Genomic DNA, 72,089 nt, shown 5'->3' on the forward strand with positions numbered 1-72,089 from the left:
TGGTGGCGAGAAGGAACCAGACAAACAATATAGGTTTACATTTTAAATGATTGATTTCTTAATCGTTTATTTAAATAAAAAAACTTAATGAAAGCAAAAGCAAAGTAAAGTGATCAAAGTTCGTAAGGATGTAAGAAGATTTTTGGCGTAAAGTTAATGTTTGTAACTTCTTATGAGAGAAAAGTCGGGTGCTTTGTGGCCATGATTTTTTTTTGGGGGGGGGGGCTTCCTTTCTACTCTCGGAAAATCCTTTAAAATTACCTGTTTACATTTGGTGGGAGGCGATGGAGGGGCGGAGTGTGTGTTGGCGGCCGCGACCGAAACCCCCTTCGCCCCTCCACCGCCTCCCACCAAATGTAAACAGCATTTTTGTAAAATATTAAACAGTTCTTCTGCTCGGTCAATGTCGGCACGTTAATTATGTTAAAACGGTTAATTAAACTGCATAAGCACTTGTTAAAAAACTATACAAGTTCTATAATTGAACGAAAAACAAACTGGCAGTTAGCCCCCCCCCCTCACCTCTCCAAAAAAAAAATCATAAAGTGAATGCATTTCTTCATATCTTGGAAACTACTTGTTTCGTGGAATTTTAAACGTTAGTGGTAATTTTAAAGGATTTTCCGAGGGTGGAAAGAAAGCCCCCCCCCCCAAAATCGTGGCCACAAAGTGGGTGATCATTTTACGTTAAATTATTATAGAAAAGTGATCCTTCCTCCACTTTTTAAAACTAACATTTCTTCATATCTTGGAGACTACTCGTTTGCCGTAATTTTAAACGTTATTTTCATTTTCAGCGACCCCGAAAACCTTTAAGAGTGGTAATTTTAAAGGAATTTTCGAGGGTGGAGTAATTCTTCATATTTACCTTAAATTAATCACGTTGTTTAACAAATAAAAAAAGAAAGAATTTTATTAGTTCTTTTTTTGTTTATTTGTTAATCAACGTATTATTTGTATTGTTCAATATTTTAAAGTTTAAATTATGAAATAAAAATTTTAAATTATAAAATAAAACACATTTAATCATTTTAAAACTTAATCTTTCATTATTATTTTTTTTTAGTTGTTAAAGAACGTGGTTCCTGGTTCATATTAATCGCTATATACCGGTGTCGACCCAACGTGTCCCTTTTTGTGATGATAGGCTTCGAGGTTTTTTTGCACAACAAATGGCAAATCTGCCAAAAAATTTTACAAAAGAAATCGCAACAAGCTTTAAACATTGACAAATATAATTTTAACTTGATAGGAAAACAATTCTGCCTGCACATTTAACTAATGGCCGGACATTTTTACACGAGGAACAAAATAATGATTACACCGACTTATGATGACCTGACTTCATTGTTCTTTAACAGTTGATTTTCTCTTTAAATAATTTCACGTTTAAATCGTGTTTTTCATCTTTTAATTTTGATTCTTTTATATTTTTATATATTTTATTTATTAATGAATTGGACACACAAAACAAAAGTTGTATCAATTTACATAAGAAAGCTTAACAAACAAAACAAATTTTCTGTTTTAAACATAAAATTAAAAAAAAAAAAAAAGAATTCATCTAAGTTTTTTTTTTCGTTTTGAATTCCTAGAATGAAAGGTAAGTTGTTTTTTTCTTTTTTTTTTTCTTTACACTTCCAAAAAATCCACGTAGTAACTTTAAAAATAATCTTGGGTTTGTACACATAGATTCGAAAAAGTTGTCAAAAAATAAATATATAACAAATAAATGTTATCAAAGGCAAGATAAGTTACTTTTCTACCTAACTGGATATTTTTTTCGTGTTTTTATTCACTGTAATATGTTTATTCAGCTCGAAAACCATACAGTGTTTATCGATGTATTGGAAAAGTCAAGATGTCGCCTGACTCTCTCTTTAACACGGTAAGTTGTGGAAAAGGTGTTATAAATAAAAAACTAGACAAAATATTATTAAAACTCCGCCGAATATATGTCAACCTATGTCACGGTAGCATATATTGAGCGAGTTTTTAACAGTATTTTGTCTAGTTTTTTTTATTTATTACACTTTTTCCACAACTTACCGTGTTAAAGAGAGAGTCAGACGCCATCTTGAATTTTCCAATATATCGGTAAACACTTTATGGTTTTCGAGCTGAATAAACATGTTACATTGAATAAAAATACGAAAAATATATCCAGTTAGGTAGAAAAGTAACTTATCTTGCCTTTGATAACATTTATTTGTTATATATTTATTTTTTGACAACTTTTTAGAATCTGTGTACAGTAATACAAACCCATAATATTAAGATAAGTAAATTTTTATTGCAATAACAAATATTAATTCTGTCGTGCTTTATAACAAATGAGAATAAAAAAAAGCATGAACTTCCAATTAAAAAAAAAATTCTTGCAATATATTATTCGATACAAGTGCAGAGAGTGACCCGGACGTAAATAATAACGTTATTATTAAAAAAAAAAAAAAAGCCACTCCTAACATGGAGGGGGGGTGTTTTGTACCTATTCTATACTCCAACCTTACAATTGAATAAAAAAAAACATATCATAAAACGGTAATCTCCAAAAATACCGTTAGGGCTTACAACATGGCCGCCAGAAGAGTCACGTGATCCGGTTGATCCAAAACATGAATCGTGCAAATGGAAAACACAGCCTTGAAGGCAAACTTTGACAAACAATCACAATTTGTTTGTATTTAATTTTTTGTTGATATAATGTTGTTATAAAAATAGGCAAACTTTGAGAAACAATCTTAGGTTGTTTTTAGTTAAAACAGTGTTTATAAAAAGTATTTTATTCAGAACAAACAAGTGGTCGACTAGGTGTATCAGAATTTTAGGCGGAATTTTTGACACCCCCAACAAAAAATTGCGAATAAAATATATAAAACTCGTAATTTCTGTTTTTAAAGTGGGTTGTCAATTTTCTTTATGAAATATACTTCCAAAATAAACTATTACAGTCGTTTAAAACATAATAGAAGTATTATTTTTTATTTTTTTAAAACAATGTTTACAAAATGTCTACGCACGTTCGTTTAAATATAAACTGTTTTTTTTTACATCATATTTTTATAACATTACATCTTAAAAAAATGAACACCTTGTTTTAAATACCATTTTTATGAAAAACTCTGAATAAAATATTTTTTATAAACACTCTTTTAAAAAACAAACAAACTGTGATTGTTTCTCAACAAAAAATTAAATGACCGTTCTAAATAAATTATTTATTATTATGATATTGAAAAACTGTTTTTGTACTTAATTATTATGCTTGTTTGTCAAAGTTTGCTTTAAATTTGCGTTTTCCGGTTTCGTAATATGCCAATTCATGTTTTGGATCAACCGGATCACGTGACTCTTCTGGCGGCCATGTTGTAAGCCCTAACGGTATTTTTGGAGATTACCCATAAAACTTTAATTAAACTTGGAAACACAATTTAAAAAATAGCGCGGATCACATTCTGCACTAGCACCTATTATTCAATCTGACATTTAGATTTTTGTAAAACGTGTGTTTTATTAAATAAAATTCATGTGATTTCTGATGAAATAATAATATTGACCATAAACAAAATAATTTAATTCGAAGTTGATCGAATTATTAGACAATTAATTACAAAAAAGAAAAAAAAAAACCCTACTTTTTCAATATTTTATTGTTTTGGCACTTTTTAATAATATTTTCTGCCTACATATACCTATTATGTCGTTTGAGAATTTCGTTTGAGTTTTTAATGTTTTATCACAAAATAATAAATATTTACTAACTTCGAGTTGGGTATCCTTTTACTATATAAATTTAACGTAAAATAAGCAGCCACTTCATGGCCAGTAAGCAATCAACAAGATCTCGTGTAGGTGGCCCATTATTAGTGCATGGCTTCTAGAATCAAAACCGAAATTGTTCTTAATTAGGCACGTGCAAAACGGAAGGAGAGAGTAAGTATTTTTTGACGGAGTCTTTCTTTAAAAATCTACCAAAAATCAAGTAATTATCCAATCAATACGTAATTTTCACCAAGTATTAAGAGAAGAATGATCTTTATAATGGGGTATGTTTTTTTCATAATCTCTCTCTCTCTCTCTCTATCTATCTATCTATCTATATATATATATATATATATATAGCCATCTCACTAAAAATAAGCCTAAAGAAGCAACTCGTTTAACAGGTTCTAGGAGATATTGTATTTATGACAATTTTGCGGATATAATGGACTGTTCATGTGCTTTGTCTTTACTTAAGCTTAGAAATATAATTAGGAAAGCTCTTAAATGTACTGGATGTCATAAACGAGTTGTTTAACAAAGCGGTGAATCTTGTTTCACATAATCAGCAGAGAAAATGTGTTTGTTTAAAATAACTGCTTTATTTTCATTGTTACAATCACATTTTCAGACGGTATACCTTTTGCAGGTTTCCTCTCTCAAATTCAGTCAGTTAATTATCAAATCCAATCAAAGAATTTTTAAAATAAAAAAATATCATAATGTTGAGTTTTCTCGCTTATCTACAGGTCTACTGTAGCAAAAGAGAGATAGAAAGTTTGCAAGTGTAATGATATCAACTTAAGAGAGTAAGTTTCTGCGCTGTTCACTGCTGTCAGCAACATTCGATTATGTCCTTATTGTCAATTTTTGAAAGAATGTTTTCTTCAACGGATATTTACATGAAAGTTTCTAGATATTCTTGCATCATTGTGCCTCGTAAGTGGCTTTTGATTCTTTTTAAAGCAGAGAAAGAACGTGTAAGAATTGAAATTGATTTGACTTACCGGGGGTGGGTCGGAGGGAAGAAAAGACACTGAACTGCTATTTTGCCATTACGGAGAAACTGGGTATTTATTTCCTACTAAGTTAAATAGACGTTCTAATCTCGTTCGAATTCTCGCCACTGAGAGTTAGTATGTTTAAAAGTAGTTGTCTCACTACGGGTTAGTGATTAGTTAAGAAGCTAGTTACCTAGCTTGCTAGTCAGTTGGCGTCTCTTAGACTGATTACCATGTTACTGTTATTCAGCAAACGTTACCAGTTAAATGTTACCTTTACAAGGAAAGAAAAGACTGCTTGTAAGCAACGTCACCATTTCGTTGCAAGCCCTTACTCCTTTTCTTATCCCTCCCTCTTCTTGTTGGTGAAATAATCCCGACAAACGTTCACATGCTACTTGGGACACGGGCAAAGTTAGAAGAAACGTGTATGCAAGCCCAATGCTTCTGTAGGCATCAGTGAAAATATTCAACTTGAGGAGGACCTTGTAGCAGCAAAGAGGACATGCTTTACATAAATTATCATAATTGTCATCCTCTACCGGATAAACATCCACCATCGATTGCTTCAGTGTTGGATACTGTTCCACAAAGTTTCGAAATTTTGTGTGTAGTTCTTCTGCCATTGCATCCTCATTAAATTTTTGCAAATGTTTCTGAAACTCTTCCATGGATGATGCCAGTGTGACTTCTCCAAAGTTTCATGAATGAAGGAGTGACAAATCAGTGTACAATTTTGAACTTGATTTATCAAACTGTTGTTCAATGCTGCTCATTATAGTGTCCACTATCCGGTTGTAAACTTCAATCCAATACTTATTTTAGTGGCTGATGTAACCTCATCAAGAGATATTTCTGAAGCCATGCATTTGCGCTGCCTCTTTCATTTTAAGTTGTACAGATTGCAGATACATTGAAAGTAGTGTAAGAGAACATCCGCAGATATACTTCAGCAGTGACAACTGTTTCGGACTTCATGAGACTCTCAATGTATTCGTGTGCACACATCTCTGGTCCCCCTTCACCAATCCTTCACGAAAAACACCCGTCTAGCCGAATCCACTGTGAAAAATTTCCCCCACTCTTTATCTGTGCCTAAATCAAGACGTAGATTCCATGAACAAAGCTTCTTTCTTAGAACTGCACGCCTGTGGAACTCTGTTCCATCTGCCTGCTTCCCACCTGACTACAACTTGGATGTGTTCAAGTCCAATGTTAACAAATTCCTAATGAACCGCCCCCTTAAGTAAACACTTCATCAAATCTCCACACTAATGTAATGTACTTGCAATAACCCTTATCCCTAAGTGGCTTCCGGGCCTTGATAAGTGGTGACCACTGTGTAAAAAAAAAATGTGCACACATCTCATCTCTGTTTTTAATGCCAATAAGAGTTACGATTATTTCTTTGAAAAGTGGTCCAGTTGGATTATTAAATGAACCAAAAATCTTTTTCAAAGCAGCATCCTTTGACCACCATTAGGTATCTCCAATCATTCTGATTCGTTTTACAGTAGAAGAGTGCTGAATCCACATGTTCATTCGCTGATGCGATTCTCATTAAGTAGTGAGAACAATGATGAAGCAGTCACCGCAACACTTGTAGCTTCAGTCACAACCATATTTAGCACATGCGCGATGCACCAAACATGATTTGAAACCTCTTTTCATAAGACTATTGAAGCCTTTGTAACGACCTTGCATGTTTGCTGCACTGTCTGTCGAATTACCGATGCAGTTATGTAGATCAAGCTAAAGTGTTGACAATACTTCAGAAACAAGTTGCACAAAAAGTTTGCTGGAAGATTCACCACATTTTACTATGCTTACCAACCTTTCTTGGATATCACCAGAGCTATCAACATACCATACAACAACAGAGCACTGGTCTTGTGTTGAAATGTCTTGAGTGGTGCCAATTTCAACAGAAAATGTCTATCATTTCTTCAGAAATCCACTGAAGTATCTTATTCCGGATAACCACGATTACAGAGTTCACTGTAGCTTTTGATAGTAAAGTTATCAAAGCGCCTCGACCTCAGCAACCTTTTGCTTTTTTATGTGACGTTTTACTTCTAACAATTTCAGAGAGATGATTAGCTGTACAAGAATCGTTATTCCCAAGTAGTTTTATTACTTCCAGAAATGTTCTATGATCGATAGCATCATTGTCAAGCGTGTATGTTGCTTCCTCTATAACTGAGTCCTCTCTTGCCAATGAGTTTAACAACATCCACAACTATTTCCATCACTTGTCGACTTTTTCTAATTTCATCATGATAGCTGTCTGCAAGCAAATGAGAAATGCTCGACTTCTTTTGCTCAACCAATGTAGAAAATTTCAAATGACAGGAAGAGCGCTCATGTTCTTCCACCCGATGGCGCCAGTCAGTTAATCCTTTGATAAACGCAGACTTTCCTGAGGTACTCAAAAACGTTATGCATACTGAGCAGTGAAGCGAATGATTTTCCTTGTTTGAGCCATCTTTTAAAAAAAAAGAACTTTTGACAACTTGGTTGTCAGTTTTCTTATTTTGATGGTAATTCCAAAACAATAAATTTTCTTCACTAGTGCACGGTTTCTTGAAGTAGACAACTAGGGTTCTATCTTTAATTTTAGATGCAATATTTTTTACAGCTGAATACACCCTTTCTTCCTCAACCTTTTGCACTACTTCAGATTCTTTTTCGCCACATGGTCATCTGCTTACTTAGCTGCGAATGAATCGATTGTCATTAAATTAACTCCACAAGGTCCACTTTTGGAATGCATGTCTTTATCGTCACTAATGTCTGCAGTTACAATCAATCATCTTCTTGGCCTTCGGGACAAGATCAAAGTGTAGTATCTGTTCCGGAAGATGCTGCAAGCTATGACTAGCAAAGACCAGATGTGGGGGTAACCCCGCATGCCTGACCATTAACCAGCTCCCATTTCCCACCTCTCGGGAGCGGGTCCCCTTTTTCCCTTCCCCCTCCCTTCACTCCTCACATTAAAAATCGGCCTTGTGCCTTATTTGCTCGGTGGGGGAGCAAATAAATACCATCTGTTCTTCAGATGCTGCACTTCTATTTCTTGTTCTCTTTCGTTGGAGGAGAAATCCTTCACGACTGAGACAATTTTAATTTTTGTACCTTTTCTCCACGTTAAAAAACGACCTTGGTGTCTAACTCTGTCCCATGGGGAAGCATAGTAAATAGGTACAATATTGGTTTTTTACATAAATTCGAACATGCACTCTCTTCCAACTTTCGCCTCTTGTAATTTCGCTCTTTTTCAGCACCTTCTTTTGGTTTCTTTTGACTTCTTTTCTCCATAATCTGTTACAGATGGGGACTCTGAAAAAAAAAATGTTAATTCAAAAAACCAAAATATTTTTTGAAAATAGCTTAAGCATACACATATGATATATTTCTACGTGTATCATTAAAACATGGCAGTGTTTGAATGATATCGTTAAGTCTGACTTTAGTCATGTGAAACTACTTTGAGCTTCACCATTCACTTATTTTGCAACTAAATTTTAAATCTTTATAGTTCATAGGTCACTTTCGCAGCTATATTTTGAAATAAGAATTTTAATTTTCGTTCATTAAAACAAAAATTATAAAATTAGTTATGTCCATTAGCTTTTTTTTATTTAAGAGGAGTAAATTTGTACTAAAATTTGTGGAGGATAGTTTTATCACGTTATTAATTTTTCTATAAATTTCTTAAAAATTCTTTCTTTAAAAAATATTTGAAATGCGGCACAATGAATTTTTGTATTCGAAGTTTTGACAATGAAATGGGGGAAACGTTTTTTTCTTTATCAGTTAATTCTAGGCTGGGTCGACACATGGACACCTTATACTCGGTATATTGTCTCTCAAATAAAATTGTTCTCATTCAATTTGAATAAGACACGAAATAAATTTTCTTAACGAGAGGTACCAAAAAAGATAGGAAAATTTTAACAAACCTTTGTTGAGAATTTCGTCCGGTAAAATTCAGATATCTCTTGTTAATTTTTTTTTTCTTTTCTTTTGTTCATTAATTTTTTAATAATAAATTATAAAATTACTGAATTCTTTTACATTGGAATTTTTCACCAACGGTGTTGTACATATACTTTTTCTATTCCTCGAATTCTGGGGGCTGGCTTCTTACCTATTTGAGGAGTCAATTTCAGGACGTCGACTCTGTACTGAGAAAAAATGCGTCACTGACTTTTTCAATTCTAAAAATTCCTCATGTGGTTTGATATTGGTGCTGACCAACGACTCTCTTTGATTCAGTCAATCAGGTTGTTCATTCTCTGATTTTTAAGAACAGACCAGTCCATGGCTTCAAGTTCCAAGCCCCCGTTTTAAGTGAACTGAAAATTTTTGAACTCTATTTATTCATTTTTCTACACTCGCCTGCTTTTCTCTATAGATAGTAGTAATTTCATAAGCAAGTGCTGCACCTGCCCTGTCAATGGTACCCAGGTTAAAAGACAAGTCCCTTTCTCCTCTTTTACTAAGACTGCTGACCAGCTCTTCTTCTGGTCCTATCTCTCTTCGCTGTGCATTCGGTCATTCCTTCAACAACATTTTTGGGATTTTCTGCCGAACCTTTTTTCGTCTTTTCTATTTCTACCTGTAGGCATGGGTTTTGCCATTCTTCGGCCCACCAATTTCCATACAAAACTGTTATCATTTTTACATCTTTTATCATTAATTTAAATCTGATGAATCTTCATTCAGACAATTGGCTCTTGAAAAGAAGGAAACATGATAAAAGTCTGGGGATGCGTACGACCCTCTCTATTCACCAAACGTCCCACAATCATATTAGTGGCGAGCTTCTCGTCATTTAAAACTGGAATTACATTGTTACATTTAGAAATTTGAACAGAACCTTCAGCGAGCATGAGCCAAAATATATTTCCTTATAACAAACTAGGATGCTCTTAATGGATAAATTGCAAAGAAATAAAAATGATTTATGGAAATTACGTGTTTCTATGAACAACATTAAATTTTATTTTACTACACATAAAAGTGAAAAAACATGATTGAAATAGCAAATCGCAGGGGGTTTACAGTAGTAAAAGAGATGCAACAGAAACGAAGGTTTCACAGCAAGTTCCCGAAGAAAGGCGAGAGAGAATTTCAAACTAAGGCAGATGGTTTAGATCAGAGAGGGCGTGCAGCATCGAAGATGATTTGATGACCTATATTCATTAATTGAATAATCACTCGCTTCGAGAAGATGCATGGGATGAACTAGATGACGTAAGACCAGATTAGCCCGCTTCTCTCTCTTCAGTATTGCTTTCGTGGGTGCTGAATATGAAACTAAGAGAAATCTCACAAGATGGTTATGCACGTGGGTGAGATGGCCGACTGGCCATTCTTCTCCCCCACCTGTGGCGATCCGCCTGTTGGCTCAGGCAACTGATTCACATCTCCCATCATGCATCTCCTTAATCTCTTCGGTCCGGGATGACTCCAGCCCCGGAGTTAGTGCATCTTCCTTCTGTCTCTTTTCTTCCTTGATTTGCCTTTAAACCTTGACTTTTGATTTCTTTTATCCACTGGCGCCACCAGCTTACTGGTCCTACCAAGCCACTGGCCCACCGGGCATTGCCAAATTGCGAAATGTCCTAGTGGCCAGTCCGCCACTGTATATATATATATATATATATATATATATATATATATATATTAAGTAATGTGATTGATAATTAGCTCTAGGATATTTACCTATCGAGCTTATTATATATCTAAATTACAACTTTCTCTGTCCTGTATTTTAATTGAACTAGTAATTTCACTGTTACATTGAAATACACTCAGCTCTTTAGACTATTGTTCTAATCTCCTTTATATATATATATATATATATATATATATATATATATATATATATATTTGCATACAACCGACTTAGGACTTCTTTGTTTATGGGTACAAATATGCTTAAAATAATCAGCCTAATCTGAGCAGAATATACTGTATTGTGGGAGATTGAGGATTCTAAATAAAACAAGCCAAAAAAATGTATCAAATTTGAAGGTTGAATGTGTTTAATTTTTCATATTTTATGTTTTGAAATGTGAAATTCGTTGAATATGTTAATAATAATTATTATCTTTCAGATTAGCAAAAAAAAAATATATTCTTTATTTTTATCAAAAACACTACTTTTAAGTCTTTGAAAATTAAATCAATAATTTTCTTTTAGTGAACCCAAATTGCTAATATAATCTTAAATAAGAAATGCTTTGAAGAATCAATACCAAAAAAGGAGAAATCGATAAATAAGTGTGCAATTTGCTAAAAATACAATAATTTCTTTCAGCAATTGCTTGTTACTTGATATCAATTCATCTATGGTCGCCTTTACTCGATAAAATAGTTGTTGTTTATTTACAAAAAGTTTTTACCTCCCCTTTTCCAAAATTACAAATTATGTCTTGTAAAGCCTTCCATAATTCATTACAAAAAGGACGTTGAATTTAGGATTTTTGATGTCAACATGGGATGTCTACATATTGAGATAAAAGATGAAATTTGAAATTCAAGTAATTATGTTATAATATTTAATTAAAATATTTAATTGTTTTGTCTCTCGATAAAAAAAACATTGTGGTAAGTTGTGTTTTTTTATTGTTTTTTTTTTAAATTTAAAATTCTATTAAAATCGTAGAAAATGTTTTATATTATTTTGCTTTTCATATGATAAAATTCATGCTTTTATCTTTCTGGAAAAAAAGTTGCTCAAGAATAATAAATTTTAACAGGATTTTAATTCGTTTTAAAGAACAACAAATGTTACACGAATGACCCGGTCTAAGGCAGGTTGACATGCTAGTATATATACATATGTATAGGTGTATATACATAAATGTATGTTCATGAATTAAAATGTGGCACGCGTCTGCGGATGAAATGTCAGAAATTGACAAGCTAAACGGGAATTGTTTCAATATTTCTCACAAATATAAACAGACCTTATTAGTGTTATGAAAAATGTAACAGAAAGGAATCTGGTTACGTGGATGTTTTGAAAAGATTGACAGGAAAAAGAGACAGAAGGAAAAAGATTGCAGTTGGAGATTTGATTGTCAACCAAGTAAATGCCACGATAATTCTCTCTGTCGCTCTCCCACTCTCTCTCTCTATCTACCATAAGCAAGCACAACAGGAGAAAGAAAAAACGGACTGTTGCTTACACCAATGGTTGTTGTGTTTTGAATTCTTAGAAAAAGGATTTATAATATAACACAAATACTTGGTTTCTGTTTCACATTTTGGCCGTGCCTATTCTTTATACTTCTGTAAATAAACAGTATAATGAAGTTCATGTTTAAGCATGGTTGCAGTCCACTCTTGGCTGATTATTAATGGCTTCTAGGATCAAAGCCTCGAAAATTTCTTGCTATTTTTTTCACTTGCATAATGTTTCTTTGTCACTTACTGTATTTTGTTCTAATATTTATTTAAAAATAATTTCAGTGTATTTTTTTATTCCATGTTTTTTTGTTCCATGTTTAAATATTTTACTCATGTGTTGATTTTTTATTAGTCATCATTCCCGTGTAATTGTGACTTAATATCGAAGTAAAGAAAAATAATATAAAATCCTTTTTAAATCTTGTCTTGTTCCTTTGGCTCTACGAACATGCAGAAATTTAAATGTGAAGTAAAACAAAATATCGTTTCGTAACTTACTTACGATGGCCCTGTTTATATTGTCCCCTCACACATATTATCCACTTACATCTGTACGTTCTTATTTGGAGGGAATGTAATTTGTTTATGAAGTAAAAAAGAATAATCATACAAAATAACCATACACACATTTTATTGAATAAAAATTCACCATAGGAATCCAGAAAATGTTTAACTCATAAAAAACATAGTTGAAGATTTCTCTAACAAATAATCAAAGAAAAGAAGTTGTACAAAGTTTCGGCCGTTTTTGTGACTGAAACTGAATTTATGAATTTACTGGTGATATTCAGGATTTAATACATAAGTATTGAATGATGTGGGTATCAATTTATTAAAAGTACATTAATCATAATTACCTTATGTTACATTAAGGTTTATATTTTTATCTCAGAAGAAATATACTTGACAAAATGTAAAAGCATGAGGATTGCGTTACATTTGACAAAAATCCATTTTAATTGTTCTAATGATTTTTAGATTGCAATTACTTTATCACATAACCTATCTCTTACAATGTCCATAGTTATATTTTAATCTAAAATATATATCTAATAAAATATAACAGTTTACTTTCTATAGATATTATGAAAGACTTACACACCTTCCCTTTTTCAGCACAAAGCATACAAGGTAATTTTTATGGTCAACTAAGAAATGCAGCAGTAATCTAACATTTGAATTTATGAAAAGTTGCTCAAAATATTTTTGGGAAAAAATATATAATTGAAAAATTTTGATGATTCAGAGTATTGTTTAATAGATTAGGAAAAACATGTTCGTATTGTTTGGACTATTCTCATCTGGGGTGGTATTGGCATACTATTGTTGTTCAAACCTCTGACTTTCGTTCGATGAAAGCTCCATGCTTTTTTTTTAATGAAGGAAAAGGGGTTAGCTCTGTATAGTAGGAAATAGGTTTCAACAACCGAAACGTTGTGACAATAAAACACAAGATGAAAATAATTGTCTGGACAAAAAAAAAAAAACAATACAAATATTCATATATCATCTCCAAAATTCAGAATTCCTTTAGGAAGAACATGTTTGCAAGTTTTCAAAAAATGTTTAAACTTTATACACGTTTTTAATTTGGAGTTAACAGATCAATGGTTAAGTGATATTACACAATAAAAAAAATGGTAAACAGGAGTATTACCAAATTTACACTACTAACGATTACTGTATTATACCATTAGCTACTGTACATTCTTTAACCCTTATCCTCGAGCGACCTCTGGGCCTTGATAAGTGATGACTCCTTTGTAAAAACACAGAAAAAATTAATTAAAGATAAAACATTAAAATTCTAATAAGATAAACGACTGCAGTTACAAATAATTTTGTGTTAAGCTAAATTATATGTATATATCGAAACAATATCCAATGCATATTGTTATGTGAGCTTTATAGACGTCTTGGATACTCTCAGTGTAAAGTAATTTTCTAGCAGTGTTGAGAAACCCCACCTTTTTAGAAGTCTTTGTAATGTTTTCAAATCATTTGCTTATGCAGTTAATAATTTGTATACAAAACAAATTCCTGCAAATATTAAAATACAAGGTAAGCATAGACAAACTGATTTCCAAATTAAAAGAATGGATAAAAACACAAAAATGAAGTATGTGACAACTTCCCCCACAAGATATTTCGGCAGAAGGTATAGGAAGAGAAGAAACTGTTCTCTGGATATTTTTGTTGCCCATCACTGGACTCAACCCCCCTCCTGTCTAAAAATATAAATAAATAAAAACAATTTTTCTTTCAATGAAAATAGTAGCGAGTGCCCATGCAGCTGCAAAAAAATGAGCCAGGGTGTACAGGCTCGAACATGAAATGCGAAATAAGTTAAAAACTTATGGTAAAACGCTTTAGCCTTCAGGAGTGCATATAACATCATAAGGTTGAAAATAAGCTTTTAAAAGTTTTAAATTTACATTATTTATAAAAGCAACAACACAAAAAATAATCCCCCGTTTCAAATATAGTCCAGTTGACTGCAAGAGAATTAATCGTTTTTTTTTTTTTAGTTTTACATACATTACAGTTCGTACTCGAAGTAAGTAGTATTTTTAAAAAGAAATGTTTTTATGTTTTAAAAATGATTACTTATGACTTATAGTGTTATTAAAAAGAAAAAATTAAGTTTTAATATTAAAAAAATGTGATTTACGTAACTCTCAACATAAGAAATTTTTTTTGTTTTTATTTAATTAAACAAAGATAAAAATGGCAATAATAATAAAAAAGTACAAATAAAAAATATATTTAAAATCTTTACTCTGTTTGAATGCAAAAGAAAAAATGTTAAAAAATTTAAATGAAAGAAACTTTATTTGATTTTTGTGTTTTTCAATTAGAATATCGTAATTGGATTAAAATTTTTGTTTCTTTTAAATGAAAATGTAACCTTCAGTTGAGATAAACCTCTAATAAAAATATCGCAATAAGAAAATTTTTTATTTGTTATTTTTTACATGGAGGTCACTACTTATCAAGGCCCAGAAGCCACTCAGGGATAAGGGTTATTGCGTGTACAGTAATCAATGGGATAGTATTGTAGTAATAGTTAGTATTGGAGATTTGATAAAGTGTCTTACTGAAGGGGGCGATTCATCAGGAATTTGTTTATGTTGGACTTGAAGACCTCCAGAAACAGGCAAACAGAAGAGAATTCCACAGGTGCGCACTTCTAAGAAAGAAGTTTTGTTTGGAATCTACATTTTGATTTAGGCACAGATAAGGAGTGGGAGAAATTACTGACAGTTATTTCAGCTAGACGAGTGCTTTTCGTGAAAGATAGGCGAGGGGGGACCAGAGATTGGAGCTCAGACGAGCACCTGCAATGGAAATAACGATAAAACAAAGCAGGCTCACAACGTCTCTTCTGTGGGAGAGAGGTTGCAAGGAAGAGAAAAGGACATCCCCCACTAAGCCACAAAGTCTATTTTGTACTCTGTCAAGGCAGGATAGGCTGTTTTTTGCAGCCCCCTCCCAGATGTGGCAGCAGTACTCCATCTTTGGACGTACTTGGCTTTTATACAGATAGAGAATTGCATCAGTAGTGAGATATCTTCTGGAGCGGTAGAAGGATCTTACCATTTTCCTAGCGACCTGGGCAACAGACTTGATATACGTGTTTCATTTCAGATCAGGAGTAAAGATCAATTCCAGAAACTTGTCAAAAAATGGAGCCCCTACAAGACGAGAGCCATCCATTTCAATTGATGCCAGATGGGGACTAGAGCGTTGATGATGAAAAGATAGGAGCTTGGTTTTAGATGCATTACAGGTAACCAGCCACCCCTTCCCCCACTGTACCATGCACTCAAGATTGGGGGGGAGAGAATCAGAGAACTTTGTCATTTACGGCCTTTGATGTGTTGCCATAGATGGTCGTGTCATCAGCATAGATGTCAACAAATGATTTAAGTATGTGTTTTGGGAGATCATTGATGTAGATCAGGAGTTAGGCCCAGAATGGACCCCCTGAGGGACTCCAGCATTAATACTGTGGACCTCTGATTTCTGCCCATCAACCACTACTCTTATGAACCTATCAGAGAGAAATGATTTAATGATTGAGAAAACATTTCCAGTTATACCATAGCTGGAAATCTTTTGAAGTAGGCCTTTATGCCATACTTTATCGAAGGCATTTGATATGTCAAGAGCAATTGCCCTAGTAAGGAAGACTTTGTCGAGAGATTCATTCATCCTATGAGATATAATAGCACATCTGCTGTAGATCTAGCAGAATGGAAACCATATTGCATGTCACTAAGAAGGTTATTTCTACTGAGGTGGTTGACTACTTCTTTATTTAATATGGATTCCAGCAACTTACTCATGACACACAGGAGACTTATTCATCTGTACTGAGAGGGAGATGACCTGTCACCTGAATTCTTAAATACAGAGCATACTGATGAGATTTTCCAGGGTGTTGGGAAGCAATTCTCCTTAAGACAACCTTAAGCAGTTTTGTAAGTATAGGGGCAAGTTATGGAATTAAGTTCTGAAAAAAAAAAATTCACTTAATTTTGTTGTCTTTTTTGTTCAGAAGAAAAACAAATTTGAATGAGATCGATTGCATCCTGCTATCTTGTTTATTTCGCAGATGAGGAGGGGGTGCCTATTTGACAGTCTAAATGTCTCATAACTAATCTCAGGTAAATCATTACTTCATCTTTAAATTATTCTTACCCCAGCTTCTATTTGTTACAAAATCAGAACGGCATCGGTACTGCCGGTTCCTATTTCTCTAAGGATCGGTAGACTTCTCTCAATCCCTATTTGGTTTCTCTGTTCACAAGCATTCTTCAGGTTATCTCGGCATGAGCGTCTTTTTCTCTCTCTCTCGTGAAATTCCTTATTTATTTCTCTCTATCTCTTGACAGCCTATGCCGGTCTATAACAATATATTAAAATATACAAACAAAATCACACATTTCGTTTTTTTTTACCTTAAATCAATTCAATTTCAGAACCTACAAAAACGATCGCATTTTTTCTTCCAAAACTCTCAACTGTCACTCTCTTTCCCCGTATATTTTCTTTTCTTTCTCTATTTTCTTTTTCTTTTTAAACTGTCAACTGTCGTAGGCTTATTTCTTTTCTTCATTCATCTCTACTTCGTCTGTTCTTTTCTTTTTCCAAAGCTGTTCATATCTATCTATCTATCGCTCTCTTCATTCTGCTTATTTCTTTTCTTTATTCATTTCTCCTTCTCTTTTGTTTCCCTTCCAATCGCACGACCATTCATTTCTTTTAACGTTTAGCTGATTCACATATATAATGTGTAAGTCAACAATAGACATCAAAAAAATGTACGGAAAACAATTACTATCCTCCTTCCATTGATTTCTTTTTCCTTTACTTTTCCTCTAAAAACACTCTATTTTTCTTTTAAAAATTTCAAAGCGATGCTGACTATTACTATTCTTTGATAACCTTGCTACACGACTTTTCACTCGCACCTCTATCTGACCCATCAGATTGCTACCCGTGATAAGTTAGGGATATTATGCCTCCATGAATTCGCCTATACCTCTGCTGCGCCCATATCTCCCCCTGCTCCAAGCTGGTCTTGGGGCTTGCTGCTTTTCCATTTCCAATTTCTCTCTCTCTCTTTCTGAGTTTCTCACAACAGAGACAACATATGTGCGTATGTCCTTATACCATGACATATCAACCCGTTTAAACAAATACATATTTCATTTTCACTTTTTCCTTTTGGGGTGGGAGAAAAATCAACAATACTGTGCACGTTAAGATAAATACGGGAGACCTAATCAGGAAAACACACTGACAACTGTACCTAAAAAAAAAATTTGAGCGAAGCAATAGGAACCAATAAAAATCTGCCCTTACCTCTCTTCTCATCTGCTTCCTTTCTTTCCATTCTCTGTCTGTCATGGTCCTCCTTGCTCCTTGCTGCACATTTTTTTTCTGCATTCTGACGGCTGGCTATTATTTTTTTTAGCTATGACCTCAAAGTTCAATTGCAGTCTTTCTTTTCTTTTCGATAAGTTTTGTTTTCAATCATTCTTTTTCTCCCGATTTTTTAAAAACATTTTCTGTGCTATTTTCCATTTTCTTTATATTTTTTTTCAAGAAAGCTGAATTCAAGACGCTTCAAAAATGTGTTCGTGGTTACTCTATTTGTGTACATCTCAGAGATGTGATATCCTGGTCATGGCACTATAATATAACCTCTACCTCCTTTCGCCGGGGGACTGCATCCATCACTATCCTGGTCAATGGGAGCAAACTTGTGATGTACCTCTGGCTGTGTTCGTCGTTCCCAGTTCACAGGACCATAGATGCAACCTGGCAGGGCTACATTCTTAATTGTCTAGTGGTAGACCCCTCAAAATGCAACCAGGCGCTCTCTGGCCCCTAGAAAATAGCATTCTGATACTCAGAGAATACAATACACACAACTCGAAGACCGGGGGGGGGGGGGTACTGTTGGGTAGTCGTCCAATGTCAGCCTCTGTGGTTGAATTTCTCCTGCAAGTGTACTGGTGTCAGCAGTTGGGTGCTACCCACAGTTGCAGTTGGAATATCAGTGTTCAGGGCAGAGCGGAAAAATCAATTGGTCCTTCTCCACAAGCACATATATCAATAATGACAATGCTGGAGATGATTTTCAAAGTTAACTATTTGACAAAACAAAAAGAATTCAATACATATCTCATACAAATAGTCGAAAACCTACAAAAGTCATCATTTAAAAGAAAATTGTGGAGGTGGACCTAATCTAAAAATGTTCCTAGTAAATTGACAAATATAAGAAAATAGCATAAAATAAAAATGTACAGAATATCACTGTAGCTTTTTTAACTATATTAGTATCCTTTTGGGCAGTAAAAAACATTAAGAAAATGTTTACATGTTTTGAAAATTGTGTATCATGTATCAATTATATGTATGTGTTTAAAAAATGCAAAGAATAATGTACTTGAAGAAGGCAAAATTAACCCTGTGATAGACTAATAGGATTATTAAATTGACAAAGATGCATCCCTCTGCCTGTTCTACAAGTATTTTAATGGTGAATGCTCTGACGAACTGCAAGCACTTGTGCCCCCACGACGTAAATACCCTCGACAAACTCGACAAGCAGCTAAATCCTACCCCTACACAGTGGAGATTCCTAGATGTAGGAGAGATTTCTACTCCAGTAGTTTCTTCCCCCAGAACCGCTAGACTTTTGAATTCCATTCCAACTCACTGCTTCACCAACTGTATAGATGTTTCTCTTATCACTACAAGTTATAAAACCTGCTAGATTAAATTTCAACTTCACTACATCTTAAACAAAACCTCTACTGACAAACTGTAATGTCAAGTTAGAAAATATTTGGTTATGTTTAACATATCTTATATGACTTTTCAGATGAAATTAGTTGTAGATGCTGTGAATTTAATGCAATATTAATAATAAACAAACAGAATATGTGAATTCAAATACTAAAAATATTGAATTTCATTATTTTTCAGGTGTTCCTGATTGAGCTCTCTTATGGAATCCCAATGGAGATTTTCTTTAAATATTATACTATAAACAGCCATCACTTTATGTGGCAGACTACACTTACATTTGTGAGAACATTTCTTGTACTGGACAGAACACGTTAATGAATTTTGTGAAAAAGTGGTGAAAACTAAACCCATCTTAAAGGTAATAATAATTTTGTGAAATATATGTTAATGTTCAAAAAACGTAATAAGAGATTGAGTCACAAAAAAGTATGTGGCTTTTAAAACTACAATATGTTCTATAGTACCTGAAACTTTACTTATAGAAAAGTAAGACCTCAGCATTTAAAAAAGGTCTCTCGGTTGGAATATATGAGACCACAGCTAAATGTTTAGCATCTAGTAGTATGCTCCATTCTCAGTTTGAACAAACTTATGAAAAAATTGACATAAAAAGGTAAAAGCAATGTTCATCTTAAATCACAGTAAGGCATATGGGAACTCACCCTAGAAAATAATTGTATACATATAAATAGAAAATGTTTCAATATTTTTGATAATTTTCCTTATTACTACATCAATTATACATATGTGCTTAAACATTTATGCAATAAATCCTCTTTTGATAACTTATTGTACCTCCATTGTTATATTAAGATTATATATATAATATATATATATTATATATATATATATATATATATATAATATATATATATATATATTATATATATAAATTATATATATATATAATAAAATAGAAGAAAATTATAAATCTGAATTTGGGTTAAATATAACATTATGATAATATATTTCTAATAAAACTTAAAAATTAAATACCAAGACACACATATATATATATATATATACATATATATACAGATACATATACATACAAACACACACATATATATATAATTATTTACCTTTTAATTCTTCGCCTTTTGAAATATATATAATATATATATAATATATAATATATATATAATATATATATATATTATATATATAATAATGTACACATGTAAATAGGAATGTTTCTCTTCTCATTATTGTTACAAAATCTTTTCCTCAGAGTTGGAAGATTCTATTTATAAATGATGCTGCTAGGAAGTGACGAATCAAACTCACATTCTGCTATCAACCAATCAGAAACCAAAATTGGTCCATGAAAATTAAACCTATAGCAACCTTGCACATATTTTTTTTCATGTCAACACGAGAAGAATATGGCTTACAACTCAAAAAGTCATTAAAAGCACGCTATAATTTCATCAAAATGTAATGACTGACTGTAATGTAAAGTTAGAAAATATTTAGTTATTTTTATGTGACATTTTAGATAAAATAGATGTTGATTTTATGAGTTTAAACAGAATACAATATTATCTACAGTAACAAAAACTGTAGCACTAAAATTTACTCATAGAAAAGTAAGACCTCAGTATTTAAAAAAAAAGATCATTCGGTTGGAATATATGAGACCACAGCTAAATGTTTAGCATCTAGTAGTATGCTGCATTCTCAGTTTGAACAAGCTAAAAGAAAACTGAAATAGAAAAAAGAAAAAGTTTTGATATTCTTGATATGAAAAATCACTGTGGGGCGTATGAGAACTCACACTAGGGAAATGTTTGATTAAATATGTAAAATAAAAATACTACATACTTGCTTAAATTCACACTGGAGAAAAATCACATTCTTGTGTAGTGTTTGAATATACTTGTTCTAAAAAGTCGTATTTAGGGATACATATAAGAACACACTAGGAACTTGAATACCTACTAGACACTATCCTCGAGTGTCATAGGTCCATAGATCTCTCTGTACAGGGGTTTGTCAGAACAAGCTGGCATGAGGATATATTTCCCTAGAAGTACATCCTGACCAAATATTCAAAATCACATAGTACAAGCTGTCCGTATGAGATGTCTCTAAGGCTAAGCCACATTAGCTTTTACGAGGAATGGTGCACCTTCTTCAAGTGATGTTACCTCACGTAATAGAACAAAGCTGGATACTCCACCAGACTAGATAAATTCTTGTCCTGGAATCCAGTAATACTAAAAGAGCAAAACGAAAGATATACGAATGAAAATGTTTTTTTTTGTAGGATGAAATTTATTTTACTCAATTACTTTACTAAATCAGTGTTTGAGAGATAAAGAACTTTAACGGAACTTTCGACTATGTATGTATCTCATAGAGCTCAAGTTCAGTTAGTGAGCCCCTTTATTTCTGATAGCTTCAACTGAAGTAAAATAAAATAAACAAAGGAAAAATTGAATGCAAAATATCTTCAATTCAAATAAGATCTCCTTGGTATTTTTAACCGACAGAGGCTTATACAAGGAATGGTGCATCTTTTTTAAGTGATGTTTCCTATAGTAACATCAAATTAGATGCAGTCTTGTCCTGGAATCTAGTAAATCATAGTGAGCAAAAGAAAGATATACTATTACGTATTTAATTGGAGAGAGGAAAAGAGATTTGACAAATCATTCGAATATGTATTTTATATAAAGATCAAGTGTTAGCTCCAGAAACGTCCTCTTGATTGAAGTAAAATGAAAGTGAAAAGGGAAAAGCTACATTCTTGTGAAGTTTGTGGATATTCTTGTTCTAAAAAATCAGATTTAGGTAAACATATGAAAACTCACACTGGAGAAAAGCCACATTCTTGTGAAGTGTGTGGATATTCTTCTTCTAGAAAATATGATTTAGTGAGACATATGAGAACTCACACTGGAGAAAAGCCAAACACTTGTGAAGTATGTGGATATTCATGTTCTGAAAAATCCTATTTAGTGATACATATAAGAACTCACACTGGGGAAATAAAACAAAAAAGGGAAAAGCCACATTCTTGTGAAGTGTGTGGATATTCGTGTTCAAAAAAATCATGGTTAGTTACACATATGAGAACTCACACTGGGGAAAAGCCACATTCTTGTGAAGTGTGTGGATATTCGTGTTCTCAAAAATCAAGGTTAGTTACACATATGAGAACTCATACTGGAGAAAAGCCGCATTTTTGTGAAATGTGTGGATATTCGTGTTCTAAAAAATCATCATTAGTTACACATATGAGAACTCACACTGGGGAAAAGCCACATTCTTGTGAAGTGTGTGGATATTCCTGTTCTAAAAAATCATCATTAGTTACACATATGAGAACTCACACTGGGGAAAAGCCACATTGTTGTGAAATGTGTGGATATTCATGTTCTCTAAAATCATCATTAGTGACGCATATGAGAACTCACACTGGGGAAAAGCCACACTCTTGTGAAGTGTGTGGATATTCGTGTTCTCAAAAATCAAGGTTAGTTACACACATGAGAACTCACACTGGAGAAAAACCACATTCTTGCGAAGTGTGTGGATATTCTTCTTCTAGAAAATCATCTTTAGTTAGCCATATGAGAACTCACACTGGGGAAAAGCCACATTCTTGTGAAGTATGTGGATATTCGTGTTCTGAAAAATCCTATTTAGTGATACATATGAGAAAGCACACTGGGGAAAAGCCATATGCTTGCAGTGTGTGTAGATATTCTTGTTCTCGGAAATCAGACTTGCTGAAACATATTAAAACTCACACTGGTCAACATCCCCTAGAAGAAAAAGTTTAAGAAAAATGAAAAAAAAAAGAGTCAGATATGTCAATAGAAATAGTTAGGGATCACCATGAACACCTACTCCAAAAAACCTCAGTCACAAAGCTTGCTGAAAACTTTGGAGGTGCCATACTGGAAAATACTGCCGAGGTATATGATGAACCAGCAACACAGATTGCAAGAAAAAAGAGAAAGAAATACACCAAAATCGAAATAGACACAAAAAAACAAAGACAGAAACAACATAAAAGAGCAGGAAAGTTTCGGGAGCTTAAACAGGAATATATAGACAAAGATGCTTCACTCCAATGGCTCAAGAGTGGGAGACTTCCATTTGATGAGGAAAGACTCATTGTAGCCAGTCAAGATCAGGGCTTACTCACAAATGGATTAAAAAAATGGCGGGCCTACAAGCAAATGGCCAATGCTGGTTTTGCCACTCAGCAATTGAGAATCCAAGCCATCTAATGTCTGCATGCCCAATCTTATTGCCAGATGGCCTTTACACTGCCCATCACAACAAAGTATGTAAGTACCTCCATTTGAAGATCTGTAGAGAGATGCAACTTGACAGAGCAACAAACATCTGGGAACATGAACCACCACCACCGATAACATCAAATGAAAAAGTGAGCATGTTCTATGACAAAGACATACAGGCAGGCAGATACATAAAAGACAAAGCTATCAAACCAGATATTGTAATATGGAAGAAGCCCGAAAGAACTGCGCTCATTATCGATGTCACAGTCCCAAATGATTTTTGCCTTAATAGAGCTGAACGGGAAAAGATAACAAAATATCAGGACCTAAAAAATGATCTAAAAACCACATGGTCTCTGAAAGAAATAAACATTATACCGGTTGTGATAGGAGCAACTGGTTTAATAAAAAAGAACCTTCAGAAATACTTAGAAGCAATCCCTGGAGGACCAAGCTGTAACGAGATACAAATAGCAGCAATAAAGGGAACAGCATCTCTTCTTAAAAGAGCCCTTGGATATAAATTTGAATCATAACAGAATCAAGTGTTAGCTCCAGGAGGGAGCCCCTTGATATCTTAAAACTTACTGAAGTTAAATAAAAAAGTAAAAAAGAGTAAACAGCAAAATTAGTGCAAAGTATATAATTGTTTTCAAAAATCAGATTTATTGACATCTATGAGAACTCACACTGGTGAAATCAAGCCAGATATTGTAATATGGAACAAGCCTGATAAAACTGTGCTCATTTTTTATATTACAGACCCAAATGATTTTGGCCTTAACAGAGCTGAACAGGAAAAGATAAAATATCAGGATCTAAAAAATGATCTAAATACAACATGGTCCCTGAAAGAAATAAACATTATACCGGTTTTTATAGGAGCAACTGGCTTAATAAAAAAAAGAATCTTCAAGAATACTTATACGTAATCCTTGGAAGACTGAGCTGTAATGAAATACAAATAGCAACCATAAAGGGAATAGAATCTATTCTTAAAAGAATCCTCGGATATAAATTTAAGTCATAAGAGAATCAAGTGTTGGCTTCAGGTGGGAGTCCCTTGATCTTATAAAACTTACTGAAGTAAAATCAATAGTGAAAAGTCATACTCTTGCACAATGTTTGAATATTCTTGTTTTTTTATCAAGTTTCTTGATACCTATGCGAAAACACACAATAAGTAAATGCAAAATATATGTATAGTTATATTGTCAGAATTTACATTTATTCATGTGAGAACTTCAAGCTAGACATTATTACATAGAACACAATTGAAAGGACTCACGGTTGATGAGACTGCTAAATGAATATTGTTATAAGCGAGAGGGGAGAATATAATGCAATATGCAGAAATATAGAAGTTTTTACAAACGACATAAGCTTTAAAATTTAAAACATTTACTGATTGTTTTAAAAGAAAATGGACTAACAAAAATCTATAGAAATACTTGGACACATTCTCTGGAACAACAAACTTGCAAAAACCAGATAAATTTTCAAACACAACATTGTCTATACTTAAAAAAAAACACTAGTATATATTATTATTGTAATAAATTTAGATATTAGCTACAAGAAGGAACTACTTGGTTTCATGTAACTGATGCAAAAAAGGCGATAATTTATAATCCTGTCTACTATTAAGATGTTCTTGTTCCGGAAATAACTAACAATTGACAAAAGCTATATTCTTACAAGGCATTGTGTACCACAAAAAAGAAATCTGCCTGACTGAAATAAAACATGCATAGTGAACCACCATAGGGCAGAACATCAAAAGTTTAGCAATTATGATAATAGAAAATGGTGCGTGACCATCATGAACTTCTACCCTAACAAATCTCAATCACAAAGCTTGCTGAAAACACTGCAGAGGTATATACAATATTGCAAAAAGGAAAAGAACTAAATGCACAGAAATCCAAAGAAAACAACATAAAGAAATGTAATGTTCATGGAAAAGCTTAATCATGAGTATATAGACAGCAATGCTTCACTCTAAATGCTCAAAAGTAAGAGACTTTTATTTGCTGATTAAAGATCAGGGCTTACTTAAAAATGTATTAAAATATAGTTGGCTGCAGAGCCTAATCGTCACAGCTTCACAGATTGTTGAACACATGGGAACACGAAAAACCACCAATAACATCAAATGGCAAAGCAATAGTGTTCTATTACAAAGACATACAAGCAGGAAGATACATAAAAGACAAGGTGATTAAGCTAGATATTGTAATAGGCCTAAAACACACCTAAAATAACTCCGCTCATTATTAGTGTCACCATTCCAAATAATTATGACCTTAATAGAGCAGTACGGGAAAAAATAACAAAATATTAAGACTTAAATAATGATTTGCAAACAACATGGTCTCTGAAACAAATAAACATTACGATAAGCATTATCCCAGTTATGATAAATGCAACTGGCCTGATGAAAATCTTAAGAAATACTTAGAAACAATCTGTGGAAAACCAAGCTGTAAAGAAATACAGTTGACAACCGTAAAAGAAAACAGTGTTTATCCTTAAAAAAAGCCATTGGATATAAATGCAAATCATAATGAAGTCAAGTGTTAGTTACAGGAAGCAGATCTTTAAAACTTACTGAAGTAAATTCTTAAAAATGAATCAAAACCTATCTGGCAAATATATCTGCTGAACAAAATTTAAGATATATTCAAGCAATTGCGCTTAAAGAGACTGTTAGAATCTTTAAAATGTCTTGGTTGGAATATATGATAAGAGGGCAATGCTTGGCATCCACTAGGTTTCCCCATCACAGCTGTATTATGAGTAAATTAAAAAAAATCAACAACAGACCGAGTAAATATTGAATATATCTCAATATGCCATAAACAAATCTAAATGCTAGAGCCAGGAATAATGCCCGGTTTATTGATGATATCATTGGATTGTTTCACAGTGTGACAAAATCCCTGCATGGAATACCTACCAAATTTCTGGATAAAGAAGCTAGCATTCCTTCATAGCAACTATAGCGATTTTTTCCATGGATTTCCTTATTGGCAAGCAGTCTACACAAGCAATAATGGCTAATAAAAGGCGAAACAACCCTCATCCCCATAACAGTGAGAGACAACTCTTCTGTCTTACTACGATATTAAAGCTCTTCGCTCATCTGATTGCATACAACATATGTGAACTATTTTTGTATAAAGTGTCGCTTCAAAGAGAAAAAAAACAGGATGCAGGGTGAAAGGTTTTGTAGCAGAAACAAATGGAATTTTTTTCTTTCATGAATCAATGCCTTTCTCCCATGCTATTTGGCACCATATTGACCAATCAGGGGTACGGCGCATTGATCCTTCCTATTCCCTAAGGAAATCGGCCAGCATCTGGTTTGAAGAATAACAACCCGTCCTTACTGCGAGAGACACCAAACAGAACAGACCCTTTTTCTTTGCTCTCTCTCACTCTCTCCACCTCGGTATTATTTCTACCCATATTGACGATTCCACTGGGAATAACTTTTGACAAAGAACATATTACATTCTCATTAATAAACCTTTTCTATGTTACATTTTATAAAGTTGTTGCGTTCGTTATTTCAGAAGCTTGTTTTGAATTATTTATTTCCTTAGATTGTGCCCTAAAAGCCTTAAAACCCCAAAGTTTTGTAGCAACAACCTTGAATTGATTACCAATGCAAATTAACAGTAAGAAGAAATCATTTTTTTTCTAGATCTTGCATATAACTTTTAGTTATGAAAAGAAGTCCTAACTGCCAGAACAAAGAATAACATCTGGAATGTAAAGAGTTATCTATTTGCAAAATTCCTACCAATAAATGTTCTGGAAAATCTAAAGGTTATTTTACTCTAAAACGAAAGGATGCAGTACTGTTGCCACATCTGGACAGGAGCTGCTAAAAATACCTTATCCTGTCTTGACAGAGTTCAAAATAGATTGTAGCCTAGTGGGGTAATCTGTTTTCTTTTCCCTGTAACCTCTTTCTTACAGAAGAGACGTTGCGAGCCTGTCTCTATTTTATCGTTATTTTCATAGCAAAAGCTCGTCTGAGCTTCAATCTATGCCCCCCCTTGCCAAACTTTCACGAGAAACACTCGTCTAGCTGAAAACACTATCCATAATTTCACCCACTCTTTATCTTTGCCTAAACCTAATCGTAGATTCCATGAACAAAGTTTCTTTCTTAGAATTGCACACCTGTGGAACACTTTTCCTTTTGCCTGCTTTCCAACTGACTATAATATGGTTGTCTTCAAGTCCAATGTAAACAAGTTCTTGATGAGGTGTTCCCTGTAAGTAATTCAATTTACCAAATTTCCACTACTAACAATTATTAGGACATTACCCCATTAACTACTGTACGCTTATTAATCCTCATCCTGGAGTGGCCTCGGGGCCTCTATAAGTGGTGACATCTTTGTAAAAAAAAAACAATATAGCTAAATCTACTGTCTCACTACTTATCATTGTTGCAAAAGCTATGCAATATGAAATCTTTTGATAGAGAAGAATGTTGTAAAATAATATATAACAGTTGAAATTGAGTTTAGCAAAACAAAGAATGTTTAAATGCAAGTTAATCAAAATCAAATTGTTGCACATAGTTTTTAAAGAATAAAAATACACTTTAAAATAAGCAATATGATTACCTGATTGGTGATGTAAGAGAATGAACAAAGAAGCGAGTTATCATATAAGAGTTACTAAGAGAGTAAGTCAGAGTAGCCGAAGTCAGAGTCTGAGTTTGCAAGTGAATGTTGATAGAGATTTTGTTTGCAATCCATTAAAGCAAATTGACCGAATAGGAACAATGGAGTAAATGAAGAGAATTACAACTCAGAGGGAAATCACAGAGAATTGCAACTTAGAGGGAAATCACAAAGAATTGCAATTCAGAGGGAAATCACAAAGAATTGCAATTCAGAGAGAAATCACAGACATAAAATTAAGCTATATGACGGTACAAATTAGTGTTATAGTGCTTTGTTGTGAGGAATATATATTCCATGTAGTGTGACAATTACCAAAAGACAAGGGACAAAAAGATCAGGTATATTTCTTATTAGTGTCATGTATAAGATGTCTATTCGTCATGTTTAAAGAACAGTCTCGCGTACCTTATTTGTTGCGTTTGTGAACAGTGTTAATATAAGTATACACCCAACACTGAAGACAATAGACACATTATACTAACAAAACAAAAGAACATTATACATACATACATCAAAAGACATATTACATGAATATTGTTACAAAGACACTATACAATCTGAGAAATTCATTATAAATATATGTATACGCATCAGTATGCTACAGCACAACTTATTAAATTACTGACGTCAATATTAAAAACTGCCAACAGAACTAAAACAAAAGAGTCAGCCACTTGTTTCTATGTTTTACTATTTACTCTAATAGCAAAACATAGCCACTATTCATTTTCTAAATTTAATATTTTTAAGATAACATTTTCAAAAGAGATTAAAGCTAAACTTGCTCGTGTGCATTCAATTTGTTTTGAATAGAAGATCCAATAATGTAAATGAATTAGCTTCAAGTGTACTTTTTTCTAATTGCGAGTAACAATAATTTTGAACAAGGGTTTTTTGCAATTATGTTTGTTGTTCCTTTGTTATTTATTTTTTCTAAAATCAGATTGCTGCATCGGAAAGGCCAGTTAAAAATACATAATATACTTTGTTATTTTCTTTAATTTAATCCCTTTTTTAGAATTTATTAGACAAAATTTAACTTTTATTTTACCGTGCCAATAAATATGATCATCACTGTATATGTTTCTTTCAACAGTTATCTATATCAATTTTGCTGATGTATACAGATATGCATGTTTGTGTGTATATCGTTCATAGTGCATAATATATATACATACTTCATAATATATACTGCAGTATATATATACTGCATAATATATGTATACTTCATAATATATACTGCAGTATATATATACTGCAGTATATATATACTGCATAATATATATATATACTTCATAATATATATTGCAGTATATATATACTGCATAATATATATATACTTCATAATATATACTGCAGTATATATATATTGCATAATATATATACTGCATAATGTATATATATACTTCATAATATATACTGCAGTATATATATATATATATATATATATATATATATTGCATAATATACTGCATAATATATATATTGGATAATATATATAATCTGCAGTATATATATTACATAATATATATCTACTGCATTATTTATATATATATTGCATAATATATATATGTATATTGCATAATATATATAGTGCATAATATTTATATATATTGCGCAATATATATATTGCATAATATTTATATATATATATTGCGTAATATATATATTGCATAATATATATATTGAATAATATATAATATGTGTGTACATTGCATCATATATATATTGCATTATATATATATTGCATCATATATATATTGCATTATATATATATTGCATTATATATATAATGTTTTATATATATTGCATTATATATATAATGTTATATATATATTGCATTATACATATAATGTTATATATATATTGCATTATATATATATGTTATATATATAATGTTATATATATATTGCATTATATATAATGTTATATATATATTGCATTATATATATATATATGTTATATATATATATTGCATTATATATATTGCATAATATGTATATTATGCAGTATATATATATATATATACTGCATTCTATATATATATATACACTGTATGATATATATATACAATGCATATATATATATGTATATATACTGTATAATATATATATATGTATATATATATGTATATATACTGTATAATATATATATATATATATATACAATGTTCTACGAGCGAGATCGGAGGGGCGCCACTGTACAAATGCTCTCTAATGATTCAAGTTAAACAACTGAACCATTGCCAGCACCCTCAAAATATATCGCTATATTGCCACGAATAACAAGGTGATGAAAACAAACGGTTATGGTCTTTGGTGTGGTCTCAAGTGAGGGCCACATCATATCACCTCACATCTTCAAAGTCGGCTTAAAAGTAAACACCAAAGTGTACATTGATGTACTGAAGAGTGTGATCTCCTGGTGAAATTAAATGGCTGCTGACATCCTGATTACAGCAGTATGACTTGGTGCCATCCCACAAGTTAAAAGACCTAGCCTTGTATTCAGAAGCAGTACTACAACTTAGTTTGGTCATACATCGAGAACATCACCAACATTACCTCCCATAACACCAAAGTTATTCTGATCACCGCAATCTATATTGGCCAATGTCACCAATTCCAACAAGCAAGCCAGGTTTGGAAGAAGTAACGTCAGTGAATAATATGAAAAAAGATCACAAGATTGAAAAGATTCACCACAAGACAGTAAAAACTCCAACATTAGATCATCAGAAGTGATAATCGCTAAAGGTAGCCAGATAACATGAAAACCTGCCCAATTCGATCAACCTGTTCTTCGATTATAGCGATGAACTCACTTTGCATGATAGGCTAATACTGTGAGGATAGAAAATAGTCATATTGCTTGCTATAAGGACCATGATGCATTAAATGTCAGCCGCAGCCGGTTAGGATTAAATACGTCTATGAAGAGTGAATGAAATAAACTCATAATTGGGCTAAGAATGTATAAAGAAATGAGACAATATATTTAAGTTTGTAGCACCACGGCTACTGAGAGAGTAGGCGGGTGAATTTGACAGCGTGGTGTCATTACCAGAGCAATATGTGGTTAAAGGTGCCTAAAATTTCTGTTCAGCCATAAAAAAATATTTTTCGTTGCCTTAGATTTGACTGTGTTAATTTTATGAAGGTATTCCAAACGTCCATGTTTTTTTCTCTATTTGGATAATTATATAATTGCAATTTGGGATGATTTTAATCTAAGAAAATATAACAGTAAGTGGATTATTTTTTAATTTGTATATCTATCGAAGGAAGTCGAATATTTCATTTTATTTATTTTTTAAACTGCAAAACAAACAATTTTTATATGAGAATATTTTTCAGTCCGTTATTTTAATAATGAATAACACTTTTCAGTGAGTATTTCCAAGTATTTAGAAGCATTTCTCACAACATATTTTTTTTTTAATTAAACGATCAATGAATTCAATATTTTAGAGCTGGGCGTAATTTATTTCTTTGAAATATATTTAAAACTTAAAAGGTTTTGTTTGTTTGTTTTACAACATTTTTATGGGAAATGAAATAGGAAATTCTCTATTCTCTCTCAAGACATGTGAAAACTAATTCATCTTTAAAATTCATTAACTATTCAGTTTTAATTAAAGTTTTGATATGAACTAGAAATAGAGTACATTACATTTTAGTTAACATATTTTCTTGTGTTTATCTTATAAATAGATATTATTTGGTATTTGTGCAATGTACTTACTCGTCCTAGTTAAGATATATTAACGTCATTTAGAAAGCCATTCTTAATAGGGACTTTCTAACTATTCTGCACTTTCACGTAACAATAATGAAAAAAGATACCATAAAATTAAACTTGAAACCCCTATCTAAAATATAGCATGGTGCGTACACTGCACAACCACCATTATTATTGTTATTATTGTTATTATTATTATTATTATTATTAAAACAACAACAATAAAAAAGGTACTTAATGTCGGAATTTATCCTGCTTCCAGATAAATTCGACGCTAAAGTAACTAGGCTGAAAAAAAAAGCATGAAATAAAAGAGGGGGAGGGGATAAAGAATAAAATATAAAGGTATTGATTAGAAACGAAGAAGTAACTTTATTTACAATAAGTTGCAAATTTTTCCGTTTGCGGGCATTAAACTTAAACGCGAAGGTAACATGTGAAAAAAGTAACATGTAATGAAAAAATAACAACACTGCTGGTTCTTATAAAGAAGTTGTGTGTATCCATTAACGAATAAAACAAGAATATACAAAATAGTATTATCTCCTAATCACACTCGCATATGAAATTAATTTTAGGAGCGTACTCACAATTGAAAGCCAGTTAGGCACGTGCCTTTTTCTTTTTTTTGTTTAAAGTTCTTTTAGAATTTTCCTTCCCTCCATGTTGCATGAAAACCGTAGACACACATGTATTACAGGAGCAAAACCTCGTTGCTTGTCCGGATAGAAAATTCCATAATACCTTGTCACGTATAAGGTATTTTCTTTAAATTCCATTCCCCCTAAAATACGTGCAGAACCGTAGTCACGTAAATAGTTTCCAGAAGCCTGTCTCATCACAGTCGGGTATTAATTTCTTGCCGAGTTTACTTCTTTGAAGGAGGGCTCATCAAAATTCCATTTGCAGTGCCGGGCAATGAACAACACGTTCACTCTCCTCATCAGCAGAATTTCAAAAGAAGACGAAATACGCGCTGAGCTCGTGACGTCATTACAGAGCTAGCATTTCTCTTTTCTCCAAATAAAAGGGAGTTTTGTACAAACCGAAAATATACGAAACTAAAAATCATAATGGATACAAAATACAAAAAATCATATATGTATATATATACTAGATAAAAAAAATATGTATATATATACCAGATAAAAAATAATAAACGTAAACGGGGGGGGATGCACCATTATTGGTACAAAAAAAATTCCAACATTCTCCCCCAACAGGAAATGGCAGTAACCTACAGTTGGATGACACCTGTAAAATTTACAATACAAATTTTTTTTTTTTTTATATATACATATACTACACAATGCATGGTCAGGAGCTCTCCAGGAAACACATATTAGAACAAAAAAGCAGAAAAATTCAAATAGACTCATTCTATAAAATTTCACATGAAAACATTCATGTTTTAGGTTTGAACAGAGGAGTACATAAACAAATTCATAAATTTAAAACTAATGCTACGATGCTAGGTTGCAACAGAAGTTTGAACTGAGAATATTATGCCAGGTAATTAACTATTTGCATATGAGAGTATAAAGGCTTGAGAAGTTCACTTACCATCCAACCTCCTCATCCTTCTATTATCTCTGGCGAACACCAAAATATCTCAGCTCCCTCGTAACCACAAGAGCCCAGTGAGATCAACACCAGTGCTACAAGAGAGGCGAATCCAATCAACCCTATTCTCTGAAAAGTTCTTCAACTTGGTGGGATGAAGTAAAACTGAAACCCAAATTCTGCACAAATTATGCAAGGCAATTGCAGTTTTAAACGCCTGCATAGCTATATACATATAGCTAAACAAACAAAGTTTTGTATAGGTGTCAAAAACACCTAGGTAGCTGGAGATGTAATATTTATGGAAGACCCCTATCAAGGAGAGATCCAATCTTCTTGTGTTCAGCACTGAAACAAACATCTCAGCATTAGAAAAATCATTTCTAACTAAGTATAGGATGGTTCTGAGCGCCTTAGAAACACCCCTGGACAAAGCAAGCTTGATTTCGATAGCTCTTGCAATACTGCAGTAGGCTACGTCAAGGCAGATCTTCACAAAACATTCAAAAACAAAAACACCTGCATGTGACTCCCAAGCAGGAACCGTCCTACTTAAAGGGGCAACTTCACAGAATGAAGGTTCTGCAAGTGATTTCTGCACAACATATCCTACACTCTCGTAGGAACTCGGAGAAGCTGAACTACACGCCATGTAGTCAGCAAATTCAACAGGATCCCTCATGGGATTCTTTATCGAGTTACACTCAACCTGAATCTGGACGCCCCAGTCCAACGTGAGTTCACGTAACTCTTCAAAAACCATTCTCCTCTTGGTTTTTTCACGTTCACAAGTGGATATAGTGCTTTCTGCCCTATACCCTTGATGGAGAATTTCTCTCCCAATGCTAACATTAGCACTTAAAGTGCACAAAACTTGCACTTTCACACAGGATAGACTCCTGTCCTTTAACCACTGACCATTGTCAGAACCACATGACTGGAGTAATATCCCACCGTCATGATTAAGTTCCTCGGTGTTCTGACAAGGCTGTGGAAGATAACCACACATGCGAGTTTTCGAACTCACATAGTTAGAGGATAAAACAATTCCAACATCCCATGGAAATCCCCCCATAAATTTATAATATTCATGCCCACACTTACCAAGTCGTGGACACGAGTGGTATCATTCATGATACCTGGGAATCTCACTCCCAGTACCTTTTTCTTTAGAATACTACAGGCAAACTGCCTGCCAGAAAAATCAAACTTCAGCGCCTAACTATGCATATCCTCTGAAGTGGCACTTGCAACACTGCCTTCAGACTGTGATGCAACATCTTCCAAGCCTAACTTGCCAGCACTCAGCAAACAGTTTTCAGAGTCTGGACATTCGGGCTTAGTAGTTGGAAACTCGCCATGCATCTCCTTAGGGGTTTCAAATATCTCAGGGCTGCACAAGGAATCACACTCTACACCATCTGCCAACCCCGAAAGAATGAATCGAACCTGGGACGAGAACACTACAGCATTAACAGCATCCGCTTCTTCTAGCGAACAGTCCACATCCTCACATAAGGAACGATCACCCAACAACTCTGTAATATTATCTACCGATGACAACCATTCATCGACATCGGCCTTCATTGTTATAAAATAAGGCTGAGGTAATTCCTCCTGCAACCGCAACAAATCCAAGACGGCGATAATTTTCCCCAAATAAAACTTTTGTTTCCTTACAAGGAATCCGGAAGAACGAGTGACCAACATCATGCAGCGTTTTTTTTTTTCTTTCTCTCAAAAATATGGAATAAATCCAAACAAATACAAAAAATAGGCGTTCAAGAATTATACACAAAAAAATGCACACACAAAGGTTACAAGGGTATTTGCATAAAATTCATTCCTCATAGCACAAACAAAACAAGACCTATACAGTATATGAAGCTGTGAAAATATCAAGGGATACAATCCCCAGTTACAAATTAAAAGAGTCACTATGATTCAAAATTAAAATTAAGTGAATTTAAAATTCAAACTTCTATATGGAAGTTAATTGACTAGAAAATGAATAATAGCGTTAACACTCTCATAACAATATCCCCACTGAAATGTAACCTAGGAAAAAGTGGAAAGAGAGTTTAAATATACAACTACGTCAGGGGAGGGTACATACCACTATGTCACATGTGTATCTTCGAAAGAATCCAAATAACTAAATGCAAATACGGGCTAAGAAAGAAAAGGGGGGCTTGTCTTTTCACAAACTCTTAGAATAACACAGTCCGCAAAGCACATGGGTATAAATTCGCCATAGAAAATTATAATAAATATTTTCAACGTATAAAATAAAATTTCTAATAATGTTGTCCGGTTAATTCACAACCCGGAAACATTTAACACATGTGAGAGAATGCACGTGTTCATTAAATCAAATAGTGGGGTATATACTTATATCTTTTATTCTAATATATTGAGGAAAAATACCAACATATAACTAACACCGGTTTTGGACACAGCGTCTCTATTTACTAGGCTCCCCACGAGGGTATAATTAGATAAAAGTCGTTTCTTAAAGTGGGGAAAATCCAGCTTCCGAAAAATATCGAACACGCTGAATTAGGACGAAAAATAAAATTACCTCAGTCTAGTAGGATTTCTTATTAGCTGACTAGGGACAGAAAATTCTATAGTTTCTCCCAACGTAAATCGCAATACCCGTGGAAATTCAACTAAAGCAGGTAAAATATAAATTATATTTCGAAGGAGGGTTACGAAAGTTACAACTTCAATTCTAAAGAATAGAAAAAATGAAAGTGTATACTTATCGCTTAATCTTTTTATTAAGAAAAATATTTATGAAAAGTTGTGTGTAAAATATTACTCAGATATAAATAAAGACATTAGACGTACATAAATTCTAAATTCGGGAATTTTTATTAAGCGAAAGTCGAATGTTGGAAACACTAAATTACATTACAGTCTTTCTAAATTCAGGACATAGCAGTCGTCGAATGTTTTAAGGAGAGCGTTAACAGATGCGCTAAATTACTAGTGGGAAGGGAAGGTATCAATAAGGCGTGTGGTAGACGAGGAAGTAACAGAAACGCGTCTCGAAATAGAAGGGGGCATATGCGTCGTATCATAAAATGCGTATAGTAACTTAGTTCGCTAAATTATTTGAGATAACTGACCACTTAGTTTGAAAAGTATTCTGAAATAAAGGAATACGAGTTTGTACAATGCCTTCAAATAATAGAAGCAATTTACAGTGGTCGAATGAATCTAAGTGACATTGATAGCGTCAGGTAGCGAAGTTAACAGAAATTTCAAGAGGTTAAATTCAATCCTAACTTGAAAGAAAATGAATTAAAGCGTATCTCGACAAGAAATGGCTAAATGTATTTAATATAGACAAAGTTTGCAAAATGCATTTACCGAAAGAGAATTAGTGTATCTCGATAAAAAAGGGAATAATAAATTTGCCTAATGCATTTAATATGGGACAAAGTTTGCCCAATGCTTTCAAACAAAAGCAGAAACCTTCCAACTACCTCTACATAAAGGGGAGAAATTTCCAAAATGTCGGAAAACAATTTGGAAAATGCCCCCAAATAAAAGCAGAAATTTTCAGACAACTTTTAAATAAAAGAAAGCAAATTTTGCAAAATGTCGGAATTTATCCTGCTTCCAGATAAATTCGATGCTAAAGTAACTAGGCTGAAAAAAAAAGCATGAAATAAAAGAGGGGGAGGGGATAAAGAATAAAATATAAAGGTCTTGATTAGAAACGAAGAAGAAACTTTATTTACAATAAGTTGCAAATTTTTCCCTTTGCGGGCATTAAACTTAAATGCCAAGATAACATATGAAAAAGTAACATGTAATGAAAAAATAACAACACTGCTGGTTCTTATAAAGAAGTTGTGTGTATCCATTAACGAATACAAGAATATACAAAATAGTAGTATCTCCTAATCACACTCGCATATGAAATTAATTTTAGGAGCGTACTCACAATTGAAAGCCAGTTAGGCACGTGCCTTTTTCTTTTTTTTGTTTAATGTTCTTATAGAATTTTCCTTCCCTCCATTTTGCATGAAAACCGTAGACACACATGTATTACAGGAGCAAGACCTCGTTGCTTGTCCGGATAGAAAATTCCATAATACCTTGTCACGTAAAAGGTATTTTCTTTAAATTCCACTCCCCCTAAAATACGTGCAGAACCGTAGTCACGTAAATAGTTTCCAGTCTGTCTCGTCACAGCCGAGTATTAATTTCTTGCCGGGTTTACTTCTTTGAAGGAGGGCTCATCAAAATTCCATTTTCAGTGCCGGACAATGAACAACACGTTCACTCTCCTCGTCAGCAGAATTTCAAAAGAGGACGAAATATGCGCTGAACTCGTGACGTCTTTACAGAGCTAGCATTTCTCTTTTCTCCAAATAAAAGGGAGTTTCGTACAAACCGAAAATATACGAAACTAAAAATCATAATGGATACAAAATACAAAAAATCATATACAAGAACCAGATAAAAAATAATAAACGTAAACAGGGGGATGCACCATTATTGGTACAAAAAAATTCCAACATAAACGGGGAATGTAGACCCTGTGTAAATGAGTTTTAATTTAATGGTTGCTTCTTAAAAAGCGCATAAGCAAAAGGTTTTAATTCACAAAAACTTTTTTGAAGGTACTATTTGGGGCGAGGCCAAAAGCGCTATTTGAATATTATAAAAAATAAATGCAACAAAGAATAAAACTATAATATAATAATATAAAAATATATGGAAAATATAATATAATAATAAAAATAAATTAAAATAAAATGAAAACAAAATAAAAACAAGCACGAAATAAAAGTATGAATCATATTTAATTAAGGAAATTTTTAAAAATTCAAAAAATAAAATACATGCTCGATTACAAAAAAGTGTATGAGATATATGCAAAAAAAAGTGAAAGGAAACCTCAGGGAGCCGCCATTAAATGAAAACCTGTTTATGCAGGGTCCCCGTTCCCAGTGAAGGGTGGAAAAACATTGTAGATGATATGGACTGGCGTCATACCAACTAGTTGTAAAGGGTCAGGAAGAATGGAAAGTCCGAGGTGGGAGAGTACTAACCAGACCTCCACTGGAAGTGTGCAGTTCAAGTCTGGTACCTTGGGGAAGCATTTTGTCATTGAAACACCAGGAAACAAAGATGGCCGATGCCAACGAGAAATCAATGGCAAACAGCTGTTGCAATATGGTGAAATCATCTCCACGAGTTGTCAAGAGGTGGAGAACATTGGAAATCTGGGGAGACTTGTTGTCACGTGGTCTCCGGCAAATACCACAGGTTACTGCCAGTGAGCGATCACTGGTCATGGCCTGTGAGACAACTCCTAATGTGGGAAATAATAATAATAATAATAATAATACCCTCCACCCCCTCCTATCCCTTACCCTCTACTGACCAACGACCTGGCATTTAACTCAAGACTGGAGCCCACAGAGGATAGGTATTAGTACACTCACGACAGAAAACTCTTTTAAAGAACCCAACGAAATGTGAGTTATGTCCTTTTTTTTTTTAAAAGAAGGTAAATGTTACTTCGAATTCCTTTCAGAAATCAGTCTTTGTTTCAATATAAACGTATAATTCTCTTTGTCAATTCCAATTTAATGCAAATCCTCTAAAAATGAATGCAAAAATACCCAGACGGGCGACAGGCGAATTATCTAGTTAAATGTTTGTCCGAATTTATAACAGAAACCAGACTTTTTTACCGATATAAACTATAGGCCAATCACGTGCTTACCAATTATATGGAAGATACTGACAGCACAACTGAGGAAACAAATCTACCACTCCCTGAATAATCGTGGACTCATCCCCGAGGAGCAGAAAGGATGCCAAAAAGGAAAAAGAGGAACACATGACTTGTTATATATAGATCAAAAGATCTTAAAAGTGGTAAAAAGGAGGAGAAAGAATTTAGCCATGGCATGGATTGACTACAAAAAAGCGTACGTCAGGATTCCCCAAGCATTATAGAATACCTAAAAATGTGTAAAATACCAAGCAGGATCACCAACGTAATAGAAAATGCAATGAAAACATAGAGACTGGAATTGACAGCTGATGGACAACACATAACAGAAATTAACATGCAAAGAGGCATCTTCCAAGGAGACTCACTATTACCACTACTGCTCATCATAGCCATGATGCCCTTGAACAGTATTCTGAGAAAGTGCCAAGACGGATACAAGTTCTCCAATATAGAGGAAAAAATGAACCATCTGATGTACATGGCCGATCTGAAACTTTTTGCAAAGACCGAAAAGGAGCTACTCTAATTAACACTACCAGGATCTTCAGGCAAGATATCCAAATGGAATTTGGAATGGAAAAGTTCACACAACTAGTTATAAGAAAGGGAAAACTGGAAACGACAGAAGGCATGGAACTACCCAACCAAACAGAAATGAGGGCACTAGGGAAACAAGACGACTATAAATACTTGGGAATTTTGGAAGCGGACACCATCAGAGCAACAGAAATGAAAGAGAAAATTGGAAAGGAATACCTCAGGAGAACAAGAAAACTCCTGGAAACTAAATTATATAACAGAAACCTAATAAAAGGTATTAATACATGGGTAGTATCACTAGTAAGATACTCTATGTCGTTTATAGGGTGGACAAAAGAAGAACTGAGACAACTCGACCAGAAAACCAGGAAACTCATGACCATGGATAATGCAGTACACGATATTGACAGACTCTACGTGAAAAGGAAAGACGGCAAGAGAGGACTGATCTGTATAGAAGACTGTGTGAAGGACACGACAAAAGAACTAGAAAAATACATAATGCAAAACACTGAAAGGATAATTATGGCAGCGAAAGACACTGAAAAAACCCCAGAAAACAGAGAGATAAACGACAACACGAGAAAAGAGAAATGGGAAGAGAAACAATTTCACAGAAGATTCATAAGAATGACAAAAGATGAGAATAACGAAAACACCTGGACATGGATGCGAAAAGGACATATAAACCGAGAAACAGAATCTCTAATAACTGCAGCACAAGATAACTCGATAAGAACTAACCATATCAAAGCAAGGATCGATAAAACACAAGAAAACAGCAAATGCAGACTCTGTGGACAAAGAGACGAAACGATAAACCATATAGTAAGTGAATGCAGCAAACTTGCCCAAAATGGAATACAAAAACAGGCATGACCAAGTGGGGAAGGTGGCACACTGGGAATTGTGTAGTGACTGCATTTTGAGCGTACCGACAAATGGTACAAGCATAAACCCACAACAGCACTCGAAAACGAGAACCCCAAAATCCTATAGAACATGGACATACAGACGGACAAACCCATCCAAGCAAGAAGACCAGATGTCGGAATAATAAACAAGAAAGAAAAATCTTGTCAAATCGTAGACTTTGCAGTCCCAGCTGCCACAGGGTGAGTGTGAAAGAAAAGGAGAAACGAAGCAAATACACAGAGCTAGCCAGAGAGTTAAAAGGGGTTTTGATGATGAAGAAAATCAAAATAGTACCGATAATAGTAGGAGCACTAGGAACAATTCCGAAAAACTTTGAAAAAAGAATGTCAGAGATTGGAATCGGAGGAATAACTGCAAAAGTACAATGACTAACGATAATGAAAACGAGTGAAATATTAAGGAAAACCCTTTAATGCGGAGAATAATACAAGACAATATAACGAATAAGCGTTACAGGGAATGAAGAACACCGAAACTGCATATTTACAAGTTCTACACCCCCCATAATGCATCCCCCCCATTGTTTCATCAACGTTCCCCCCCCCCCCCCCCAAAAAAAAAAATTATTCCAAAGGACCGAGAAAGGCCAATAAGGACTGAAAGACAGAGGAGCGTGCACCAACCAGACCTGGGCTGGACAAGCAGAAAGAGAACTGGGACCTTGGGGAGGCTGAGTGCCACTCAAATTCCAGTATAAACCAATGGCTACTATCAGCGAGAAATCAATGGTAAGCGGCTGTTGCGATGATGCTAATTCATTTGCAAATGCTATTGAAGGAGGTAGAGAGAGCTGGACGTCTAGGGAGACTTGTTGTCACTCAGCTTCCAGAGAACACCACAGGTTTCCAATCAGATCGTTTGTTGACTTGTGTGAAAGCTCCATGTGAGCCAATAATAATAATATCCCCTCCCAAATTCACCACCACCCTAATGTTTACTATATTTTCTTAGTTTTTCGTAGATGTTTACTATATTTTCTTAGTTTTTAACCAATGTTCACATTATAATATTATTGTCTTTTAGTAGTTATGTGAACTTCATTTCCGTATTCATGTATTCTGCACTGATATGAAAATGAAGACTAGAGCAGAGTGTAGGATTTCTAACCATGTACTTGATGAAAATACGCTACACATTTTCATGAAAAACATGGGGAAAAATTTACATAGAAGAACAAAAAAAAAACTTCAAATGTAATTTCTGTAATAAAAATAATAGTTATTTAAATATTTCAACATATAATCTTATGGGGGAAAATCCAGCTGCCCAAAAAGGGGCACTCTGAATAGGAACAAAAATAAAAATTGTCTTAGTCATGAAAGATTTCTCCTCCACTGGCCGAGGACAGAGAAGGTGAATTGTAGCATCAGAACAGATACTACTATATTGTGATCTTGTCCCGAAGGTCAAGAATTGTTTGTGTTTTATGTTTCTTTAATTGTTTTTTCCCTAAATTCATAATTCACTTTTATTAGTATTAGATTGTATATTGCTTTAAAATTACGTAATTTTACATAGATAATATTTACATTTGATATTGAATAAAGTTCAGTTTCATTATTAATCGAATTGGGTTCTTTTCTTATCTTTTTTTTTTATCATGTTTTAATGCTGTTTTTAAAAATACCGTCATATAGTATCGACAGTAACCGTTCGACAAAACTTACCTACATTGCCTGCAGGCATTTTTCAGTTAACAGGCCTTCTCTATCTCGGTGGCCGTGGTAGCACCCAAATCAGAAGCAATGATTGAATGCATGAAGGCACATCTCGCACGCCATTGAATTCCAGAGGTACTGACCTCTAACTATTATCCTCAGTCTTTGTCATACACCATAAAAAATGTGCAAGAAAAAAGCTGTTTACATATGAAACAATATCATCAGGCAACAGCCAGGCAAATAGCACCACCGAAAGCACTAAGCAGCAATAAACATCGGCAAATATATAGCGTCGGGAGATAATTGAAACTATGCAACGGGCAGACGGAAAGATAAAGCGCCAGCCCCCACATAGACTCTTGTGAGAAGGACAGTGAACAATGGCGGTTCTCTAAGTAAAACTTAAACCCTTCTACCGGCACTCAACTGATGAAGCATGGCGAAAACAAGAGAGAGGACTCAGACACTTTGAGATTGGGAAGAGCTGAAGGGTTTCAATGTCGTTGGCAATGTTCGAGTCCTGCTATCCAACCCCAATGCAATGATATTGTTATCTTTGGATGATAACAGAGATATATTATTAATAGAGATATAAGTCGAGATAGATTTTAAATACAGCCATGTGTATAATTTTTATTGACCGGAGGGACGGAAATGCCGATATATTTATCTTTGTATTTAGAGAGGAAGCATCTAAAGGAAATAACTCATCTATGACATTTCCTAAAACAACAAAACGGCCAAAACACAAAGGAACTACGACACATTAGGACGTAGACTGGTTGTCCAACTTAGGACTGTCCTCATTATAAGTAAACTTTTTAAGTGGTTTTATTATACGACCGGATCTGGATATTCTTTGAACTCCATGATGAGTATTGGCTGTTTTGTGGGGTGTATCTGGAACAGGTTTGCCATTAGTTGTGCCGGGGCTGGTTTGTTCCATGAGTGTATGATCCGTTGTTATATCGACTGCTGATCCCCCATTGGATTCTGAGGATATCACGGCTGAGGATTCAGATACTTTTTGGTCCAGCCTTCCGGCAGACTTACCTTTCTTCAGATGCTTGCGGTTTCCTTGAAGCTACTTTCCAGATAAAGTCTGCACCATGTATGATCTAGGTTCAACACACTTCTGTGTGACCACTGTTACGGACCATTTACTGGAATCTGGGGCATATACAGGAACGTGTTGTCCTCTTTATATTTTTGATAAGTCTCGGGTGTGCTGGTCGTGCTGAGAATATTGGTATGATTTTCTTTGATACAGACGAGTTAATGTCTTTTCCCTTTGGGTTGAATTATTGAGACACTTGACTGGTAACTTTCCCCACAAGCCTTTTGTTCGATAGTAATTCACCAGGTGATTGAATTACATGGTCGATAGAGGTTGACTGTAAACATAGCAGTACTATGTCTAAGTTGCGACCACTTGAAGCAGCTTTTCTAATGGCAGATTTTATGGCTTGCATGCTGTTCTAGACCATTTGCTTGAGGGTATCAAGGAGATGATGTATAGTGTTCAAATCCCCATTCGTTAGCAAATTGCGTGAACATGCTACAGGCTATAGTGAGGACCATTGTTGCTTATGACTTTTTCTGGGATTCCTTGTTCTCCAAATATTTGTTTAGTCAGTTTGATTACTTCCTGACTGGAAAACTCCTTTGATTTTCTCACAAAGGGAATTTAGAATAGTAGTCCACCATTAGTATGTAATTGTAACCTTAACTATGGAAAAGGTCAGTGGTCACTACTTGCCATGGCCGCACAGGAATCTCATGTGGCATCAGTGGTTCTGTACTCTGTGCTTTTTGGTGCAGTTGACATTGGTCACTTTGTTGTACGCAGTTGTCTGTTGAAAGTAAGAACGATAACTCTTATCATAGACTCTTTTATGATTACCTCCCTTTTATGTTGTAATCCCATAATCCCTCTTTTCACTCCCTGCTTCCTCTTCCTGTCTCAAATAAAATATACTTCTCTTTATACCCGTCACACACGTGTTCGGGCTCTCTTTCAAATCTTTGTTCCAGTTTCTTTTCTCTTTTCACTGAAATGTAACTTGCAACACTGTCCATGTCTTTATTAATGTTGTGCTAAAAGATACACCATTTTTATAAGATAGTCTGAAAAGCGTTCACAAGCCCATGTTATGGCTAGGGCCTCCTTTTCTATCTGTGCATAACGAGTTTCAGTTTCTGACATGGCTCGTGACGCGTAGGCGATGGGATGTAAATTTGTGTCATCCTGTCGTTGTAATAATACTGCTCCAAGCCCATTAGATGAAGCGTCGCTAGAAACCACAGTCTCACTTGATGGATTGTACATGCATAGCACAGGTGCTAAACACAATGCTTTCTTGATGGAGGAGAATGCATCCTGCTGTGCATTGTCCCAAACAAACGCATATTTATGACTCAATAAATCCCTTAATGGTTTAGTCATGTCTGCTAGGTTTGGAATGAATTTTCCTTATTGATTCACCATCCCTAAGAACCGGCGGGTTTCTGTCATGTTCGTTGGTGTTTGGAATTTCGAGGTACAATTGAGCCTTTCCGGATCAGGTCGCAGGCCGTCAGCACTGAGTATATGTCCAAGAAATTTTACTGACGACTTGGATATTTCGCATTTTCCCGAATTGAGCATAATACCAGCAGCCTGAATTTTTTTCAGTGTGCTCTTCAGCCGGGCATCATGTTCTTGTTGGTTTTTTCCATATACTAAAACATCATCTTGCATGCATATGGCTCCAATTTCGGTCTCTAGTACTTGTGACATGCGTCTCTGGTAGATCTCACTCGCTGATGAAATACCAAACGGGAGGCGGTTGAATTGGTATCGTCCGAATGGAGTTATGAAGGTCATCAGCGAACGAGATTCTGATGAAAGTGGAATCTGCCAATACCCGCTATTGGCATCCAACTTGCTCATGATTTTTACTTCCCCTAACTGAGCCAAAAGGTGGTCGACCGTGGGGAGCATGTGGAGTTCACGTTTTACGCACTTATTGAGATTTGTGAGATCTACGCATATCCTAATCGTTCCATTTGCTTTTGGTACTACAACCATGGGGGAACACCATTCGGTGGGTGTGTCAACCTTGCTTATGACCCCCAGTTTCTCCATTCTCTGGAACTCAGCCCGTGTTTTCTCCATCAAGGGTAGTGGTACGCGTCGTGGTGTGGGTACTGAGTATGGACTCGCATCCGTATGTAAGAGTATGGTACATTCTTCTCTAATGTGCCTAGGCCTGTGAATAAGTCTGCCATCTCTATTTTTGGGTCGAATGGGCGTTTCTGGCTGCTGATGGTATGTAAGTTTGGGTGGACAGTTACGAGCTTAAGTGCTTCGATGGCTGGCCTTCCTAACAGTGGCTCCTCGAGATTGGGGATGATAAATATCCTCTGTTCTGCTGAAAGATCTTCATGCGAGACAGTTGCAGTGACCACTCCAGTCACTTTGAGTGGAATACGTCTTGGACCATGAAAAATTTTGTGGGTATCTGAGAGGTCTGGTAGGTCTCTCCGTAACTTATATATGTGCTCTGGAATCGCGGTCACATCCGCCCCAGAGTCCAGCTTGAATTTCAGTGGCACTCCATTGATGGCGATATTGGTTCGCCAAGGCTTACTTATGCTGATCTCTGATATCGTCAGAACACCAAGGTACGCATTCTGATCGCTTTCACAGTCATCTGAGCTAGGTTTAATTTCATGCAGCCTTCGTGTGTGGCAGCACTGAGCATAGTGGCCAACCCTACCACAATTGTGGCAGGTGGCTGAGATGGCAGGACACGTGTGTCTCTGGTGTTGGGTTTTGTTACCACAGCGGTGGCACTCAGCCTCTGGTCTATACTGCTGTGTGCGCTCATTTTTTGTCGATTTTCGTAGGGCAGTTCTCGCCCGGGTCTTGTCATGTGTGTACCCTGACCTTGTCTGCGAATTCGGTTGTCACTAACGTAGTGGACTGCAATATTATTGTCAGCTGGATCTTCACCAACGATATGTTCTGGGGACCGCAGGAGATGCTGTTGTGATTTTATTGTTTCACTCTGTCGTGCACGTCTGATGGCCCAATCCAAGGTGAGGTCCAGAATCATTTGCAGACTTAGTGATAGCTTAGGATCTGTGTACCCAACTACAATTCTATCACGAATTAATTCCTCGTGCAGGTCTCGAAAATTGAAGTTGTTAGCTAGTGTGTGGAGGTTAGTGATGAATGAATCAATGGACTCACCTTCCTCTTGACACCTTCGGTTGAATCTGGCCCGTTCATAAATTACGTTCGTATCACCCTTGAAATGGTCATTGAACTTTGCTACCACTATATTGAAGTTCTGGCTTCCTCGGGTGCAAATTTAAATGTGGCAAAAGTGTCTTCGGCTTTATCACCCATACAATATATTAGGGTGTCCACTTGACAAGCATTTGGTTTTTCGTCAAGGCTGGACACTGTCCGGTAACGGTTGAACCGTCGTATCCATTTTTCCCATGACTCGGGTTGGTCGAATGGAAAGGGCTCTGGTGGACTCACGTGGCTATTCATACTGGGGGGTTATTATAGAACTTCACGTATTTCTTTCTTTCTTTTTTTTTGAACGGCTCTTAGGCTCGATATTTAGTATAACTCTTTCCCCGTATTTTGCTCACATTTGTTAGTAAATCCCTTGTTCTGACATCATGTTATGTCAGGTTTCTATTAATAATAATAGGACAAGGATATGTGATCGTTCAGACCAACATGGCCAACTGACCAAGTCTCGTTTATTCATGTTTACGTCCGAGAGTTTACATTATAAACATTGAACAAAGGGGGACAACTCCCACCGATCCAAGGGACATAACACCCTGATATGATCAATATAGCCACAAGTTTTTCTTTTTTAGCTGATTTCCCTGGATGCGTTTTAATTTTTACTTCTGTAAATGTTTTTCTTGTACACAGTCGCTCCCACGCAGAAATGTAACATACAGCGTTTTTTTTTCTAAATACCTTTAATTATACTGAATAAGAATATCTGTAAACTGTTTTAGATATGTTTATTTACGTTTATAAATGTAATGTATATTTTTATTTTATAGATAGGCACATTTTCACAGAAATCAATATATTGTTTAACATTGCGCACAAATAAATACATTAAATTCATAAAAGAAATGGGTTTGTATTACTGTACACATAGATTCGAAAAAGTTGTCAAAAAACAAATATATAACAAATAAATGTTATCAAAGGCAAGATGAGTCATTTTTCTACCAAACTGGATATATTTTTTGTGTTTTTATTCAATGTAACATAGCTCGAAAAACATGCGGTGTTTACCGATGTATTGGAAAATTCAAAATGGCGGCCGACTCTCTCTTAAACACGGTAAGTTCGAGAAAAGGTATTATAAATAATAAACTAGACAAAATACTATTAAAAAAAACACCGAATATATGTCAACCTATGTCACGGTAATATATATTGAGCGAATTTCTAAGAGTATTTTGTCTAGTTTATTATTTATAACAGCTTTTCTCGAACTTACCGTGTTTAAGAGAGAGTCGGCCGCCATTTTGAATGGAGTCATGAAAACAGACCCAGTGAAAATAGCGTTAAAAGACGGTGTGAAACCGTATTGTACCCCGACGGCTAGATGGATAGCATTTCCCATTATGCCAAAAGTAAAGAAGGAACTTCGACGTTTAGAGGACGATGGTGTGATCGAGAAAGTCACACAACGAACGGATTGGTGCAGTTCAATCGTTCCGGTGAGAAAACAAAACGGAGAAGTACGGTTGTGTGTCGATCTAAAAAAATTAAATTCAGCAGTAAAACGCGAATATTATATGCTGCCGAATCTGGAGGATATATCACCCAAATTGAACGGCTCAGTGATATTTTCGAAACTGGACGCAGCCAGTGGGTTTCACCAAATTCCATTGGCAAAAGAGAGTCGGTTGCTTACGACTTTCATAACCCCATTCGGGAGATATTGTTTTAAAAGATTGCCCTTTGGAATATCATATGCACCGGAAATTTTTCAACGGAAAATGTCCAAGCTTCTAGAAAATGTGGAAGGTGTTCACGTCATAATAGATGACATATCAATTCATGGGAAAACGATGGAGGAACATGATAGAAGGCTTACGGTAGCACTAAAAATAATAGAGCAAGCAGGAATAAAATTAAACAAAGAGAAGTGAGAATTCAGGAAAAGTATTATAAAATACTTCGGACACAGCATATCAGCTAAGGGGATACAACCCACTGAAGAACGGTTAGAAGCGATAAAAAAGTTGTCTGCCCCTACATCAGTCACAGAGCTCAGAAGATTTTTGGGAATGAGTCAGTATCTAGGGAAATTCGTGCCTAACTTACCAGCGGCATTACAACCAATGCTGGAATTATTGAAAAAAGATACGGTTTGGGCTTGGAATGAACCTCAAGAAAAGTCATTCGAAAGCGTTAAAAACTATTGACACAGGCACCGATATTGACTTATTATGATCCAAAAAAGCCCATCACGATTAGTGCGGATGCGAGCAGAGCTATGGACTTGGCGTTGCCATTTTCCAAGAAGAAAATAAAATATTGAGAGTCATAGCTTATGCCTCTCGTACGCTGACACAAACAGAACAAAACTATGCTCAAATTGAAAAAGAATGTTTAGCAAGCGTATGGGCCTGTGAGAAATTTGCGGTTTAAAAAATCATTTTTATTTTTTCGTTCTTTCTTTTAAAGAGGCGTTACCCAATTATAGAATTTATACAGGTTTTAATAGGTATTTCTGCAGCTTAATTCACCATTCTTCCATAAGTAACGTGCTGACATTATCCAAACTGAAGAGCCATTTAATATTTCACGAAAATGCGTTTACATTTGGGATGTTGTTGTAATCTAAACTTTGCGTTTCGAATGTGTTAAATCTTCATTGTCTACTCTATGATATCTAAAAAAAAAAATGCAATTTTACTTATTTTTCGGAAAAGTTACTTTTATCTGTAAATAACTTTCTACTCAATGAATTCTCGTAATTTAAAAAAAAATTATGACTACTTTTGAAATTACACTTAATTACATAATGTTTTTATTTAAAACAACATATTTTTAAAACACTAGCATGGGTACCCGGCGTTGCCCGGGTGTTTGAAGGTGTGTGGTGCAGCAAAAAAAAAAAATGTGGTAGTAGGAAGGCAGGCTCGAACCCGTACAGTGAAGGAGAAAAAGAGCGGGAGAAAAACGTGACGTCTTTGCTGTAATGACCACCGTCAAACCAGAAGTGACGTAGGTTTAAATTAAGGCTAGACAATCGAAAAGAGGTGATGACTTTCGAAAATATTGGTGAAAAAAGCGACTCCTCCCCGTAGAAAAGTGCCCAATTGAGGTTTAAGAAATTAATGTTTTTTAGCCAATTTTTCGGTATTTGTCATCTGAAGGGTCGAACTTCAAAATGATACTAATCTTGTAAATAATCGGTAAATATCCAGATACGCTACAACAGAACACCGACCACTCTAATTTGTTTTGTTATAGGTAATTGAGGTCGCTTACAACGAATCTGATAGTCAAACTTGGTGCAAATTTACCGTTTACATGGTATTAACCCCTGAACCCACGAACTACTTTCCACCATTTTGCAGCTTCCGTTTACGCTATGCGCGCGCTGTAGCATAAACGACGGCTTGCTTCACCTAACAAACTGCCTTCTCACATGGCATATCAATCAAAAAATTACGGACTGACATTTTTTAATGACTTACAATTAAAGAAAAGTACAACAAATTGGGGGACCTTTTTTTCTTTTTTCTTTTTGTTTTGTCTCACATAGTTTTTAATGCGGTTTACAAAAACATAAGCACCAAACATTTTTATGTTTTTTGTTCTTTTTGTTGCGGGAGGGGGATTCAATTATAGAACTTATGTAGCTTAATAGGTGCTTCTGCAGTTTAGTTAACCATTTTTCCGTAAGTAACGCACCGACATTTACCAATTAAAACACCATTTAACATTTTTCAAAGATTTTACTATTTACATTATGGGCGCGAGCGGGGGGGGGGGAGAATGTGGTGTTGGTTTGGTAAAGGTCGGTGAGTTACTTTTTGAAAATTTGAAAATTCTATGTTCCAGGAAGAAAAAAAAATATTAACCCGACAGGCTACTAAATCCCACCCCCACACTGTAGAGATCCCTAGATGTAAAAGATCTTTCTACTCCAGTAGTTTCTTCCCCAGAACAACTAGACTTTGGAATTCCATTCCAGGTCCCTGCTTCCCCAACTGTACTGATGTGCACAAGTTCAAGTGCAACGTGAACTGACATCTTGCTTCTCAAATCCCTACATAGTATCCCAGTAGTTGTTGTCCCTGATAGTAGCCCCCTACACCAAAGTGGCAATGTGTCTTGTTTGGGGTGAAAACGTAATAAAAAAAAAAAATTAAAAAAATTAACCCCTCTCCCCAACTTAGAGTGCTTTCCTTTACTTGTTTTATTTCTTTTTCAGCTAATTTTAAATTTTCCGCGGAAGATTTGTACGCCATGTGAGAAGGCAGTTTGCTTGTTGAAGCCGTCGTTTATGCTAGAGCGCGCGCGCGTAGCGTAAACGGAAGCTGCAAAATGGTGGAAAGTAGTCCGTGGGTTCAGGGGTTAATACCATGCAAACGGTAAATTTTCCCCAAGTTTGACTATCAGATTCGTTGTCAGCAACCTCAATTACCTATAAAAAAACAAACAAACAAAAACAAATTAGAGTGGTCGGTGTTCTGTTGCAGCGTATCTGAATATTTACCCTGTTAACTTCTGAAATATCGTTGCTTTTATTTTGTTGGCATAGTAACATAACGGTGATTAGGGAGTTTGGTTCCTTTTATATAATAAAGGGTTCGAGATTATTTTTTCACCTAAACTCCAGTCTTGCCACCTTTTCCACTGAAGTCAAAAAACAAAAATGAGCAAACACCCCCACTGAAGGGGGCGTTACGAATAACCAACCCCGCCACTGCCCTCCCATTTTCTACATAGCTCTTCTATAAAAAGAGGAGAACTTCTCGTAAGACTGCCGCTCAATAAAGCTTACTTACACCTACTTCTGTGTCGTCTTCATTCTAATACTTACTCATGAACGTAACAAGACACAAAAATGAAATGTATTATAGAAATAGCAACAAGACTCATTTATTAACAAATATAATCTTGGCCTACGGGCCGGGATCAAAGTGTAGTTTCTGTTCTGCAGTGCTGCAGTCAGTGCAAGTGCACTTAAGGTAATTTGTCCCGGTCAATGGAAGGAATTATTATTATTATTATTATTATTATTATTATTATTATTATTATTATTATTATTATTATTATTATTATTATTATTATTATTTTTGGTCCCAACCAGAGTGCCCCTTTTGCCTTTTTTCGGGGAGCTGGTTTAACCCCACATTAGAAACGACCTTGTGTCACATTTTGCTTTGGTGGGAAAACAAATAAATACGAACAAATATAATCTAAACGAGAGGGAAAAACAATTAATGAACGGTAATTTTTACAAAAGGAACTAAATAATGATTACACCGTATTACAGTGAGCTAAATTCATTGTTCTTTAGCAGTTGATTTTCTTTTTAAATAATTTCACATTTAAATCGTGTTTCCAGTTTTTTTTTTGTTTTTTTTTATTCTTTTATGTGTTCATATATTTTATTTGTTAATGAATTGGACATAGACAAAAACAAGTTGTATTTATTTACTAAAGAAATCCTAACAAACAAAACACATTTTCTGTTTTGAAAACAAAAGAACGAAGAATTCATGCTGCTTTTTTAGCGCATTATTTTTCGTATTGAATTCCTGAAATGAAAGGTAAGTTGGGGGTTTTTAATGGCATTCAATTTGTTTTAAAATAATCTTAAACATTAAAATAAGTTTATTTTTATTGCATCACGTGTTTTTTTTTAATTATTTTTTTGTATTAAAAGATAAGTTTTTTTTTTTTTATTTTCACTTTAATAATCCAATGAAAACATTGATTCCGCCATGGTTTATAACAAACGTGAATAAAAAAAGAAGGTAAATGCTACCTTACGTTAGAACAGAACACCGACCACCCCAATTTATTTTTTTAGGAGTATTCGAGGTCGCTGACAACCAATCTGAAAATCAAACCTGTTACAAATTTACGGTTTGCATGGTATGAACCCCTGGAACCTAGGACTATTTTATGTCATTTCACTGCCTTCAGTAGTGTTTTCTTACATAATGCGTTTGCGTACGCTTGCGTGTATGAAATGATTTATCACGCAGAGGAATCTTTTTAGCGTACATTTAAAAAAGTGTTTAAAAAATGTGTTTCATTTTTTTTTGTTACATAGTTTTTAATGTTTTTTTTAATTGATATAAAAAAAATGTCTTCACAAGTTTACAAAAACATTTTTATGTTTCCCATTCTACTTTTATAAATTATAATTATAAAATTTTATGTAGCTTAAAAGGTGATGTTTTTCGTTCTTTTGGAGGGTATTCAATTATAGAACTTGTGTAGTTTAACAGGTGCTTTTGTAGGCGTGTAAGAATTTTGGGGTAATTTTTGACACCCTTAACACAAAACTGCAAATAAAATATACAAAACTCGTAATTTCTCATTTTAAAGTGATTTGTTTAATTTCTATTAAAGTTTTTTTGAAAAATAATAGAAATATTATTTTTTTTATTTTTTATAAAGAAGTGTTTAAAAAGTGCCTGTACGTGCTCATGCAGCTTTTTTCTACATAATGAATTGAATTTAACGAGTTAAATTTTTTAAATTTAAAAATTTATCAAAATTTTCCCGTTGGTTCAATTTTTAGGATATTTGCAAGTTTAATGTGAAATTTTATACTCTTTCCAATAAACCGAATATAATATTCTAGGCAAACGTTTTGTTTTTTTTTAATTCACCCCCCCCCCATTTTGAAATGTCTAATAAAATGAAAATAATTAATTTTCTGGTGAAAGTGCACTGGGGGACCACCCGATTATTTACCTTTAAGAAGTCGTTGTTTTTTTGATATTCAACTGTTTACAGCTGCAGTCGGGTCTGCTGCTTAAAAAAAACACATTTTATAGTGTCGCTGACTAGAATTATGAGCAAAACTGACACATGCATTAGCCCGTGGTTACTAGTATAGTAATGTCTGGCCACCATTTTTTTGGGTTTACTGTCATCAACGATGGTGAAGTGGGTGCACATGCGCAGAAATTGTCAGTGATTGTAGCAGACAATATTTCTTTTTCTTCAGTTTCAGCATTTACTGCAAACGAAAACCACTCTAAATTAAATCCTAAAACATTTTCTTAATCTTTTCTATGCCAAAAAAGTTTTTTTTTGTTTGCATACATTTATCTCTTTATACATTTATTTCTTTCCATTTTTTGTGTTTTTGTTTCTGTAAAAAGTTTTTTTTAACATTTTCTTCGAGGGGGGAAAAAAAAGATGAATACCAATACTGTGGATTCCTGCGACGGTTGTAGCAACAAATATTTCGATACAGTAAAGGCATTTCACAAAGAAGACGCGAGCAGGCAATTTCTGCGAAGACATGGTGTCTTGCCGACAAGTGTTACCTGTCCGCAATGCAAGAACAAGTGTTCGTTCCGAGAAGGTAAACGAATCTGGAGGTGCACGCACTACACAAAAGTGGGAAAATCCAAAAAAAGAAAATATTGCGGTTTCACTGTCGCCGAAACAACAGGAACATTCATAGCTCGGATGCCAGCGTGGAAAGTAATAATGTTCGTCAATCATTTTTTAAGCACTATGTGGAACCACCGGACAGTACACGAAAATCTGGACATTTCGCACCACTCCTCAGTTGATTGGCGGTCCTTCTGTTCCGAGGTTTGTGAGGACTGGCTTAACAACCAGGAACCCATTGGAGGCGACGGGATAGCTGTCAAAATCGATGAAACCCTTATCGTGCACCGAAAGTACAATAGAGGAAGGATGGCTAGTCAAATATGGCTTTTCGGCGGAATCGAAAGAATTTCAAAAAAAGTTTTGTCGTCGCATTGATGAAAAACGGGACACCAAAACTCTGATTCCGCTGGTGCACAAGTTTATCCTTCCGGGCTCAATCATTTTCAGTGATTGTTGGAAGGCATATAGTAACCTCGACCAGCAGTTTCCACATTACACCATAAACCACTCACAAAATTTTGTGGACCCTCAGGATCCCAGCATACACACACAAAATATAGAACGCATGTGGCTAGACATAAAACAGAGGATTAAGCGGCCTGGTATTCAAGCAGAATTCATGCAGCAATACCTAGCTAGGTATTTATTTATAAGGAGTGAGACAGACAAGACGAAACTGTTGCATAAATTTTTTTTACAGGCTGCTGCATTGTACAGACACAAGTCAGAACTTTGAGAGATTTCTTGTTATAAAAAACAAAAAACCTTCCTTCCCTGTAAAACAACAAAAAAAAACCTTCCTTCCTTGCTTGCAAAAAAAAGAAAGGAGGTAAAATAAATTACTCTCAACTTTTTCTTTCTTTTTAAGCAAAAAATAAAAGTTAACTCTGAACTATTTTTCTGCATAAAATTTTAAAAAAAAACAGAAAAGGAAGGGGGGCAAGATATTAACCCAAACCCTTCCTGTAAAAAAATAAAAATCTGTACAAAAAAAAAAAAGTTTGCTTGTCTTTTTTTTTTGTCAGGGGAGGGAGGGGCATGCGCAGTGTGTTGCCGGCTGTCTTGCATGGCAAGAAACATGGTGGCCATTAAACTATTACCCGAAAGCATTGTTTTTTTCCGTGTTATTATTGTACATAATTCTAGTCTGCGACACTATTAAATGTTCTTTTAAAGCAGCAGACCCGACTGGAGCTGTAAACAGTTGGATATTAAAAATACAACGACTTCTTAAAGGTAAATGATCGGGTGGTCCCCCAGTGCACTTTCATCAATTTTCTCACCTAAGATTTATATATCACACATTGAAGATAAAAGATCAATAAATAAAATCTAACTTAAAACAAAAAAAGATAGTTTTGTGCAAACTTAGCTGTAAACTCCAAAGTTTCAAACCTTTTTTTTTAAACCATGTTGATTTGTTTAAAACAGTTTTTTTAAGTGAAACCTCATATTTTGGTTATATGGTCCAGTAAATATTGGACACCTACATCAAGTTTTTCTATTTCATTCAATATTTTTTTTAGATTAAAAAAAGTTCACTGCATAAAGAAGAAATAAAATATATTAAATCAAAAACTCATGTATTTCTTTAAGAGAATAAAAAAATGGAAAATTGGTCGGGTGGTTTGTGTTTAAACGGCAAAAACTAATGCGTGAAATGTGATCATTTTCAAGTACAGTGACCCATGTTGACCAACTTTGTTGTTGACAACGAACATGTCAGAAATACAAAGGGGAGATAAGGCACATGTCAGAAAGCAAAGGGAAGACAATAAAAAATAATTACCCTTTTTTTCGCGCACAAGTCACAACGGCTCACGCATATCTGTTGTCTTTACATTTTTGAAATGTAGCCGTTTTAGATATTTGAGAACTGGAAGAAAGAGAGGAAATACTGCTCTGCTAAAAGCCGATATTCACTTACAAATTCGCGGTCTTTTCAGACCCTTGCTTAAAAAATTTATTTATTTTAAAAGTACATGGAATATAAAATATAAATATGGACAAATTCTTATAAATGGAGAATGGAAGCATCTATTGATTAGTATTTTGGTGCTAATGCACTTACTGATCCACGCTATCTTTTAAATCGCATTTCCAAGTTTAATTAAAGTTTTATGATATGTTTTTTATTCAATTGTAAGGTTAAAGTACAGAATAGGTACAAAACACCCTATCTTCCCCATGTTTAGAATGGCTTTTTAAATAATAACGTTATTATTTCAGCCCGGATCAATAAGTGCATGAATACCAGTATTTATATAGGTAAGTGACATTTTTTTTAAATTTATATATATTTATTATATTTGGATTAAATTAAATTTCGTTGAGTTTCATGAAAACTTTTTTTAAAGAAAACAGATTTTTAAAAAATATTGTATATTTTTCGATTAAACCTTTAATTATTTTTAAATTTGGTCTTTGCTCATTTTTTAAAAATAAAAATTAGGGTTTAAATTACATTATTCATGTTGTTATAAACTTCAAAAGATAATTAATCAAATGTTTATCACTTCTTTTTAATAGAAACCTTTTTTTTGTTACATGGTGTTCACCACTTATCAAGGCCCGGAAACCACTCAGGGATAAGGGTTATTGCAAGTACAGTATGTTAGTGTGGAGATTTAATGAAGTGTTTACTTAAGGGGGCGGTTCATTAGGAATTTGTTAACGTTGGACTTGAAGACATCCAAGTTGTAGTCAGGTGGGAAGCAGGCAGACGGAACAGAGTTCCACAGGCGTGCAGTTCTAAGAAAGAAGCTTTGTTCATGGAATCTACATTTTGATTTAGCCACAGATAAAGGGTGGGGAAAATTTTTCACAGTGGATTCAGCTAGACGGGTGTTTTTCGTGAAAGATTGGCGAGGGGGGACCAGACATTGGATTTCAGACGAGCACCTGCCATGGAAATAACGATAAAACAAATATAGGCTCGCAATGTCTCTTCTGTGGGAGAGAGGTTGCAGGGTGGAGAAAAGGGCATCCCCTACTAAGCCACAAAGTCTATTTTGTACTCTTTCAAGGCAGGATAGGCTGTATTTAGCAGCTCCTGCTCAGATATGGCAGCAGTATTCCATCCTTGGACGTACTTGGCTTCTGCAGTTTAATTAACCGCTTTTCCATAAATAAGGCGCAGACATTTACCGAGTAAAATACCGTTTAACATTTCATAAAATTCTGTTTATATTGGGGAGAGAGCGATTGAGAGGCGGAGTGGTGGTGGTGATTTGTACATGATATAGGAGGCAATTCCTATTCCTAGCTGATGCTACCATAGTTTTTATTCATAAAGTAATAATTCATATGGTTAATTCACTACATATTATATTTACTTTTTTGCCCTGCATTTTTTTTTTGTTTGTTAAACACCTATCCTCTGAATTAATGTGTTGTGGCCAAGTGTTTGCTACTTCCACGTACAAATACCTCCAGAAGTGATGCCTAAATGATACCTTAACTGGGTTTGTATTACTGTACACATAGATTCGAAAAAGTTGTCAAAAAAACAAATATATAACAAGTAAATGTTATCAAAGGCAAGATAAGTTTTCTACCAAACTGGATATATTTTTTGTGTTTTTATTCAATGTAACATATTTATTCAGCTCGAAAAACATGCAGTGTTTACCGATGTATTGGAAAATTCAAAATGGCGCATGACTTTCTCTTTAGCACGGTAAGTTTGGGAAAAGGTGTTATAAATAATAAACTAGACAAAATACTGTTAGAAATTCGCTCAATATATGTTACCGTGACATAAGTTAACATATATTCGGTGTTTTTTTAATAGTATTTTGTCTAGTTTATTATTTATCACAACTTACTTGTTTTTTACTTAGTTCACAGTGACTGTTCTGAACGTGATTTTTATTTATATTTTCATTACTTATTGTTTTGCTTGTTTTCGTGTTGAAGTTGGATTCTTGCATCAGAGTTCAATAATCAGAATTTTCTTTGCGTCAGAGTGCTAGAACTAGGATAATTTTTGTTTGTTCCGAGTGACTCCAGCTATGGAACATATAATCTGTTCCATTATTTCAAACTTCTTGCAAAATATTTTTATGATGTGCAACTCATCTGTTATTCCATTTACAGAGGCGTGATCACCTTCACTCAACTTTAAAGTTAAAGAGAAAACAAAACAACATACAAAGCATTTACATATCACATCCAATAAGATTATACATATTACAAATTCATATCTTGCAACATTATATGATATTTAAATAGCAATTTGGAAATTTATGAAAGTCAAATAAATTATTTTGATTATGAAATCATCTATATTCGTTTTTTTATATAAAAAACAAAGGTTTAAAATATTCATTGTTTCGACTTTTCCTTCTATGAACTTTAAAAAAGTGTATTTGATTTAATAAGCAAAGCAATGACTCTTTTTGTACATAATAAATCCATTACATCATGAGTATGCTTAAATGTGAATGCAAATATTAAGAAATTTAATTTAATTTCTTTTTTTATTTGCAGATGTTGAACTGAAGTAGATGATCATTTCCCTGGAGAATTATTATACACTAAAAAGACAACATTAAAAAACAATTGGATATAAATTGGTATTGTATAGATCTAAAAGGTTTCCACAAGAGAAATCAAAATATGTGTCTTATCTTCTCTGACTTAAAACTAGGATAAGATGTCATATTATTAAATGTGATAAATAAAACATGCAGGTCCACAGTGAGAGAAAGCCACATTTTTGCGATGTGTGTGGATATTCTTGTTCTAAAAAATCCTATTTAATAAAACATATTAGAACTCACACTGGGGAAAAGCCTTATTCTTGTAAAGTTTGTGGATATACTTGTTCTGAAAAATCAACGTTACTCAGACATATGAGAACTCACACTGGGGAAAAGCCATATTCTTGTAAGGTGTGTGAATATTCTTGTTCTCGGAAGTCAACGCTGGTGACACATATGAGAATTCACACTGGTGAAAAGCCATATTCTTGTCAAGTGTGTGGATATTCTTGTATTCTAAAATCAAAGTTAGTGACACACATGAGGACGCATACTGGGGAAAAGCCACATTCTTGTGAAATGTGTGCATTTTCTTGTTCTCAAAAATCAAACTTAGTGAGACATATGAGAACACACACTGGGGAAAATCCATATTCTTGTGAAGTGTGTGGATATGCTTGTTCTCAAAAATCAACGTTGGTGATACATATGCGAACTCACACTGGGGAAAAGCCACATTCCTGTGAAATATGTGGGTATTCTAGTTCTCAGAAACCAAATTTATTGATCCATATGAGAACTCACACTGGAGAAAAGCCACATTCTTGTGAGGTTTGTGGATATTCTTGTTCAGAAAAATCAACATTAGTGACTCATATGAGAACTCACACTGGGGAAAAGCCATATTCTTGTACAATGTGTGAATATTCTTGTTCTCATAAATCAAGGTTAGTGTTACATATGAAAAAATACTCTCATAATTGAGGAATCTATTCTAAATGACTTGAAAGAGTGAAATGGAAGAATATAAAATAATGTGCGGAACTATGGAATACTTTAAAACCGATATACTGTCTGAAAGATATAAACTTGATTTGTAGAAGCAAATGGACTAACAATAATCTCAAAAAATACTAACATAATCCTTGGAAGACCAAGAGACAACCCAATACTTAAAATAACCCCTTGGTATATATTAAAATCGTAATAAAATCAAATATTAATTCACAAACCAAACTACTTTATTTCTTACAACTAGTCGAAGACAAAAAGAAAAAAAAACCATATTCTTGCACACAATGAAAATATTCTAATACATTTTGTGAAAATAAAATGACAAAAGCCACAGTTTTGCACTCTATGCCAGTTTTCTTGTTCTTGCAAATAAAGTGTTAAAAACAAACTATTGACAAAACCGTGTTTTTGCATACTATTTAAATATTACAGTTCTCTTAAATTAAGTTTTACGAAAATAAACAATTCCAAGCATCATATTCTTGAAAAACATGTGTATCGTATTGTCTAAGAAATCAAGTTTAGTGATACATATCGAATTTAAACTGAAAAAAGAAGTTAAAAACTATCTGACAAATATACCAAGTCCAAGAGGCCTTTAAACTATTGCGATTGAAAATCGTGGTTAGAATTTTTAAAACATCTCTTGATTGGAATGTATGAGATGTCGGGTGAATCACTGGCACCATCAGAAATTTAAAAAGAAAACGACCAAGTAGATATTGAATACAGTTCAATGGAGAAAATACTGAAATGTCAGAGCCAGTATTAACTCCTGGAATTTTAAAGAGAAAGTTGGATCGATTTCAGTATCACAAAATCCTGCAGAGACACCGTACCAAATATTGATACAGTTAAAGCATTTTCATATCACTAGACTTTTCTCTTCACAAGTACCACGCATATAATTAATCTTATGGATCTCATCAATATTTATACAATACTTCTGTCAACAATCATTGGCAGCATCATAAAGTGTTTCAAACGATTTTTTTATATTTTCAATTAATTAATGTAAACAGATTAATTATAAAATTATTTTACCCACATATAATTTTCGTTCCTTTATTCATCTTAAAGTTGATAGTTATTGAGAAATATTTATTTTTAAGTGTTTATATCTGAATTGATAGTAACAATAAAAAATAATAATTTTGCTTATATATATATATATATATATATATATATATATATATATATATATATATATATATATTATAGTTGGTTGTTTTTGTTTTACGGCATATTAACCCTTTTCGGGTTATTTAATGACGAATCCAAAGATTTTGAAGAAAAAAATTTTAATAGAATATATTTGTTGTTTTCAAGTCGGTTTTTATTTAACCCATAGTTGGAACCTTAACAGGTACTACTACTCTAGGTCAGAGTGGACCTGGGAGCAATGGCAATTGAAGAGTGGCTCCACACTCCCTAAAGCTCACAAGTTGGGGCCTTACCATTGGATATAGTTTAAGGTCATATCCAGGACCCCCATTGAGGGACTTTTACCCTCTGCAGGGGGGGGGCAGTCGGTGTATTCTAATGCCCCACCGACAGGGCCGTATATATTATAGTAATCCACATACAGTACTATTTTGCTGTTTCACAGCTCATCAGTGCAGCTAGACAGGCAACTGCCTCAAGCCAGGATCGAAACCTGACCGCCCAAATGACAGGCAAGGCTTCTTACCATTACACTATACGGCTGCTGCTGTGTTGGTAATGAATAAACGAATATAGCTGAACATTTTGCTAACCGCATTTCATTTCCTCTGATGATATAAGCCATTATTGAAAATCCATGGATAAGGAAATTTATATAATCCCTTCTATATATTCCTTTTGTCAAACAATAAATTCTTAACTCGAATATATGTGACTATATTTTGATTTTCAGAATTTAATTTTAACAACTAAATTTATATATTGCTCTATTCTTAAATATTGAGCTTTTCCTTTTTAGCTAGGATCACCCTGAAAGTATTACCTTTAGTAATATCAGGATTTGTTATTGGATTTTAATCTGTCTTATCTCCTTTATATATATATATATATATATATATATATATATATATATATATATATATATATATATATGTATTAGTTATACATTCTGTTCATATAAACGAATAAAAGCAACTTTCTCGGTCGTATTTTATTTGTTTTAAAAATAGTCGTTTCTCTTAAATGATTGGATAAGATTCTTTTGTATTTGTATTAGATTCAAATTTTACCATTTTTTGATAATTGTACAATAAGTCAATGGACTTATTGGCTTAGCATTTATTACACACTGAAAAAAACTCTTGTTACAAAAGTTTTAATGTTTTATACTTAGGTAATATTATAATTATTAAGTGCTTTATAATTATTGCCTGTTTTATTCTTATGAAATGCTAAACATTTAAAAGGAAATGATTAATAGAAAAGATGTCATCTTTTCTAAGTATAATCCATTAAATTGCATTGTTTTATTCTTTAAAAAGAATGTCTTATATATATATATATATATATATATATATATATATATATATATATATATATATATATTCATTTTTTTCCTTTAATGACTCCTGCTGAGAATTTAATTCTTAAGTAATAACTTGTATAGTTCAGTAGACCCCTTTTCTCTTTAAATTTGGCGTCATTTCAACGTCATCCTGTCTGGGTCATTTTGGCATTGCCTTTTCTATTCTAAAATTAACCCAATCACCATTTAATTTTAATTTTTTTCTTCTTCACTCATTTTTCTTAAATTGACAGTCGTGTTTTAAATTCTTCCATTTCTTTTTCTACGCACATCTTATCTTTCTTTTAATAATATTTCTGCCTTTTGGATTCCCTTGGACCATCTTCCAATTACGCAATTCCCTTGGATTTTACTTGTGGAAATGTAAATTTAATCAATTTTTGGATTTTACAGTTATTGGATACTTTACCTTTTACCAGACTATCCATTCATGTGAAATCACCTTTTTCTTCACCCTATTCCCTCTGCTTCACTATTTGTTACCAAGTAAGATCTATGACTTACTTGGAGTTTCATTAAATACTTTTGTGAGCAAAATCTGATCCCGCATTTTGCTAACTCCTATACTCTGATGAGAAGGAAAGTATTTATTCGAAATTCTGCGGATTAAGAACTATCCAGTCATTTTGTGCTTCCTTTTTTAATTAAATATGTTTTTAACTCTTTTTCAAAGTGTTTTTAATATGTTTTATTACTACTTGTTCTCTCTCTCTCTCTCTCTCTCTCTATATATATATATATATATATATATATATATATATATATATATATATATATATATATATATCCATTAGACAATTTTTTCCAAAGGTTTAATATATGTAAAATCAATTAACCAATAGTAGTGTATTTATATCAATAAGAATTTAATGTAAACTGACTTAAATATTAAGCAACATGATTTGCATTTCTGTAATCGAGCATTCATATATACTTGCAAAAGCCGAAACAACTAGGAGAAAGATAACAACATATTTGTATTTTTCGAATATTCCAATTGTTATCGTAATTCATTTTTTATCTGCCTATATATATATATATATATATATATATATATATATATATATATATATATATATATGTATGAGAGAGAGATTCACATATGATCATCACAAAATTGAAAAAAATATATATTATGAAACAGAAGCATTCTGTTGTCTTAAACAACTTTGTATAAAGTCCTCCAGAGTTGTTGATGAATAGGAAACTCAGGACTCGCATTCCAGCACTCCCCCACCAAAATTAAAATTATCAAAATGTTGAAAAATTCAAAGAAGTAGATGTTCACGTCAAAAGGAAACAAAAGGCGTATTTTGACAAATGTCATAGAACTAGAGAACAAAATCCCGTTACCCAAGGACAGGCAGTTTGGTTGAAAACAACTAAAACGAGCCCAACCAAAGTGGTAGATACTATTACTCCAAGATCAGTCCTGGTTGAGACTGATTCAGAATTATTTTGTAGAAATAGAAACCATCTTCGAAAAAGAAACGAGCAAATTAAGTTTCCTTAAATAGCTACACCGACAGAATTGTCTGTCTTAGCAAAGTACAGCCACAATAATCTTATGGAACAAACTGACCTGACAGATCTTCAGTCAATTCTACACCAGGATATCCAACCTTTTAATTCGGAAAGTCCCAAAGTAAAATATCCAAAGAGTGGTAGAAAAGTTCAACCACCAAAGAAACTTTCACTTTGAATTTGGTACTTGAAAAAGGGATGTAAGATAATTTGAATTACCTCCCTTTGACTGTTAAATCTTCTTTTCTCTTACTGAACTCTTCTTAGAAAAAAGGCAGAAAAAGAGACATCACCGAGATCCATTAGATCTGCAAGAGTCAGTCAATAAATTGTTATTCATTTTATATTTCCCCTTTAGTCTGTTTTTATTATAACAAATCCTTCAAAACATTACACCGTGACTCCGTTCCGTTCAGTTGTCTGACACAATCAACCGTATCGACTTCCGGTAGCTTGCTTTTTTTCCGAGCACTGATTTAAGAGATTACCAAAATGCTGATGCGTACCAACTAAATATTCACCTTTCAAAAATTGAATGTCAGCAGTATTACGGTATGTTTTGAATGAATATCGCATTTAAAATTGTCGTCGGCAAGTAGTTTTAAGATAGTGTTACATGTTTAGAATGAAAATTGATTGTGAAATCGCGACGTAAAAATGATGCAAAACCAAGGGGAAACGTTTAACAATTTTATTTAAAAGAGATTCAGATAGATGAGCCATTGAGCCACTGGATGCGTAATGATCGGAACTGTCTTGTGTTCTCTCTCGAATGTCATGGCGGACTGCCTCCTACCCCCCCCCCCTCCACAAAGGGGGATAACTCTTTTGCTAGTTCAAGGGCAATAACCCTTTTTTTTTCTCGTTAGGTGGACCCTAACATCTCCCCTTTAAGTATTTAGCTGTAGCGAGTGCATTCAGGCTTAACTTGGAGTGCGACTGCGCTTTGAGTGCGACTGCGCTTTGAGTGCGACTGCGCTTTGAGTGCGACTGCGCTTTGGCCAAGTCCTGTAGGGTATTTGAACCTTCTCATTTACATTTGTTCGCATGGAACGTGATGAAGATGGCAGTTCAAATGTGTCCATTAACAGAATGGAATGGTTGCCGTGCTCCGTGCTGTCCCCTAGATTGCCTCGAGTGTATCTGGGATTTTTGTGTCGTACCCAGACTTGGTTCCCGACTTGAACATCATAGAAAAAAAAAACGAGGTACTTATGTATGGTACTGAGATTAAGTAATAATTTTATCATTTAGAAGCCATTCTTAACATGGAGAGAGAAGGGTGTTTTGTAATTATTTTGTATTTTCACGTAACAATTTAATAAAAATTGATATTGTAAACCTAGACTTTAACTTGACAATACTATTAAATATAGCTCGGTAACATAAGTGCATAAGCATCAGAAACAATTTTGTTTCCATTTTTCCTTGACAAAAAAAAAACGAAACAAAACAAACAAACAAACTTTACAACATAAAAGAAGAAAATGGCAAAATATATTTGAAAAACAAAAAAATCTACGTTCATTTTGTTATTTTCGGTAAAACTTGCGGAGTATGCGCTGTTTTAGATGTATCAGAAAATAGCCATTAAAAATGATGATCAGAACTTTAATAATTCAACTTACCATTTTTCGAAGCTTATAACTACTTGAAAAATGTAATTCAACGCCTAATTTTTTTCCAATTAAAGGAGCAAAGATCAAATTTTTAAAAATAACAGGTTTAATAGCAAATTATGCAATATTTGTTTTTTTAAAACGTTTTTTTAAATATAAAGAAAATCAACATATTTTGACTTGCTTATAAATACATGTATATATATAAATGCCAAAAATCATTTAACTAAAAATAATACTATTAAATGGGTAATTCCATTCTTCCTTGTTAAGAATTTATCCATATTTCTATTTAAAATTCCATGTATTTTTTAAATAAAAGGATTTTTTTAAAGTGGGGGTCATAGAAAATCGCATTTTTGTAACGTGCTTTGCGCAAAGCTTAAAACAGTTCCTCCTGCTAATATGAAATTTATCAAATATGGATTCGTCAAAGAGACATAAATAATGTCCCTTTTTTATAGTGTGTGTAAACCAAAATTAGTATTTTTCGTCCTCCGTAGTTAAAAAGGAACGCAGATTTACTTATAAGTTTTTCCCCTGAAATCAAAAAACCAGTTCGCCGATTTTTTTGTAATTCTCTTAATGAAATACACGAGTTTTTGATTGATATATTTTAATACTTCTTTATCGACTGATTTTTTTTAATATCTAAAAAAAGGAAACACTGAATGAAATAGAAAAATTTGCCGTGAGCGTACAGTATTTACTTGACGATACAAGCATAACATGAGCTTTCATTTAAAAAAGAAAATCAACATGTTTTTAAAAAAAAAGAAAAAAGTTTTACACTTTTTGACTTTACAGGTTAGTTTCCAAAAAACTATTCTTTTTTTGTTGTTTTAAATTAGAATATTTTCTTTATTGATCTTTTATCTTCAATTTGTGATATATAAAACTTTGGTACATAAATTGATTATTAAAAGTTAAATAGACATTTCAAAATGGGGGCGTAAATTTAAAAAAAAATGAACATTTGTCTAAAATATTATATTTGGTTTATTGGAAAGAGCATAAACTTTCACATTGACCCTTAAAATATCGTAAAAATTGAACCAATAGAAAATTTTTTATAGATTTTTAAAGTTTAAAAATTGAAAAATATTTAACTCGTAAAATTCAATTAATTTCATTACGTAAAAAAAATGGCTGCATGAAGGCACGCCGGCAGTTTTTAAACATTTTATAAACAGTTTTTTTTTTAAATAAAAATAATATTTCTATCACTTTTTAAACAACTTTAATAGTTTATTTTGGAAGTATATTCCATACAGAAAATAAACAACCTGCTTTAAAAAGAGAAATTACGAGTTTTCATATATATATATATATATATATATATATATATATATATATATATATATTTTGTGTACAGAAAGTTGTTAGTTGAGACAGGTCATTGGTATGACCTGTCTCAACTAACAACTTTCTGTACACAAAATATAAGTACGCTCTTAAAATTTGGATTTTCCTTTTAATTGAGCACTCTGCTGGAATTCTTTTTCCAAAAAAACTAATCATATATATATATATATATATATATATATATATATATATATATATATATATATATATATATATATATATTCGCAGTTTTCTGTTAGGGATGTCAACAATTCCTCCAAATTTCTGATACACCTAGGACTGTGCATCCATACTTACCGACATGAAACGCTCGTATAATTTTTACAATTTTTCATTTAGTTATTTTTGTATGTTCCCTGTTTGTATCTCACCAGATTGGTTCAGGCGTGAAATGAAAATATTAGAATCTTACATACAAAGATTACGTTAAAAATGCAACCTTAAACAAAAATAAATATTTTTGGGGGATTAATATTTTTTTTGTGTGTGTGAAAATATTAAATAAACAAGGTTTAATTCAACGATAATATCAATAGTTCGCGAAATTAATTTTTCTTCAAGTTATATTGCTTTCGTTAATACGGACTTTAAGAGCTTTTTTTCGTAAAAATTATTTTTTTTATTGTTATAATTTACGATGCTTTATTTTCATTAAAAAATGCCAAAAATAAATTCATGCATTTTTTATTTACTACTGAAAATCATCCAACAGGATTTAAATAAAAATAATGTATTTATTATATTCCGTTATCATTAATCGATAAATACCGAAAATTGCATTAAAATTTGTTAATTTCCTGATTTTTGGTGGAGTTTTAAGTAAAGGGTCAAAATGTTTATACGTTTTGAGTATAGGCATTCATTTTGCACGTAGCTAGTTAGTTGTTCGCATGAAGAATAGAGCCGAACTGTCAGTGTATCAGAATTTTTGTAGAAATTGTTGACACCTCTAACACGAAACTGTGAATAAAATATAAAAAAACTGGTAATTTCTCTTTTAAAAGTGGGTTGTTTATTTTCTTTATGGATTATACTTCCAAAATAAACTATTAAAGTTGTTTTAAAAGTAATAGAAATATTATTATTTTTTTAAAAAACATTAATGAAATTAATTTAATTTTACGAGTTCAGTATTTTTCAATTTTTAAACTTAAAAAATCTATCAAAATTTTTCCATTGATTCTATTTTTACGATATTTTCAGGGTCAATGTGAAATTTTCTGCTCTTTCCAATAAACGGAATATAATATTTTAGACAAACGTTTTTTTTTAATTCAGACCCCCCCATTTTGAAATGTCTATTAAAAATAAATAGTTAATTTATGTACCAAAGTTTTATATATCAAAAATTGAAGATAAAAGATCAATAAATAATATATTCAAATTTAAAACAAAACAAAAAAAAAGAATAGTTTTTTGGAAATTTACCTGTAAATTCGGAAGTTTAAAACCTTTTTTTTTTAACACGTTGTTTGTATTTTTTTTAATGAAACCTTGGTCCTTGCTCCTTTAATTGAAAAATAAAAATGAGGGCTTGAATTACATTTTTCGAGTAGTTATAAGCTTGGAAAGACAGGGAGTCGAATTATTCAATATGTTTCACTAAGTTTCTGACACACCTCCCGATCAGTTTTAGTAGCTTTAAGAACAAGAGCAAGACCGGTAATGTTTACATCCGAGCTTAAGCAAGAAAAGATGAATATTTCTGTGCGGTACTATAACAACACCCTTCCTGATGGAAGGGATGTGTGTTGCGTGTAACCAACCTCCACCATTGCCCTCCCTCGCCCTTTCCCTTTCCTAGATAAATCTCCTACAAACGAAGAAGATTATTTAATGTAAGATAATCGTTCAATAAAGTTGCTGTTTCACTTAACTCTGTGTCGTCCTCATTCCGATGAACGTAACACCCATTCGTTGCTAACTTTATTTCCATTGCCACAAATCGTAGTGTTCGTACTTTGTGATGGTTGGTCGTAGAAGAAGTATAATCTGACCATTTAAAGGGCGACATGTTAACGTATTGTCTACGAATGCATATACATTTCATTATGTACGGTTCTGCAAAGATGAAACACAAGGTCATTTAACGCGGGAAAAAAAATTGACGCCAGCAAAAATATAACATTTCCAAGTAACGATATGCAATTAACTATCTCCATCTGTAAGACGGAAATAATGCCTGGGATGATGCAACTTATGAGTTGCAGCTAAACTATACTTTATTCCAACCAGCAAAGCTTGCCTTTAACTTGTCAGAAGAATGATAAGGCTAACCATTGGTGATATTAGCATACAAACCAGAAACAGGTACTACACTTTGCTTTCATAGTACTGTCTTCAGATAAATATACAGTTTATGGAAACGTGTGCAAACAGACAGTCAGAACTACCTTCAAAGCAGTGAAAGCACTAAAACATTGCTTGTTTACACACAACCACGAAAATGGTAAAATCTATAGAAATAATATAAAAATAATGAAAAAAAGGTTAGAGCCTATTAAAACAAAGAAACATGAACAGGTTTCTAATTTTGCGGCGATTTCACATTTAATATGAAACATCTACTTACTCGACTGAGAGGAACATTTAATATGAAACATCTACTTACTCGACTGAGAGGAACATTTAATATGAAACATCTATTTACTCGACTGAGAGGAACATTTAATATGAAACATCTACTTACTCGACTGAGAGGAACATTTAATATGAAACATCTACTTACTCGACTGAGAGGAACATTTAATATGAAACATATATTTACTCGACTGAGAGGAACATTTACTCGAAAAAATAGCCGAAAAGAACGTGCTTGCATTACCAGCTATTGGAAATGAACTACTTCTCGTTTAAAGGTGGTTGGTTGTTTTTGTTTTACGGCATATCGACCCGTTTCAGGTCATTTAATACTGAATCCAGCGATTTTGAAGAAAAAGTTTTTAATATTTTTTATTGAATTTTCACGCCCCCCCCCCAAAAAAAAAAGGTACAGTGCCACTTTGAAGTAGAGGACTACTATCGAGGACATAATTTGCGGGGGCATTTTAAAGGGAGATGAGCAGCAAGATGTTTGTTTACATTACACTTGAACTTCTGTATATCAGTAAAGTTGGGAAAGCAGAATCCCGGAAGGGAGTTCCAAAGACTTACAGTTCTGGGGATGAAACTATTGGAGTAAAAGGCTTTCTTACACAGTATATTCTTAATAGAGTATAGTTGTTTGTTTGTTTGTTTGTTTTTGTTTTTTCAAGTCAGTTTCTCTTTAACCCATAGTTGGGACCCATCAGGTATTACCACTCCGAGTCAGAGTGGAACTGGGGGCAATGGCAATTAAGGGGTGGCTCCACACTTCCGAAAGCCCACAAGCTTCAGCCTCACCATCGGATATAGTTTAAGGTCACATCCAGGGCCTTTTAAAGAAGGAGTTAATGTCTGGGAAGGTAGAACTCACGATAAGTAAAGTCTGTTTGTATCTCGCCAGATTGGTGATAATGCGCAATATGGCAGATATGAGCTTAAAATAGAGGAAGATGTACTACACTTTCAGCGTTGTTCACTAAATCAGAATTGTATGTGTAAGAAACATAATTATTAGGTTTAAGTTTAATCAAATCAGATTTTCTAACCATATGCTGCAAGTTTTATTATCTAATCATGTGCTTGTAGTTTACCTTCTTTGTCTTCCATGTTTGCACGGCCAAAACGGGAGGAGAGAATAAGTATTTTTGGATGGAGTCTTTCTTTAAAAGTCTAACAAAAATCAAGTAATTGCCCAATCAAACGAAATTTTCACCGATTATTAAGTGAGGAATGAGGTGTACTCTTTTTCTTTTTTCTTTTTTTTTTTCATAATCGATATTTATATATATTTTTTCTTAAAAACCCTCTTTCTTTATTTGTGGTTACAAATATGTTTAAAATAATAAGCCGAAACTGAACAAAATATATTGTATTGTGGAGAGAGTGAGGAATGTAAAAAAAGAAACAACTGGACACGTATCAGATTTTATGGTTGAAAATCCGAATTTTGAATGTGTTTTATTTTTCATCTATTGTGTTTTGAACTGTGAAATTCCTTTAACGTGTTAACAATAATTATTATCTCTCAGATTAGCAAAAATGGTTTTCAAAAAATTATATATTTTCTTTATTTTTATGAAAAACACCACTTTAAAATCTTTGAAAAATAAATAAATACATTTCTTTTAGTGAACACAATATTGCTAATATACCATTAAATAGGAAATGCTTTTAAGAATCAATACCAAATATATATATATATATATATATATATATATATATATATATATATATATATATATATATATATATATCAATAAATAACTGCGCATTTTGTTAAAATATACGATAATTTGTTTCGGAAATTTATTAGTACTTGATACTAACTCACTTATGGTAGACCATATGGTAGACACAGTTGTTCATATTTAAAATAGTGGTTATCTCCCCTTTTCTTTTTGCTGTGAATTGCGCTTGTCAATGTTTGAAGTGTGAGGGGACTTGCATCTATTTACAGTCTCTCGTCTAGAAACACTTGATCTTGATGGCAAAGCAGAGTTAAGACGCCCAAGAGTGATATGCAGACATTGTCTCAAACACATACGGCGCCTAGCATTCCTAAAATAGTCACCCATCTGGTATTGGCCACTCTCCTTGTTACTTAACTTTGTGGGAACATGCCAACCGGATGCTAACGTCTCCAGCATAAGAGACAAAATAAAAAAATCGTCGTTTGCACATGGCTCCACGCATCGCTTCCGTTTTGAAAAAGAAAAATAAGAAACCATAAAAGAATTATCAACCAATGGCAGAGCTCCCCGCCGAAAATAAAGGCCTAAAATATCACAGCCGCTGGGAGCCGGTTTACGACTATAAAAGGAGGGGACCAGAAAGAAAAGAGAAGAGATTCGCCGAGCTGCGTCAGTGAACGCACGGACAGTCTTCCACCCGACCTAAAGAAATGAAGAAGAAAAAGAAAAGAAAAAGAGAGATTCGCCCAGCTGCGTCAGTGAACGCACGGACATTCTTCCACCCGACCTAAAGAAATGAAGAAGAAAAAGAAAAGAAAAAAGAGATTCGCCCAGCTGCGTCAGTGAACGCACGGACATTCTTCCATCCGACCTAAAGAAATGAAGAAGAAAAAGAAAAGAAAAAGAGATTCGCCCAGCTGCGTCAGTGAACGCACGGAGATTCTCCCACTCGACCTAAAGAGATGAAGAAGAAGAAGAAGTAGAAATAAGGCACCAGTGAACTGAAGCCAACTCCGCTCTCACGTTATGGGCCAAGATGCCTTCAATTCTAACAATGCCTATTTCACACAAACCAAAGAAGAAAAAGAAGAAGAAAAACACAGGAAGCAAAGACGCCGCGCTGCTAGTTGTTGATAAATGTAGTCGCTGCTCTCAAGTTAA

At 33.7% G+C, this 72,089-nt stretch overlaps 1 long non-coding RNA gene across 1 annotated transcript; it reads left to right on the top strand.

Annotated features, from left to right (window-relative positions):
• The first annotated feature begins 1,085 nt into the window (after positions 1–1,085).
• Positions 1,086–59,857, top strand: LOC145239981 (uncharacterized). Its single transcript, XR_013862452.1, has 3 exons — positions 1,086–1,603; positions 19,476–19,656; positions 58,610–59,857. It is a non-coding gene; the product is annotated as an uncharacterized LOC145239981 (long non-coding RNA).
• The last annotated feature ends 12,232 nt before the right edge of the window (positions 59,858–72,089 follow it).

Source organism: Euprymna scolopes, chromosome 19 (assembly GCF_053919585.1).
Source record: "Euprymna scolopes isolate OS-2025 chromosome 19, ASM5391958v1, whole genome shotgun sequence".
Classification (NCBI taxonomy): Eukaryota; Metazoa; Mollusca; class Cephalopoda; order Sepiida; family Sepiolidae; genus Euprymna; species Euprymna scolopes.